Below are 72089 nucleotides of genomic sequence, written 5' to 3' on the forward strand. Positions count from 1 at the left end.
TACTACCTAAACCAATCTACTATTTTAATGACCAAGAAAAATAACAACAAAATTCATCTGGAAGAATAAAAGGTCAAGACTTTCAAGGGAACTAATGAAAAAAAAATCAAATGAAGGTGGCCTAGCTGTACTAGATCTAAAACTGTATTATAAAGCAGCGGTCACCAAAACCATTTGGTACTGGCTAAGAAATAGACTAGATGATCAGTGGAATAGGTTAGGTTCACAGGACAAAATAGTAAATAACTTTAATAATCTAGTGTTTGACAAACCCAAAGACCCCAGCTTTGGGGACAAGAATTCACTATTTGGCAGAAAACTGCTGGAAAAATTGGAAATTAATATGGCAGAAACTAGGCATTGACTCACACTTAACACCATACACCAAAATAAGGTCAAAATGGGTTCATGACCTAGGCATAAAGAATGAGATTATAAATAAATTAGAAGAGCATAGGAGAGTTTACCTCTCAGACCTGTGGAAGAAGAAGGAATTTATGACCAAAGAGGAACTAGAGATCATTATTGATCACAAAATAGAAAATTTTGATTATATCTAATTAAAAAGCTTTTGTACAAACAAAACTAATGGAGCCAAAATTAGAAGGGAAGTAATAAACTGGAAAAAAAAAAACATTTTTACAGTCAACGGTTCTGTTAAAGGCCTCCAAAATATATAGAGAATTGACTCTAATTTATAAGAAATAATTCTCCAATTGATAATTGGTCAAATGATATGAAGAGACAATTTTCAGATGAGGAAATGGAAACTATTTCTAGCCATATAAAAAGATGCTCCAAGTCATTATTAATCAGAGAAATGTGAATTAAGACAACTCTGAGATAACACTACATACCTGTCAGATTGGCTAAGATGACAGGAAAAGATAATGCTGAATGTTGGAGGGGGTGTAGGAAAACTGAGACACTGTTATATTGGTGGAATTGTGAATACATCCAGCCATTCTGGAGAGCAATTTGGAACTATGCTCAAAAAGTTATCAAACTGTGTATATCTTTTGACCCAGCAGTGTTACTACTGGGCTTATATCCCAAAGAAATCTTAAAGAAGGGAAAAGGACCTGTGTGTGCAAAAATGTTTGGGGCAGCCCTTTTTGCAGTGACTAGAAACTGGAAATTGAATGGATGCCCATCAATTTGAGAATGGCTGAATAAATTGTGGTATATGAATGTCATATGAATTTCTGTAAGAAATGGCCAGCAGGAGGATTTTAGAAAGGCCTGGAGAGACTTACATGAACTGATGCTGAGTGAAATGAACAGGACCAGGAGATCATTATATACTTCAACAATACTATATGATGATCAGTTCTGATGGATGTGGCTCTCTTCAACAATGAGATGAACCAAATCAGTTCCATTTGTTCAATAATGCAGAGAACCAGCTATACCCAGTTAATGAACTCTGGGACATGAGTGTGAACCACAACAAAGCATTTCTACTGCCTATGTTTTTGTCTGCTTATATTTTTTATTTCCTTCTCAGGTAAATTTTACCTTATTTCTAAGTCTGATTTTTCTTGTGCAGCAAAATAACTGCATGGACATGTGTGTGTGTGTGTGTGTGTGTGTGTGTGTGTGTGTGTGTGTGTATATAGTGTTTTTTTTTAAAGTTGTAATTTTTTTTTATTTTTTTTTAATTTTTATTTAATAATTACTTTATATTGACACTCGTTTCTGTTCCGATTTTTTTTTCCCTCCTTCCCTCCACCCCCTCCCCTAGATGGCAAGCAGTCCTTTATATGTTGGATATGTTGCAGTATATCCTAGATACAATATATGTTTGCAGAACCGAACAGTTCTCTTGTTGCACAGGGAGAATTGGATTCAGAAGGTATAAATAACCCGGGAAGAAAAACTAAAATGCAGATAGTTCACATTCGTTTCCCAGTGTTCTTTCTTTGGGTGTAGCTGCTTTTGTCCGTCATTTATCAATTGAAACTCAGGTCTCTTTGTCAAAGAAATCCACTTCCATCAAAATACGTCCTCATACAATATCGTTGTCGAAGTGTATAATGATCTCCTGGTTCTGCTCATTTCACTTAGCATCAGTTCATGTAAGTCTCGCCAGTCCTCTCTGTATTCATCCTGCTGGTCATTTCTTACAGAACAATAATATTCCATAACATTCATATACCACAATTTACCCAGCCATTCTCCAATTGATGGGCATCCATTCATTTTCCAGTTTCTAGCCACTACAAATAGGGCTGCTACAAACATTTTGGCACATATGTATATAGTGTTTAACGTATTCTTTAACATATGTAACATGTATTGGTCTATCTGCCACCTAGGGGAGAAAATAGGGGAAGGAGGGGAAAAGTTGGTTTTTCAAGGTCAATGATGAAAAATTACCCATGCATGTATCTTGTAAACAAAAAGCTATAATTTAAAAAAATTTAAAAATCATCACCATTTCTATATGTTACTAACAAACTCCAGCAGCAAGAGATACAAAGAGAAATTCCATTTAAAATAATTATATGATATAAATATTTGGGAGTCTACTTGCCCAGAAAAATTCAGGTACAATATGAACAGAATTACAAAACACTTCTCACTCAAATAAAGTCAGATCTAAATAATTGGAAGAATATCAAGTGTTCATGGTTAGGCCAAGATAAGAGAATAAAAATGACAATTCTAGCTAAATTAATCTACTTATTCTGTCCCATACCACCCAAACTGCCAAGAGACTACTTTACAATGCTATGAAAATAATAACAAAGCTCATTTGGAAGAAAAAAAAAAGGTCAAGAATTTCAAGGGAATTAGTGGAAAAAGTTCAAGTGAAGGTGACTTAGCTGTACCAGATCTAAAACTATTGTATAAAGTAGCTGTCATCAAAACCATTTGTTACTGGCTAAGAAATAGAGTAGTCAATCAGTGGAATAGATCAGGTTAACAAGAAAATTAGTCAATGATTATAGTAATCTAATGTCTGACAAACCTAGAGATCCCAAGCATCTGGTATAAGACCTCACTATTTGACAAAATTTACTAGGATATTTGAAAATAATATGGCAGGATCTAAGGACCAACATCCAACACCCTATACTAAGATAAAGTCAAAATGGTTTCATGTTTAGACATAAAAAGTGATACTATAAACAAATTAGAAGAAGAAATGATAGCCTACCTTTTACTTGTGGGAAAAGAAGGAATTTATAGCCAAACAAAAACTAGAGTTCATTATGAAATGCAAAATAGATGATTTTGATTATTTTAAGTTTAAAAAGTTTTTGTTCAAAGAAAACTTATAAAGATAAAAGTAGAAGTGAAGCAGAAATTTGTGAGAAAAATTTTACACCCAATGATCCTGATCAATGCCCCATTTCTAAAGTATCTAGAGAATTGACTAAAATTTATAAGAATACAAGCCTTTCTCCAAATTGATAAACTGATAAATCCAAATGATATCAACAGACAATCTTGAGATGAATAAATTAAAATCATTTCTACTCGTATGAAAAAGTGCTCCAAATCATTATTGAGCAAAGAAATGCAAATTAAGATAGCCCTGAAGTACCACTATACACCTTTCAAATTGGCTAAGATGGTTAAGGAAAAGAAAATGATAAATGTTGGAGAGGATATGGGAAAACTCAGACACTAATACACTGCTGTTGGAGTTGTGAACTGATCCAACCATTCTGAAGAGCAATTTAAAACTATGTCCAAAGGGCTATCAAACTGCATACCCTTTGATCCAGTAAAGGTACCTGTATGTCAAAATGATCATAAAAAAGGGAAAATGAGGCAGCTAGGTGGTGCTGTGGATTGAGCACCAGCCCTGAAGTCAGGAGGAACTGAGTTCAAATATGACTTCAGATGCTTAACATTTCCAAAGGGTATCAACAATTTTGATTAATAAGCTGTGTGACTTCTTTCTGGAATTTCTGGAAATTCTTCCAATTATTTAGATCTGCCTTTAGTTGAGTGAGTTGTGTGAATAATTAGCTATGTGACCCTGGGCAAGTCATTTAACCTCAATTGCCTCAGCAAAAAAAAAAAGAAAGAAAGAAAGAAAGAAAGAAAGAAAGAAAGAAAGAAAGAAGAAAAAGAGGAAAGAAGGAAAGAAAAAGGACTCACATGTGCAAAAATGTTGGTAGCAGTCTTTTTTGTAATACAAAGAACTGGAAACTGAATAGATGTACATCGGTTGGAGAAAGGCTGCATAAGTTAAAATATATGAATGTTATAAAATTTTAATGTTATAAGAAACCATCAGCAAGATGATTTCAAAGAAACCTGGAGAGACTTACATGAACTGATACTAAGTGAAGTTAATAGAATGAAGAGAACATTTTACACAGAAACAATAAGCTTATGCAATGATCAACTCTGATTGACATGGTTCTTTTCAACAATAAGTTTATTCAGGCAATTTCTGATAGAGTTATAATGGAGAGAGTGATCTGCCTCTACAAAGAGGAATGCCAGGACTTACATCACAACATAATTTTTTTCCAGCATTTTTGTTGTTGTTTGCTTGCTTTTTGTTTGCTTTCTCATTTTTTTTCTTTTTGATCTGATTTTTCTTGTGCAGCATGATAAATGTAGAAATGTGTCTAGAAGCCTTGTACATGTTTAACAAAAAGAAAATTAAATATAATGTTAGTTTTAAAAAAGAAAGAAAAAGTGCTGCCTTCATCAGAGATACTGAAAGTAAAGATTTTTCCAAGTTTTTTGCTTCTTTTCCAATCTTGTCTGTGTTGGTTTTGTTTGTGCAAAAACTTTTTAATTTAATGTAATCAAATTTGCATTTTGTATTTGCAAATGATGTATGTCATAATGATCTCCAGTTCTACTTTGGGCATAAATTCCTCTCATCTTCAATGATCTGTTAGTAAACTATTCCTTGAGTATGAAATTCTAATCCAATTGTTTTAGTTCCACTATACTTACTGATAAACAAACAAAATAGAAAAAAAAAAGTTTGATGTATATTACATATCTTTTCCATTTTACTACTCTATGCATTCATTGTTTCTCTTTTTATTTGTAAATGCACTTAGATTGCTTTAGCCTAATTATAGATGATGCTAAGCTTTTCTTTAGATAATTTTACCATCCCCTGCTTATCTCTGATTTGTGAGATATGGCATACTATTCATAATCACCTATGATCCTTCTTTGTTAGATTATATAAATAAATTCATACTTATTCTCGATAATTTTATAATTTCATGAAGTCTTGGCAGTCTTATTTCCATTTTATCCTAGGGTCATTTTCATACAGAATGTCAAGATTAGTATGATTCAGCTACTCCAGAAACATGTCCTCCTCATTTGGTACTGGATAATGATATCACTTTTAGAATAGCAACATTCACGTTTGTTAACAATCAGCTTTGTTGAGAATCTAAAAATTGTGATTAGGGTGTGCATCCTCTATCCCTTTTTTGACCATTTCCCCCACCATCATTGCAGAAGTCGTGGATCAGGGAATAAAAATTCTCTATTTTATGAGTCTCCATGGCCATATACATTTCATTGGCAGTAGCCAGCTGACTCACAATGTGCTTCCCTGGTCCTTTTGTTAACTTTGCCTGTTCTTCAGAAAATATACTTGCTCTGTTTTGAAAATGACACTGAGCTTTTCTAACACAGTAAAATCTTCTAGATCTTAAGTTATTCTCTCAAAGCCTTCCAGATCCAAGAGTCAGTACTGTTCCATGATGAATCATCAATCATCAAAATATTAGTTGGGGATACTCTATTTAAAAAGAGTAACAAATTATGATGTACTAGAAATATTTCACAAAGAGTATGGATTTTCCAAGTTTTTACATCATACTTTAAAATACCATTTTGTTGATTCTAAAGGAACATAAAGTTTTAAAAGTTGAGTATATAAGAAATAAAACAAAAACAATATCATAAAGTAGGGGGAAAGTTAAAATTTACAAATTAGGTTATTTTAGTATAAGTAAGTTATATGGTCCTAGGTTTGAACAAAGTTTTCTGTTCACCTGTTTAACTACAGTCCTTTCTCATGGTGGAAATTTTAGAAGAGGCATTTTTTATATTTATCCTGAGTGATCAATTTGAGCAAAAATTATGTTTGGACCAACTGTGAGATCATTTACTATCAATTCTTTTCCTAGTTTTCATTTTATGTCAAATGAAATACTCAGAGCTTACGGGTTCAAATAAATAATTCTTTAAATTTATATATATATATATATATATATATATATATATATATATTATTATGACAAAAGGCAATCTGGGAATGAAAAATCAGTAAAAAGCCAGTAGAGAACAAATGAAAAACAGTCATCATATATGCCTTTTGGGATCTGAGGAAATTTATATCACAATATAGAGGCATCTTTGTTTGTATCCTCCTTGGTTTAAAGTCCTAATGGTGGGTTCCAAATCAACCTAGTTGGTGACAGAGTTCACTCAAACTACCCAGGACAGATCTATAATATCTTGTCTGGAAGACTTCAAATTGGTATTGTGTGAATGTGGGGTTTAACATGAACCTCCCCAATTTCAGTATTGTCCTGACCCACAGTATTTGAAATCACACTGCATACACAGTAGCCAAAACTATAACCACATAGTCATACATCACTTAACTTTTATAGTGTTCTTCATGATTTGCAGTGACCTTTGCATATCTAATTTATTAGTGAAAGCCTGATGTACCACTATTATATTTTTTTTTTTCCATTTTGCAGGTGAACAAACTGAATCTAAAAGAGGTTAATTGATTTACTCAGTCACACATTCACTAAGTTTTATAGGTAGAATTTGAATTTATTTTCTTGATCTGAAGCCCAATACTCTCATTATATATTTTTGTTCATGTCATGTTTTACACTTTTGTACTTCTTAGAACATTGATTGACTATATTAGTCAAAGACAGGAGCTATCCACGGTTCTGAAATTGCCAGAGAAGCCAAACTTATCTAGTACTAAGTGCCTGTAAATAAACTACCAACACATTGACTAAAGGGCCACTTCAATGTAGTCACAGTTCTAGCTTAGTTGACAATGATAACTTTACATCCAAGAAAACATTTTATTTCTTACTTATTACTTTGTTGTTAACCATTTCCGAGTGCAAATCATGATGGGGGAAGATGGAAGTTTAACATTAACACATTTGTCTACACCCATATGCTCAGGACACTTATCACAGTGCCTAGAGTAATAGCCTTTTGTCATTTCCTAGTACCACAAATAGATATGTAAGTGTGTGCATGTTTATTTTGTACCTCCTTAGGACCGTGGATACTGGTTTGGTCTATACTACAGTATTATTGAAAGTGGATTTGTCTTTTGGAGTACTGTTAATCTATAGTTAGGGATGACATTATAGTGACTTGATACTGGGACTAATATGGTCAACATACTGCTAGTAAAGAGATTTGGTAACAGGCTATCTTTAAAATCTAATTTCATGACTCAGCCTCAAAGTTATAAAGATCTTTTCATCATCTCCTTTACAAAATAGAATTTACATATACCCATTAACCATAAGTTTTTCAGATAATTTCTCCATATAACACACATGTTTTTCTTCACTGGAATTATTTCTCCTTATGTCTTAAGAATATTAAATGCTTCCTGGATTGCTGTGTCTCTAATATTTAGATTAGTGGTATCCTACCTTATTCACCTCTGAAACTTTTGAAATCTGCTTAGAGCTTTTGCAAAGGTCCAAGTTGAATGTCAGCTCTATCTATATTTTCCCCACCAACAAATTCTAAATATGAGTGGTTACTCTCTCCTCCACTCAAAATTTCCATCATTTCTGTGTGGCAATAGATTGGGTAATTGATTGAAAATGTATAGCAAAAGAGTGTGAGGAATCCAAAAATCAACACTTAGTTGTTTATTAAATATCTACTTTGTTCTGGAAATTGTGTTAGACACTGGGTGTACAAATACAAAGGATGAAGAAATTCTGGCTCTTTAAATGCTTACATTGTGCTTGGGGAAGAAATATTATATATGTATTTAAAAACAGAATAAATCTAAAACAAAATTTAAAATTAAAAAGGTGGTTATTGGGGAAGGCACTAACATATGGAAGATTGAGTCAATTATTTTTCTTTTTGGTTAATTGATTTAGGCCTAATTATCCTTCTCCTTCTTTCCCTACCTGTCTCCTCACTCCAGTCACCACATAAAAAATCAGTGAGATAACATATGGATTGATCATAAAAAGCCTTTTATTTAATGTTATTTATTATTAATTAGACCACAGATAAGAAGAAATACACTCTAATAAAATGGCTATTTGGTAATTAAATATAAGATAGTCTAATCATACTTTCATATTTAAAGAAAAAGAAATCCAGATTTTAAAAATGTCTTTTTTTCCCATGACAATTAACACTAACAAAATTGTTATGGCACATTTTTTTCAAAGAATTAGAAAAATGGGTCCTTCTGAGAAGTGTAAACTGTATGCTACTTGTCATGATTCATTTTACAAATATATGTGTACATATATGTAGGTGACATATATGCAAATATACACATATATGTAGTATAAGAAAAAAAGTAATAGTCATACCAAAAATGAAAGAATACTATACAAAATCAAATGAGACAATAAATGCTAAATGCTTTGCAAAAGTGCTACATATAGAAACATACACAAACACACACATGTGAATTATTGATGATGGTGATGGTGACAATAAAGATAATGATAATGTTTAAGTGGAGGAAGAAGTAGAAGCAGACGAGAAAATGGCCTTTAGTATTAAACCCCCAAATTTTTATACTAGAATCCAAGGTCTTTCATAATTTAAGTCAATTTCACCAGCTTGAACTCATTACCCCTTTCTTTACAACATTGACCTTTTTATTTCTTCTTAGTCCTACTTGTTTCTTACATTATCATTTTGAGATTCTTGTATTCTTGTATTCCCATCCCACCAGTTCTCTCTATATGTTTAAATCCTAATGATGCTTCAAGTTTAAACTTTATCATGAATCCTTATGTCTTTATTAATGCTAACTTTCATTGTTCCTTATGTAGAATACAGACATCAAACATTTTAGCACTTGGTTTTCAACATCTGTTGTATTTTATAATTATTTGAAACCAAAGTGTTTCATGCATTTCTTATCTCCCTCAAAATTTAACCTTTAGTCTTCCAGGTACACAATACCTGGACACAGCTTATTTGAATAAGAAATATTTGGGGGAGATATACTTCTGAGACACTTTCATTTAAATGAGTTTCAAAGTGGTAAGTGCGACCTTTAAAAATTAATTTTAAGTTTGCCTTGTTGGAAATAGTATTCCATCAAAATATGAAATGAAAATATCCCATATGGGACAACTCCCCCCCCACTCCCAATCAAACCACTTGTAATTTGTTTGCCTTCTATAGTACATTTGCATGACTTTGAGGGCATGCCATGATTCAGTATTAATTATGTTTACCAAAAGAGTGATGTGGTCCTATTCACTGATGAGAAACCACAGAAGTTCAGTATCTTCAACTCTAGCTGCCTTCAAAAAGCAAGGTGTCCTAATCAAAGGAACCTATTTTCTGGACTCAGAATCTAAAATTTAATGACTAGAAATTATTTATATGAATCATTTACAATTGGCCTCTGTTTAGTCCTTTTTCCTGTCATTGTTTACTATATATTGTATCTATGTGACTATCAAAAAATAAATTAATTGCTCTAATCTTCAGGTAGCTGATGTGAGAAATGAAGGAATGAACTAGATTGCTTCTAGGATCTCTTTCTTCCTGTTTAAATTTCTATAATTGTATTCTATAATTGTTGTTTTAATCATTCAGTCATGTCTGAGTCTTTGTGGTCCTATGGACCAGAGCACTCCAATTTCCTTTGTCCACAACTATCTCTCAAAATCTATCCAAGTTCATGCTCATTGTTTCTATGCCTCTATTTATCTGTTATTCTCTGACATTCCCCCTTTCCTTTTCCCTTCAAATTTTCTCAACATTAGGATCTTTTCTTTTTAAAAAATATAATACATCTTCTTTTCTAACAAATCCTGTTTTTTCATGTGGCTAAAGTTTTTAAGAGATTTTCTTCAGTATCTGACTTTCCAATGAATAACTTGAATTAATTTCTTTGACTGATTTGAACTTCTACCTGTCCAAGATACTTTCAAAAGATTATTATAGCACCATAATGTGAAAACATACATTCTGTAGAGGTCAGCTTTCCTTATAGTCCACTTATCACAGCCATAATAGGTTAAATAAATTAAGTGTTTTTAACTGGACCAGTACTATTGAAGTACTTTCACATTGTGACATTTGGTGTTATCTGACACATTACTTCTTTTGAGAAAAATGTAATACTATTTAAATAGACAATTACCTATTATGTCAAATACCATTGGTAAACAACTATGTATTTCTTCCTATGGATCTTGACCAGATATGATATTGTTTTTGGGACAATCTACAAAATTTTGCAGTTATTATGCAGACAAATCTTTTCTCTAAGTACACACACACACACACACACACACGCATATAAACATAGGGCATTAAATAGAAGAATTCTATGTTCCTGACACTTTGGAGGGCCCAGATATATGACACAATAATATCAGCTGTTCTGCTTCATCTAAGAATGATATAGTGAATTTCTGAAATCATTGAAAGCATTCTTTCTTCCCACAACATTTTACAGGGAACTAAATTACACAAATGTAATCAACAGCCTAGTCAGGGCATTAATACATATTTTATAAAGTTTCCCCATCTGTCTCATTTCTATAATTCTGTATGTTTCTAAAAATGACACACTGCAGCATCATCTTGTTTGTAGAGCATCATAGTGATTCAAGAGGACAAAGCAAATGAATGTTTTACAATATCTATAGCTTGATTCTGATATAGCAACTCCTGTTCTGTACCATGAAGGGTTACATAAATGTTTTACTTCTATATTCAAAAATAGAAAGTGTAGGTTTGGTGGGAATCTATTAGGATAAAAAAGTGCAAGTGCAAGCTATCAGGCCATCAATAACAATGTAAAAGAAGGTTTAAAAATCACTATTAGTAAGTGAAATGTCAATTTAAATTTTTCATTTCATCTCTCATCAGATTATCAAAGAAGTAAAAAAAAAGGAAATTTAGGGTTAAACCCTATAATGAATTTATGTTTTCTTAGAACTACATATTTGTTGTTATATATCTTTTTCAAAAAGGGCAACTTTGCTGAACTTACCTAATAGAAAAAGATAACTTATTATGATGGACTTAATGGTGGATTTCTATAATGTCAGGTAGTTAGTGACTATATATTGTATGCTATAACTTGATGATAACATTAATATAATCACAAAAGGCTCAAAATGCAACCATAAAATATAAAGAAGATGTTAAGGAATTTCTCTGAAACTCCACAAAATGTATGAATAAGTCCTTAATCAACTTGAAGAAATTATAGAATACTGTACATGGGACAAATGAAATGATATAGAAAAATAAAGTATCTTGTGATTGGCTAGGTGAATCAGTCATTTCACCTGAGCACATATATAAAAGCAAGCATGTAGCTGAGAATTTCATCAGTCCAGCAGTGAAGAATTTAGTTCAGGAGATGGAGACAGAAGTAAAGGAAAAACCATAGTCCTGACAAAGAAGCACTTTTGTGGGAGAAAGTGGAGATGAGAAGAGGGGAAGACTCTAGTTTCTCTTCATCTTTGCCTATTTATTTAATGTTTGGGGAATACAGGTCTAGTAGTAGTAAATTTGTGATAAATATAACATACTTTTATGTATAATACTAAATTGCACTATAAAATGGTTGTATCTATTCAAAAGTTCATCAGTTGTTTATAAATCCATCTGTTTTCCACAGCCTCCTTCAATATTTATCACTTCCTTATATTTTTGGTTATCCTTGTCGATCTTATGGGTTTGAGATGAAATTTCAGAATTAGGTTTGAATTTCTCTAATTAGTGTTGATTTGAATAATTCTAATAAGTTTATTATTAGCCCAGTATGTTCTTCCTTTGAGAACTGCCTGTTCTTATCCCAAAAGCATTATCAATTGCGGAACCTGGTTAAAAAAAAAAAAAAAAAACAGTTTAAAGAGTGGGGGAAAAAAAAGCCCTAATATAATTAACTCTCCACAATCTACAATTGTGATGCTTCATTGTGATATAGAGTTAACTCTGGATTCTCAAAAGACATGTAAGTGGATCCAACTTCTACAATAATGAAGAGACTTTGAATATGGTTCCTTGAATACAGTGTATTTGTTTTTTTAGGGTCAGACTACATAATTATTACTTATATTCTCTTCAAAAAAATTATAGCTAAGTGAAGAAAATTAAAATATTGTTCATGTCTGTTCACCTATGCTTCATTCAACAGCTTTATTTTGTTGCATTATTGCTCTGTAGAGAATCAATCTATAAATAAACAAATCAATAAACGTTTTTAAGTGTCAGGCTCTGTACTAAATACTGGAGATATGACAAAAAGCAAAAGATAGTCTATGAGTTCAATGAGGTCACATGCTAATGGGGGGAAGCAAAATGAAACAATACATACAAATAATATAACATAGAATAAATTGGACATAATCAACAGAGGAAAATGACTAAAATTAAAAGGGAAAATATAATTGTAGATGATTTTTTTTTTTTTTTTTTTTTGCTGAGACAGTTGGGATTAAGTGCCTTGCCTAGGCAAGTTAGAAAGTGTTCAGTGTCTGAGGCCAGATTTGAACTCAGGTCCTCCTGACTTCAGAACTGGTACTCTATCCATTGCACCATCTAGCTGCCCCAGTTGCTGCTATTTCAACCAAAGTTTGAAAAAAGCCACATAAGCCAAGAGGCAGAGATAGGGAGAGAGAAGTTTCTAGCCATGACAAAAGCCAGTGAAAATGCCTGAACTTGAAAGAGATTGTATCTTGTATGAGGAATACCAAAAAGTCTATGTCAAATCAAAGATTAAGTGAGGTGAAGTGATATGTGAGAATACAACCTAAAGGGTTGTAAATAGCCAGGTCATGAAAGGCTTTGACAGAGGTTTTTGTATTTCATTATTGTAATGATAGGAATATAATGAAGTTTGCTGAGTAGAAGGATGGCAAGGTGAGACTTGCTATTTAGAAAGTCCAATCTGATGTCTGAGTCAATGATGAACTGGAGTAGAGAGAGATTTGAAGCAAGGGAGACCAACTAGTAAGCTCTTTAAAGAGTTAACATGTGAAATTGCCAGGACTTGAAGGATTGTGGCAATGTCATGAGGAAAGAAAGAGTATCTGCAAAAGCTGCTATCAAAAATAAAATGAATAGGTTTTTGACAACAGATTGAATATAGAGGGTGAGAGAGAATGAGGCTTAAGGATGACACATAGGTTGTAAGACTCAGGGATTTGGAGGATAGTTGTGTTTTCAACAGTAATTGAAAATTTGGAAAAAGGAAAGAGGTTTAATAAATATACTAAATTTTGTTTTAAACATGTTTAGTTTAAGATAGCTGAAGGATTTGAAATGTTCAATAGATTGTTGGAAATTTAAGAGAAAGGAAGTATGGTTCATCACTAGTCTTTTCACATAATGATTGTCCACTCTCCTAAAATCTTTCAAACTTTATTACATTGTATTCATATCCACCACAAGGCTATTGTGAGGATCATATGAGATAACATATATAAAACATATTATAACTCTTAAAGCACTATGTGAATGTTAACTATAATTATTGGCTTTTAACTTGTAAAGAGTGATATTAAACAAACATTTAATATTAGAAGTTATCTGCTTGTTGGCACAGACCTTTGCAATCCTATATGGGTTGTTTGTACTCCCATAAACAAGACCAAAACCAATGAATAGCCTAAACTGGGGGAAGCCATCGTACCTCAATGAATAACCAAGCTAGTGTAATATTCTCTGCAGAAAGTTGAGTTTGGACATTGCAGAAGATGATATGGAATAAGTGCCACTTACTGTACTCTGCCACCTAAATGAACATTTACTTGAAGAAATCATGAGAAGATGTAGTTGTTTGAGGATAGTGAAGTTGGAATATAGAGAGGTAATAGAAAGTAGCATTGTGAGGAATGAAGAGTGGGCAGTTGAAAATATAAAGGAAGTAGCATTTAAAAGAAAGGGGTCTCTTAGACTACCATGTGTATTTCAGATCATATACTGCCTGGGTATATAGTAAAAATTCAACAAGTGTTTGATATCTGTTATCTATTGATCAATCTAGCCATCATCCATCCATCTATCTAATATCTAAATTCTTTTTATTTTAATTAATTAATTAATTTTATTATTATAGCTTTTTATTGACAAAACATATGCAGGGTAATTTTTCAACATTGACCCTTAAAAACACTTCTGTTCCAACTTTCCCCCTCTTTTTCTCCACCCCCTCCCCTAGATGGCAGGCAGTCATACATGTTAAACATGTTAAAGTATATAACATCTAAATTCTTTATTAGCATTATGTCTTTAATGCAGCTTTCTCTTGTGATGACTTTGTAAAGATATTACCTTGAAGACAATTACAATTGATTTGTTAATATTGTTGCATAGTATGAGAAAGGAAAGGAATTCTACAAGGAAGTTGAAAAAGCCCTTCAAACCAAATCAACATATGCTCATGACTTGAATTTAAAGAAGAGCATAAGAGAAAACAATGGCGATTTTTGTTGGAAAACATGGTTTAGAAACAAAAAATGAGATGACAAAAGCATGTAGATTATGCAGAAAATTTCTGTCTACATATTATTAAAATATTTTTCAAGATGACAGTCAAGAGGCATTGAAAGTAACAAATACCAAATAACATCACAAAAATGAAATTGATTATATTCAAAAAACCAAAAAAAAATCTGATTGCCAACATGAGTCATTTCTTAATCAACTCTCTGTACAGCCAGAGCCCTGACTTGTTAATTCAAAGATCAAAATAAAAACTAAATTAGAGGAAAGAATTAAAAAGGGAGGATATGACATCTCAACCTGACCTACTTAGGCAAGCTGTTGATGCTGAAAAATAGAAATGACATAATAGAACACAGATTAACAAAAACTATTACTATTTCTTAAGGAAATTTTAATAATATAAATTGATCAAGTAAACAAATCAACAAATATATTGTGCCAGGTACTAGCTCCATGAAATAAAAATAGATAAGTAAAATACAATAAAAGTCAAGAACATATTCTCTTTCCTCCAGGGTTTCATATTCTAACGGAAGGGTACAACATACAGACAACTGTGTATATGCACCATATTTATGGGGTAAAGGGAATATAATTGCAGACAGGAGACAGTAAGAATAGGAGAAAAACCTCATGTAGAAAGTGATATTTAGAATGAATCTTGATGGAATCTAAGGAAACCAGGAAGTAGGGGTGAGGAGGGAAAGTCTTCCAGCATGAGATAGAAAAAAATCACACTTTCATGTGTAAAGTATAGCAAGAAAGCCATTGTCAATGGACTTTAGCATCCTCAGATGGAATAAATTGTAGAAACATCAGAAAGGCAGGAAGGGTCCAGTGTGGTGTTCTGTTCTTTAAAATATAATGGTTCTTTCTGTGAGCAGGTTTCTTGGGGAGGTTTTCTGGAGGCAGCCTTAGTTTCAGTTCAGAGTAATAATCACTCCAAATGCAGCCAGGTGTTAAAAGTTCAAATCTTTTATCATCTCCAGTTTCTGAATCTTCTTCCTGGGGTCCAGAAGGCTCTCCTTGGCTCCAAGAGCTCTCTCCGAATCCAAAGGTTTGTCCTTCAGCCTCCAGCCAGCACAAAGGTGGAAAATGGAATGATCTGACTCCACCTCCGAAAGTGGGCTTGTGGGCTTCCTCCCAGAGTGCTCCTTCCAAGTCTTGTCTCCTTACCTGGGGCTGGGCAGCTTTCTGGAGAGCCTTTCAGACCAGCCTTGGTCTCAGTGGGGGAAGTGCAGGAGGGCAGCTACCAGGGTAGTGTGAAATGGGATGAATGAATCTGATTGCGCCTCCGAGAGTGGGCTTCTTCTGAACTGATCCTGACTGGCTCACTGAAGTTCTATTTATGCTGGGTGTAAAAGACTGACTCCCCCTCTGAGTGAGGGATTAAGGGAAGTTACAAAATTAACTTGTGAATCTCCCATACTTGTGAACTCCAATGAGCACTTAAATAAATTAGTGAGTTAGAGAATTTGCTAAGTACCATGCTAAATTAGGCAACTGACATCACTTTGTAAGGATTCTAACAGTCCAGGCTGTAATAGTTTTTAGAAATTTAACAGATGATCTGATTACAATTACAACAAAAAACATCAAGAGATTTTAGAAATTTCCTTAGCCAAAAAAATGCATGGCATAATTGTTTAATTGTTTATCAGAGAGATGTGCCAGTTAATTAATTAAATAAAAATTATATATATGTGTGTGTGTGTGTGTGTGTGTGTGTGTGTGTGTGTAACAGGCATTTCATTTCAGCCTCTGGTTGTTGATCACTTAAACACAGTAAAGTGCAAGTAAGTTTAATATTAGTGATATTAAAAGATCACTTTGTTTCCTTGGTTTACATTTTCTTCTCCTTCAAATGAATTTGCATACTAAGCCATTAGAGGATTTCAGTGTATATTAGGCAAAAGGAGAATGGACTAAGAGAAAACTAACCAATGAAACAAACAAAACAGCATATGGAAACCCAGATATTACTTCTATAAGTCTTTTCTCTTTCTTTTTCCTCCTCTACAATTCCATAGTCTGGTTTCAGATCTCATTACTCAACCTAAATTGTTCTTTGCTAAGTTACTAATGATTAGTTAATTTGCTAAATGTAATGACTTTTCCTTAATCCTAGTTCTTCTTGTTCTGTCATTTCAAATGAGATAATATTTTTGAAGCCCTTAGCACGATGTCTGACACATAGTAGGTACTTTATAAATACTTGTTATCTTTTTTCTTCTCTATAGCCTAAACTACAAATCACTCTTTTCTTTTATTGGAGTTTGGAAAAGTGCAGCCTGTTGTTTTAATATGATCCTCTTTTTGTCCTCCCTAACTTACTTGAGCGGTAAATGGTTTACATTTAAAAAACATATATTGTATTTTAATATGTTAAAATAATTCTTAGAATTACCCAAAAAATAGGCAGTGGATTTGTTGACTGGACTCTCCAGCTATAATTTGCTGATCTCTTACTTGATAGTCCTCTCTAGAGAGACTTGACTCAATCTTGGTGATTGTTCCCTATCCAATCACTGCTTCAGTCCCCTTTGCTGAAGATCTTCATCTTCATGCCCACTAACCTTGGGTATCCCACAGGACTGTAACCTGGATCTTCTCATAGAAGAAAATCTTGCTCTATTCCATTTCACTTGGTAATTTTATTAACTCACATGTATTCAGTGATCATCTTTGTGCTGATAATTCTCAAATTTACTTATCTAGCCATAACCTGCCTGCTAACCTCTGGTCTTAATCTCTTCAGCTGCTTATTAGACATCTCAAACTTGATGTCCTGTAGATATATTAAACTGAACATGTTCAAAACAATTCTTCTTTCCTGCCCAATTATTGTCAAGGTTATGATCATACTCCCAGTTATCCAGGCTCACAATATAGGCATCATCCTCAATTCTATTCTCTCTCCTACCTCCATATTTAATCTGTTGCCAAATTTAGTATGTTTCACTTTTGTAAATCTCATAGTTTTAACATCTTCTTTGATACCACTAATTCCCTGGTATAAAGCAACATTCCTTTATATCTGGACCATTGTATTAACATGTTGGTTAGTTCTTCTACCTCAAGTTTCTCCCTATTCCTGTCTATCCTCTATTTAGTTATCAAAATTATGTTCCTAATGAATAAGTCAAACCATGTTATTCCCTATTTCAATAAGTTCCATTCTTTCCCTATCACATTCAAGATTAAATATAAAGTCCTCTGCTAGGCATTAAAAGACTTTTTATAACTTGCTATCATTGGCCAGTCTTTGTAGACTTTACTTTCCTTCACTTACTTACCATAACACTAACTGCCTTACTTTTCTTTGACAAAAACTTTTAATCTTTTGATTCTGGATGCTTTCACTGACCCCTCCCCCATGCTTAGTATATCTACATCCTGGCTTCCCTAATTTTAATTCCCCACTAAAATTTCATCTTCTATTATTTCCAATTTATTCTGCTTATAACTTAGTCATCATAGTTATCTACATATTGTCTCTCTTGTAGTTTATGAACTGCTCAAAAGCAAGAATTGTCTTTTCCTTTTACATTTTAATTTTTTTATCCTCATCACATAGCACAGAATTTAATACAAATATTTACTGACCAACTTTTAAAAATAATTTTAAATAGAACTACTTTGGAAATCAGAAAATGAAAGAGTAGATTCAATAAGATTGAATTATTCCCCAATGCAACAAATGTTCTAGGAAGTGCTATCTAGAAAACACCCAATTCCACATAGTCTTCACTTATTTTCTAAGGTCTAGTCCTTTGTTATCATGTTCCTATTGATTATGTCCCATAAATATCTCAAACTCAATTAAGTCATTATCATTTTCTTTATCCATGTCCCTCATAATTTCTATATTTCTATCAAAGATACTCCCATACTTCTAGTCATCTAAGTTAACAAGTTTCGAGTTATTCTAAATTGTTCATCTTCTATCCTGTTCTACCATACTATTCACTTAGTTGACAGATGTGAAAAATGTTGCTGTTTTTACCTTTATGTTGCCTGTCCTCTTTTTCCCCTCCATTATTTCCCACTTGGATATTGCTATAACTGCCTAATTGTTCTTCCTGCATTCATTCTTTTTTTTTTTTTTTTTAGCCATTCCTCTTTTACCCAGATGTGTCAAGATATTTGAATTCACCCTGTTCAACAGAACTAAGGTCTAGCAAAAAGACTGTGCCCTGAGCTTGTCATGACAATAATCGTTTGTGCTCTGGATGAACCCTCTCTTTGGCAAAATATGTTGCTTTGACAAGCACTAAGTGTTCAGTAAGGAATTTATGATTTTTTTTTTGGACATCCTCCTATTTCCCATCTATCACATCTCTTGACATGCTCACAATCCTTGTTTCTTGTAATTACCAAGTGAACTAAACTAGATATTGCAGTCCTATTTCTGCCACACTAATTCTGGTTCTCTATCCTGCTGAATGATCACAATGCTTGAGGAAACTTAAGATTTAGACTCTGTTCCCACAGTAACCAGGAATGTCAACATTGTCTATGCATAAATTTGCCATGAATTACTACTCAAAATCTATGAATGATTGTGGCCTGTTCCATCTCACTTGTGTTTTTTGTTTGTTTGTTTTGTATATAAGTTCTCCCTTTGTGCCAAAGTGACAAGCCCTTCTTCTCGGGAGGAGAAGCTTCCACTTAAAAACATCTTCCTCATTCTGAAATACTCTGTTCTCCATTCAGTTCTGGTCATTCACAGGTTAAAGGCTGATTTTGGTCCAGATGCAATATAAGAATTCAAAATAGGATAGATATAAATTTTCATAAAGCTTGAATCTGACCAAGTCACTCCTACAGCAGAAAGCTTCAGTTTTTACTTTTTGCCTCTCTGATAAAGTATAAATTACTGTGTCTTTTAAAATATGACTACACCCTGTCGTTAGTGACTGATTTTATATTATTTCCCACATACTTTGCATTCCTTCCAAATTTGTATACATATATATGTGTGTATGTATGTGTGTGTGCATGTCATTTTCCTACAGTTACTATGAAATTGGGAATTATTCTGTTCTTGTCATTACATCTTAGTATCAAGAGCTGTGCCTTATTGCTTAATTAGTATTAAATTGAATTGAAAAGAGCATATTTCAAAAAGAAATAGAAATGATAAATAGTTATATAAAAAAATTCTAAGTCCAATCAGCAGAAAAATTAAAATTAAGTATATCTTTTCACACCCATAGGATTGGCAAAGATGAAAAAAGATGGGACAATTCAATAATAGAAGACTGTCAGAAACTAGACTTAGTAATTTCTTGCTATTGAAGTTATAAATTAGTTTAACTGTAATGATCACGTATTTAAAATCAGCCGAAGTCAGGAATCCAGGTTAAGGGAAAAATCTTCAATCTTTATTGAAGTGAAGAGGTGAATAAGGATTGCGATAGCAATATGGGTAGCTGTGACAGGAAGCCAGCTAACAGAGGGGGATCGGACCTGAAAAGCTGTTGCAATGGCAATGCAAGCAGTCTCTCCTTCCCCTTCCTTTTCCACTCCCCTGCCTCCACCCACCAAAATCGTCATTTCCTATACAACACATCAGGACTTGCACAAAGAGTGGGTGGGGGGCCATTCTTTCTCCAAGCTCATATATTAATAGAGTATGGTCCAATTACTATTTAGCCTCATGTGTTGGGACCTCAGTGCATCAACTCAAGTCTCAGCCCATTACATTTAACTATTTGGGAAAATTTTAAATTATGTGAGAAATGTTAAAAATTATTTATAAATATTCTTTGATATAGAGATCCCTCTATAGTGATTGTGCTACCAAAAGGTTAATGACAAAAGAAAAGACCCATATGTATGAAAATATTCAGAGGAAAATTATTTGTCAATGCAGAAAGCTGAAAATAAAATGTGTCCCTTGTTTGGGAAATGGTTGAACAAACTGTAGTTTATGAATGCAATGGAATATTAATTCACCCTAAGGAAAGATGAATACAAAGAACTCAGAGAAAAATGGATAATCTTGTAAGAAGTGATGCAGAGGGAAGAAAGAAGAGCCAGATGGGCAATAGACACAATGACTATAACATTGTAAATAAAACCAACACTAACAACAACAAAATTGAAGGCAAAGGTAAAAGACAATATTGCTACTATATTATTCAAATTAACTCTTCCTATTAACTATAAAAATGGAAAGTAACACACACTGTCAATATCAACCATTCCAGTATATAGCTTAGCTTAACTATTTGAGGGGCAAATACTTGGTGCAAAAGGGAGATACATTTGTTGAGAAGGGTCTCTTTTGATCACCCCTTCTCTTTACTCAAAAAAATATCTATTCAGTAAAAAGATATATTACTGTAAGGAAATCCAGGAATCAAGAAAATAAGGCATTGTGAATGCCATTTGAATGAAAATTATGGGACTAACAGGTGGTTTTTATCACAAATAATTTCATTCCTCAAGACATGGAGAAAGTGACATGGGCAAAATGACAAGGAAACCAGTGTATAGGAGAAAATTTCAAAAGGTTCAGGGAAATGAGAAGTAAGATTCAATGGTCTAAAATTATAATTTTCTACATGAAAATAAATCTTTGAGCTATTTCAAACTGAAGGAGGAAATTCTGAATACAAAGAAGAAATAATACCAGTGATCAAAGAAGGAAAGAATACGTAAAGCAATCAGTGAATTTTCCTAAGAAACTAATCAATAGCATCCCCCCCCCCCCCACACACACACCTTTTCTTTAACACTGTGTATTGCAGACAATAGCAAGGACACAGAGATAAAAATGATAAAAATCAATGTAAAAAAGAAGCCTGGTCCTGTATGAAATTATCAGGTATTCCACATGCGACTATGAGCAAAGGCCTGTGATGAATGCTAAAAGAAAAAAAAAAAGCTATAAGCACAAAAAAGGAAAAACAGGTTATCAAATGACTATTTAGCTTACATAAAATAAAGATGATGAATTGAATGAAGTTAATTTAATTAAAATTAATGAAACTAAAACCTTTCCCCTTTATCTACTGTAACATTTAGCCACCCCAAATCCTACCTATCTCTTCTCTGTCTTATTACCTCATTACCTCATATCTGGTTTATTTCTGTAGCCTAATGATAGATATACTTGCTTCAAGATTCTCCCCATTCCAATCCATTCTGCATTAAGTAACTAAAGTAATTTTCTTAAAGCACAAAACAGACCCTATCACTCCCCATTGACTCTAGAGAGTCTCCCACATTCTGTTTGGAGTCAAATTTAACTTCAAAGACCTTCATCAGCTATCCCTACATTTTCAGACTTCTTACACCTCATTCCTTGACATGATCTTTGATCATGTGACATTGGCCTCCAAGCAGTTCAGTGATAACACACTCTATCTCATATCTCGAAGAATTTTTTCTTGTTGTCCCCCATGCTAAAAATTATCTCCTTTCTCTTCTCCTTTAGATTCCAAATAAAATCCCATCTTTCATGGGAAACTTTCCCCAATCCTGCTTAATTCTAGCATCTTCTTTTTTGTTATTTTTCTCCTATATATCCTGTTTCTAAATTGCTTTGTATATACTCAATTTCATATTTAAAATATATTTTACTTTATATTGTAAAGTAATTTGTGATTTACAATTCTACTAACAATGAATCAGTGTCCCAGTTTTCCCACATACCCTCCAACATTCATCATTATATTTTCCTGTCGTCTTAGCCAAACTGACAGGTGTGTAGTGGCAATATCATTTATTATTGTGGTAAACATAATCATAATGATTATTATTTTTGTTTTAATCCAATTAGGACATTTTGGATTTTTCAGATTTTGTGTTTGATCAAGAAAGAAATTCAGTGTGAAGACAAATACAAATACAAAAAGAAGCTTTTAAATAATCTAAAAACAAGTACTTTAAAAAATGAATTAGGTAAAAGTAGAATTCTAGGTTAGAGATTTTTTATCTGGTATCTTTGAATCTGCTTAAAAAAAACAAAAAAAATGGAGAACTGTTTTTCAATGTGATTGAATTTCTTTCTAATCTGGTGTACTTTATTTTATGAATTTAGAAATATTATCCTGGAAAGGCATCAAAGGGCACCACTAGTAGCCAAAAGGATCTACAAAATAGAAAGGTTAGGAACCTCTGAGCTATAGAAAGTTCCACTTATGATTCAGGATGAATCATTTTACATGTAATATGTAAATGTTTAAGGGAAAACTATGTCATTCACATGAATTTACCAGATTACTGCATGAATTAAATACTTTATATATTTCATGCTAATATGGCCTTTACTACCCTTCAGCACTTGACAATTTGTAACAATGCCCAAAGTATTCTTATTCTTATTTTAAGTTATAATTATCTTTACATACATAATTGGACTTATGGAAAGCCATTTGGGATGGGTAAAGGTAAACAATTGATGGTTCCTTTATTTTTTTTTCAAGTACACATAAACCTTTGGAGCAAATAAAAAATGAGGAATTTTTGTTTATTGGAGAAAAAATGTCTTCCTTTCTTATTACTTCTGAAATTCTCAAAGGAAGCTTAATAATTCTTGCCTGCCTCATTAGCGTATTGTTAGAATAGCTATAATTAAAAGTGCTTTTAGGTTCACTGATGAAAGTGCTACAGATGAAATGTGCATAATATTATATTTTATTTTATAAGCCAGTAAATCAATCCTAATTTTATTATCTGGCAATGTTCCAGTTCCTGCCCTCCCTAGAATCAGTGCTGACATTGGTATTGAAACTCTTAGATTTGGATATGGTCAAATATTCATTGAAATCCTAATTAATGCACCAAATTCAATTTACTTTTCATACAGTGAGTCATTTGAAGAGACCCTAAAAGATCATTTTAATGCCTCTAATGGTCTTTGTGGATTTTCTATTTTTAACTGAAACTAGATTTGATTATTTCTATCATGCAACATTCTATCACACATGGGCAAACACACATGTGGAGCACATATAAGCATGTACGTATACATATCTTTTCAAATAAAAATAGAGGAGCCAGAAAATTGAAAACCAGAGCTTTATTTTCTCCTGCCTGGGATAGTAGAAAATTGTCAATAGATTAACAAGCATTCACATATATTCTATCAATTAGTGAGGTAAATAATAATTTTTAAGCATACACTATGGAAAGGACACTGTAAAATTCTTTGGACATCAAATAAAGGATTTGGTGCCTGAGAAACACTAGAGTTTATTGAAGAAGATGGTGATATGGTTAGGAAAATCATTTTTTCAAGATGTATTATAGTGGGAAAATATTTCTGGCAGATAACCAGACCAGAAGTTTATGTACAAAGAGCTCTATAAATATTTCATTGAATGAATGAATATGTTTGTGTGAAAGACACTAAAAAACAAACAAACAAACAAACAAAAAAACTGAGTCTCTGAGGAATGACTTATCCACAGTAACAAAATCAAGGCTAGAGACCTTTTTTTTTCATTGTTCAATTTGATCCATTGTGGAGATGGTGAGGTTCTATTGTACTAGGATAGCAATCTGAGATTCCTTTTCTCTGGAAGTCACGTGGCAATCATATAGTAAAATGATTTCCTACACACAGCCTTGTGCTCCACTACTATTTTAATCATGATCTCTCCTCCAATATTATGACTATTTTCTATTTTTCTCTTCAGACTCAAGCCTTTCAGTAGCTCTTGCATAAAATTTCTAATTTTAGATTTTCTAGAATAGATGTAATAATATTACTCTAGGACCAATAAAGTGATGTTAGATGGCATGGTGGATAGAGCCCCCAGGGCTGGAATTAGGGAAACACAAGTTCAAATCTAGCATCAGATACAAAATAACTGTGTGACCTTTAACCTTTTTTGTCTCAGTTTTCTCATCTGGAAAATAATCTGGAAAAAGAAAGAGTAAATAATATGAAAAAGAAAAAAGTAAAAATCTAGTATCTGTCAAGAAAACCCAAAATGGAATCATGAAGAGTAAGATACAATTGTAACAGCTTAACAACAATAAAGGACCAATAAATAATCAGAGATGATGTCTCAACTTTTCTCCTGGCTTTATCCATTTCTTTGTGTTTGAGATATTGATGAATGATCTCTTCCCTTAGGAGTGTAACTTTCTAGTCTGGAGGTATTGAAAAAGAAAGAGAATATACTTGACTTGAAAAATAATAGCAAACAGTTCTTTCCACTGATAAAAAATAAGATCTCATAACAACAAGGAATTCTTCCTACCCTAGTGTGAATATTTGGATGGAAATTATTATTATGATTAAAAATAGAAAAACTTATCTATTTGAATCAGGATTAGAACCTAAAATCCCCAGTGTCAGTAGTGAGGCAAATTCTTATAGCAGTGTGAGTGATTAAATGAAATTATGGAGCTTTAAGGCTCAATATGACTTGGAAAGGAAACCAGAACTTGATTTAGAGCAGGACTTCTTAATGTAGGATTCGTGATCACATGTATATATAGTATATACATCATATATGTGTATATATATATATATATATGTGTGTGTGTGTGTGTGCATTGTATGTATATATAATATATAAAAATATAGTATATATTATATGTGTATATATAGTATACAATATATGTAAATAATATATACACACATACATGCACATACATATTTTGATTAATATATACACATGTATTCATACATGCATATACAATGAATGTGATATATACATATATGTGTATATAGGTATTTGACATGTATATGTATAGAGATATGTATACATATAGTGGCAAGGTACATATATATATGCACATAAATATGTGTATATGTAGATATAGATATAGACACAGTTATCTATGCACATTTACAATATGTATATATAACCTTATAATTTTCTTTATAATTCTATATATTTTACTATACATATTTATAAGCATTATTCCAAGAAAAAGTTTGTAAGAAACATCAGATTGTAGAAAGGGTCCATATGGAACATCAACAACAACAAAAGGTCAAAAACACTTGATTTAGAATAATGACACTTGAGAAAAGTTATGCTTAGGAAAAAAAAACACATGAAAAGCAAGCATTATTATTTATATAAATTCTTAGTGTTAATAAGCAGTCTGGTTAATGAAAAGAAAACTTCATTCAGAAGCAGAGAACTGAATTACCACTGACTTTAAGTAAATCTTTCTGAGTACAGGTCCTTGCTCATAAAATGAGGAGTTGGACAAGATCTTTAGGGTTCTCCAAGTTCTGAGTTGTCTTCAGTGGCTTATTTCTTCCATGATCTTCCCTCATTTATAATCAGAGTAGCATCAGGATTTTTCTCCAAAGTTGATTTATAAATGTTTCTCAGATGAATGAAAATTAATTGTCACCAGTGTACTTCAGTGACCTTTATGTATTCATGAACCATCTGACTAGAACACGAAGAATAATAGTTTGAACTACTTCATGATACTACAATAGGGAAAGTAAATAGAGAACTTCATTATACAATGGAGGAAACTAAATATAGAGAGTTTAAGTAGCTTGCTCAGAAGCATATTATTGTCTCAGATAGTATTCAAGGCTAAGGTTTCCAGACTTCAATTCTAACACTCCCTCTTAAGACCATATTTTATCTTAAAAGCATGTGAACTTAATACTTGTTTACATTGTATTAATTTTTAACAGCAAAAACAAATGTAAGTAGGCCATTAGTATACCTAAGGGCCAGCTGAAAATGTCAAGATTTAGGGCAACCATTCCTAGAGTCTTGTTCTGACTTCCAACAACAGTTATAATTCCAACAAATTTTGGAATGAAAGTCATATGTGCAAAAGGCTTTATTGTTAGTAGCAAAGGGGGGTTCTAGATGGACAGCTAATACTTAAATTATTGTTTTAGTAGTTGGCCTCAGGTCTCTGAGAATTACAGCATTGGTGATTAGTTGACCTCATGCCTGAGGAAGCATGTTTTATTAAGATACAATGTATCTTTGGATTAATATATAAGGAAAAATTTCTGGAAAGGCATCCAATAGAAGACATCGAAAATCACCAACACAGCACTTATCACAATTCTTGGCACATAGTAAGTGGTTAATAAATACTTTTTTACTTGATATGCTAATAAAAGATGATATACTTTCTCCTCATTAGTGAAAAGAAAAAAAACAGTTTAATTTAGCAAAATAGACTTGAAATTCTCAGCAGAAAATGTTTAAAAATGGATAGAGGAGAATTGTACCTTGGCCAAAAAGAAAAAAAGAGAGACTGAAATCATGAAAAGTTGGGAAGGGTCCATTAAAGCCATATTTCATTACCACCTTTTCCATGACAAAGAGATGACTTTAGGTTCTTAAAGTCTATAGTAGTGACCAAAAATTCCAATTGTACCTATAAAGTAGAAATAGTTTCAGGGAACTGAATTAAGAGAATACTACTTCTAGGTCCAGTCTAGTTCATCTCAGCATCTTACCAACATAGGCTACTAGATGAAGCTGACTACAGTGATTCATAAAGAACAAAGAAAGGTTGAGTATTGATTCACTCTCTTCATGAAAGACTATTTGAAATTGTCTCCATATTATTTGTTAATTAATGGTTTGATTATTATTTTAGGACAGAAATGAACTTTAAAGGTTATTAAAGAAAAAGATATGAAAAGTTATGTAGCTAGGCAGCACAGTGCCTAGAATGCCAAAATAGAAAGTAGTAAGTCCTGAGTTCAAATCCTATCCATTATAGATGTTTGACCCTTCTGGAAATCTTTTAACTTCTCTTTATCTCAGTTTCCTTATTTGTAAATTATACATAATAAGAGCCTCTGCCTTCAAGAGTTGTTGTGAGGATCAAATGAAATAATAATAAAAAAAAAGTATACAACCTTAAAGTACTATAAAAGTGATGATTGCTATTATTACTTACTTTATTTATATATGATATATATAAGTGAAGAATGAAAATAATTTTGTAGCATTAATATAGCAATATATTAATAACCTACCATGCATGGCTAACAGACTGTGGGTATAGGAGCATATAATTTATTTCAAAAAGTAACTTCTGTAAGAGAATGAATGAATGAAAAATAATTTAGCAAATTTTATATATATATATATATGTCTTAGCCCCAAACCAAATAACAAAGTTTCCATGACCCTTAAGGTGCAGTAATAAAACAGATGGCAATATGACATCTTTAATGTCATTTCCACTAATAAAATCCTAACCATTTGACATTGCCAGTTACTTTGTTGGCAAGCATTTTCTTTTCTGGGTCTGAAGCAAATGTTACAGTAGCACCCACGGGAACAGTTTTCAGACTGAATTGCCATAGGGGCTGATTCCCAGGTACTTAAAATGAGAGGTGGGCTGGTAAGAGGATTGCTGGTCTGAGGGAAGTACTGCCACTTTCAGGGCTTTAGGGCTTATTTGATTATTTTTGAAAACTTGACTAGCCATCAATATGGTATTTTTAGAAAGATAGGCATCTTCCTCAGTCAATCAGCAAGCACTTATTAAATGCTTATTATATGCCAAACATTGTGTTAAGTGCTGGAAAATGAAATGAAATGAAGAATTTAGTCCAATGGGGAAAGAAAACATGCAAACTGCAATATGTAAGCAAAATATACACAGGATAAATTAGGGTTAATCTTCCTAGGCTGAAAATTAGCTCCATACTTTGGAGGGCAATGCTATTCTCAGTGTTTTGGGCTCAAATGCATTGTTCTGAGGAAATTCTAGTGATGAGTGAGATAATGTTGGTTCTGGTGATTGTAGTACAAGCTGTTTCCATATATATATATATCCCTGTATAGACTGTATAGAGATCAGAGGACAAAATACTAAACTTTCAAATATATTTACTTATGGGACAAGAGGTATAAGGCAACTACAGAAGGAAGCAGAGAAAGAACCATCAGAAAAATAGGAGAACCAGCAGCATCAAGGAATCCAACAAAGAAGGATGTTTAGGAAAGGATATAGTGAGCAGTATTGAAAATTATAAAGAGCTCAAGGAGAAAACACAATTAGAAAATCATTAGTGGCTTTAAAAAGAACAATTTCTGTAGAATAATGAAAGAAAACAAATTGCAGAAGGTTAGAAAGAAAATTTGTTAAATTGTTTGCTGTGTTTCTGATTTGTTTCTTCAATTTTTACTTAAAGAAAATAACAATCTAATGTGCTTTGGGGGAGCAATAGAAGATAAGGAATGAATAAAAAAAATCTCTCCCTTACACTTAAAGATGAGTGGTGATTTCTTAAAACTTCAGATAATGTGTGTTTGTATCACCTCATGTATATAATTAGCCTCAACTGTGTTTTGAGCAATATCTTCATTCACAATGACACTGAATAATAATTAAATGTTCCATGTCATTTAATGAAAGTAGGAAACAAAATATTAATATCCATACTATGGTGGTGCTTTAAATTGTTCTAGAGTACTTTCAAATTAATCATTTTATTTTATCATCACAACTACCTTATAAGGAAGAATGTATGACTAATTAGCTAAGCTGCCAAGAGATCAAATTTAAAACAATTTGAAATTTTGAATGTTTATTTTCTTTCCCTATTATGTTTTTGCTGGAATTAGAAAACAAAGAAATGAATCAGGAACTATACATTGAATTTCCTAAATGACTTTTGTCTAGTCAGAGAAAGAGCATACAAAAGGAGGTAAAGCCTTGGGGAAAAAACCCTACCATTAGTTTTTTATTCATTTTCCTATGTTAATGTTAATTTCTATATGAATGTAAAAGGGAAAATCATGCATTTGAATGTAAACTATAGATGGTATTTCACTATATGCAGACTCAGGAAATGTGGGCTTCATTTCTGTTTCCATCTCTAAAATTGTCCATTTTTCAAGTGACACAGAATGTCATTGAAGTGAATACTTTCTTCAGTAGTGTAGTTTATGATTCCCTTTCATCAATTTGCTATGGCCAAAGAATTGTTCACCTTATGGTGAACCTTTCCATGTTTATAAAGGTTGTTTGCTATATAGCAGACACAGTTCTGTTACCATGAGTAAATGTGAACCTTTTATATTTTGGTAGAAACTGAGCTCCACTGGCATAGTTTTTGAGAAATGATTATGATATAGGTGGTGCAAGTTGTAGCACTTGAGCTAGAGTCAGGACAGCCTGAATTCAAATCCAACCTTTGACACTCTAGCTAAGTATATTGAGTAGGAAATTTAATCACTATCTTGTTTCAATTTATTTACATGTTAGATAGAAATAATCATAATATTTATTTTAAAAGGTTGTGTGGTGAGGACAAAATATTTGTAAAGCATTTTGCAAAAATTAATGTTCTACATAAACTTTTTTCTTCTCGTTCTCCTCCTCCTTTTCCTCTCCCTCTTTCTGCCGCTTTTCATCTTGCTCCTCCTGTTTTGCCTCTTTCTCTTTCTCCTCTTTTCCTTCTACTCCTTTTCCTCCTCCTCTTCTTTTTCTTGTTCCTCATGTTCTTCTTCTTTTCTTTGTCTTCTATGCTTTCACTTCCTCCTTTTCTTCTTCTCCTTCTCTTCTTCCTTCACCTTTTCTTCTTCTGCCTCCTCCTTTCCTTTTCCTCCCTCCTCTTTTTCCTCCTCCTTCTTCTCCTCTTTTTTCTTCTCCTTCTCCTTCCCCTTCCTTTTCCTCTTCCTCTTCCTTTTCTTCTTCTTCTCCTTCTCCTTCTTCTTTTATCATATAGCATGACATATTTCTTCATATTATAAGGCAGGATACTAGGTGTTAAAATGGAAGAAAATAGGAAATACCTCATTGACAAAACAGCCAACCTAGAAAATAGATCCAGAAGAGACAATTTAAAAAATATTGGTCTATATGAACTCCATGACCAAAAAAAGAGCCTGGATAGTATTCTGCAAGAGATCATTTAGGAAAATCACCCCAATATTCTAAATACAGAGGGAGGAAATACTGATTGAAAGAATCCATCAATCACCTTTGGAAAAAGATGCCACAAGGACAACCCCAAAGAACATTATTGCAAAACTTCAAAACTACAATTTCCAAGGAAAAAATACTGCAAGTTACCAGACAAAAACAATTCAAATACACAGAGCAACAGTCAGTATTACCCAGGGTCTGGCAGATTCTACAATAAAAGATCAGAAGTCCTAGAATACCATATTCCAAAAAGCAAAGGACCTTGGATTACAACCAAGAATTAACTACCCAGTAAAACTCAGCATCATCTTTCAGGAGAGGATATGGAGCTTCAATGAAGAAATTGTTAATCATTTTTACTGAAAAAAACAAGAACAAACAGAAAATTTAATCTACAAACATATGACTGGAGAGAAGCATAGAAAGGTAAACAAGGGGAAATATATATTATTTAAAGGTTAAATTGTTCACATCCTTATATGAGAAAAGGATATCTATAACTCTTGAGAACTCTGTCACTGGAAGGGGGAGGACATTACATGGACTGAGAGCGTGGTTGTGAATGAACTCTGATGTGATGGCATCAAAGAAAAGATTTTAAGGAGTAGAAAAAGGTCTGTACTATAAAAAAAGAGGAAAGAGGAGGTATAGTGGGAAAATTAATTCACATAAAGAGGGGCAAAGACCTATTACAATGGAGAGAAATAAAGGAGGGGGGTGAGCATTGTTTGAAGCTTGATCTCATCAGTTTTGGCTCTAAGAGGGAATAAGTTAATCATTCAGTAAAGTACACAAATTTATCTAACCCTATAAAGAAATAAGAAGAGAAAGAGGGAAAAGAAAAGGGAGTAACAAGAATGGTTGATAGAAAACAAGGTAGAAGATGGAGTGGATTAAAAAAAAATGCTAAGAGAAAGGAGAGGGGTGATAGGAGATAAGGTAGTGGGTGAAATGGATAAAAAAGAATCACAAGAAAGGTATGCACCTTTGAAAGAATGAAGGTGTGAATATTTGATTATTTTTATTTCAGCTCTATAGTCCTTTACTTATCCTCAGGTTATAATCTCATGAATTATCACTGTGTGAAGCTAATCCTTTTACATTTTAACAAACAAAATATGCTATAAATTACAATTTTTTTGTAGTTTTTTTTTAAACTGGATATCAAAATTAAGTTATCATCTCCATGAAACTATTAAAATACATATTTTAAATTTCCTCAAAGCAGAATATTATTTGTATTGGGAGTCAAATGAGTCCTTGCTGCTATTGTGTTATTATTAGGCAATAAAAAGGGCTTTAGAGATTCAAAATAAGGAAACATCAGAATATTTGGGAAGATACCAAACTTCATCAGCTTTGCATTTCCTCAGTGACAGAGGCCATTTTAATCCAGAATTTTCTGACAATTTTAAGAGTTAGGATATACTTCAAAACCAATATATTTGCCAGAACTTAAACAAAATAATCCCTAGTGTTAAAATATTCCTAAATATTAGCAACCATATACAGCATTAAGAAAAATAAATATAAATTTGGGCACTGTTTTATTTTAATGGCACATGAATTAAAACTGCATTGCAAAGAAATTGCTGCTGAACATCCACATTAATATCAAATGAATTCATTATGACCAGCACAGTTACAATGAATACTAAATGAATTAATAATAATGAACCACTTAAAGTGTTTCCTAATTGTTTTATTTCATTTTTATGTATATTTGGGTCCAATTTTAACTGTTAGGTTAATAGAGAATGACATTAAATAATTCATTTCTCCATCTAATATTGGGTAATGGGCTCATTGTAGGCTGCTGTATATTTAACACTTCCAGCTTCACCTCAACTGGTCCACTGATTGGCACCTTATTTTTGATTACTATAAAAATGGTAAAAAAAAAAAAAAGCACATAATATAAAGCACATACTCACAAACTAACTTAAGTATGAAAACTTTATCAAATATACAAATATGTTTTCCATATAGGGCATCCTGTACCCAGTGATATATCAGGCTCTACCTATGGATACAAAATTCTTGAATTTATAGGATCATGTTATATTAGAAATGAAAGTGATCTTAAAAAAAAATCTAGGCTAATAATCTTTTTTTTTAATAGGGAAGAAAACTGAGTCCCTAAAAAATGGTTAGCTAAGTTGGTAAAGTTGGCCCTAAAATGCAGAGTTTTGAATTTAGGTTCTGTGCATGTATTTCCTAGCACCTAACAGATCATTTGACTTTCATCAATGTAAACTCTCTTGCACAAGGACACATAGATTACGTAGGTATATAGATCTTAAGCTAGAAGGATCCCTCAAAAAGCACTGATTTGACTCAGAGGATCTAAATTCAAATTATATCTCCCACATCCATTTTCCATGGGATCTTAGAGAAATCATTACATTTTCCTGGGACTCATTTCTTTCTCTGTATAATGTGAGGGTTAGACTAGGTGATAATTGAAGGCACTTCCAGCTCTATATTTATAGTCATACCATTCAGGTCCAAACTTTCATTTTACAGATAACAAAATAGTGAGGTATGATTACTTATACACAATTACACAAAAAGTTATTAGCAGATCTCCGATTCAAGTCCAAGTTGTCTGGATTTACTACTTCAGTTTTCTCATTTATAAAATAGAGATAATAATAGTGTTTATCTCAAAGGTTGTTGTAAAAATCAAATGAGATAATATTTTTATAATTAGCACATGCCTGGCACACAGTAAGTATTTAATAAATGTTTATTCCTTTTTTCTTGCTAAGGAATATTTTTATTGGCTGATATAATTCCTGAAATGTTCTCCCTCTTCATCGCTGTCTGTTCTTTTAGTTAGCTTTCTTCAATTCCCAACTAAATCTAACTTTTGTCCCCATTTTTGTCCTTTCATTTTTCTTTCCTTTTTAAATTGAATTTTTATTTTTTTCAAGTATATGTTAACAAAAATTTTTGAACTTTCAGTTTTTAAAATTTTGTGTTACTAATTCTGTCCCTTTCTCTCCATCCTCTCTTACCTCCCTCTTTGAGAAAGCAATTTGATGTAGATTTTATATATATATATGTGTGTGTATGTATATATTTACATATATATAGTCATGCAAAATATTTCTATATTAGCCATGTTACAAAAGACAACACAAAATAAAAATCACAGAGCAAATAAAAGTTAAAAGAAAGTATGCTTCAGTCTTCATTTGGACTACATTAGTTCTTTTTTTCTAGATGTGTATAGAATTTTTCATTAAAGTCTCAGATTTGTCTTAAAGTTCATATTGTAATGCAGATATTTACAGTTGATCTTCATATAATCTAATAGTTACTGTGCACAACATCATTCTACTTCTATTCATTTAAAATTGCACCAGATCATATCTTCCTAGGTTTTTTAAGCATCTCACTTGTGATTTCATGTAGTACAATAATATTCCATCAGTCATGTATCAGAATTTGTACAATCCAATTGATAGGTATCCCTTCAGTTTTCCAATTCGTTTCCACTACAAAGAGAGCTATTCTAAATATTTATATACAAATAAGTCCTTTCCCTTTTTATTTGACCTAATAAGGCTACAGTCCTAGTAGTGATATCTCTGGATTAAAGGATACTCATAGTTTTATATCATTTTGGACATAGTTTCAAATTGATCTCCAGAATGTTTGAATCAGTTTACAACTACTAAATCTATGTATTAGTGTCCCTATTTTCCCACAACCTCTCTAAAATTTTCCTTTTCTCTCATATTAGCCCTTATGAGAGCTATTGTTTTAATTTATATTTCTTTGTAAGTCTAATACATTTCCCATCTCCCTTGATTTTAGTGTTTTCCTTCTATTCTTTATTGTAATTTATCTTATATGTAACTTCTTTGAAAATAACTTGTAAGTTATCACCACTGGGGGAGAACTAATTGAGATCAGGGATTATATTTTGCCTTTTTAAAAAATATATAATCCCTGCATTTAGCACGGTGACTGACCCAAAGAAGTCATTTAACTGATTAATTATAGTCATTCCTTAGCATTAAACACTATCTCCATTAGGCATCTAATAAAATCCAATATTATCTATTGATTCTTTGAAACATCATTAGTAATAGTAGTAACAATAATAATGGTAGTAAAAGCAGCAGCAGCAGCAGCAGTAGTAGTAGTAGTAGTAGTTCTAATGAGATGAAACAATCAATTCATTTGTTTCACACATATTATTTAATTTAATCCTAAGAATAACTCAATGACTTAGATAAAACTTTACCTAAGAGTCATTGCACTTAAGTAAAATTACATCAGAGGAATGAGAATAGTACTATTCGTATGTATTGTACCTCCATGGGCATAGTCATAACAAGAAAAAGGGTTATTTATCTCAGATCATGTCCCTAAAGAAAGAATGTGTTATGGTGGCCACTTGAAGAAATATGCTTTGGCAATGGATCCCTGGTGTTGTATCCCACAGGTTACCATATTCACTAGAACTATCAAAAGACCACAAAGTATTATATGAAAAGAGGTTCTTTCTGGGTAAATGCCTATCTGATAGATTATATCTGATAGGATTTTGTTTCCCTGGATCAAAATCCCATTTATTCCATTCTAGTTGTGGTTCTGGAGTAGTCAATTTAACTTCATTCTGCTTCAGTTTCCTCATCTATAAGCATCTATATCTATTCAGGATTAGTGTAAGTTTCAAGTGAATATCTGTAAAACACTTTGCACAGCTTAAAGTATCCTATAAATCCTGGCTATTATTAAAATTGGATAAAGGAAATCACTTAAAATCTTGTGGGATAGCATTATAGCCATGTCACTGAAAAAGAAATTGTGTAAATAGAACTTACCCATATTTATACCAATAGGAAAACTTAAGAGTCAGAACTCAAATCCAGGTCTTGTAGCTACAAATTTAGTCCTTTTTTCATTGCTTCTCTTTATTTAATGGAGATTACCCTCTTACTGGTTGAGTCACTATTATAAATCTCAGTTTTGCATCTGAATGATAGAGATAAAAGTACTTACCTCACAGGATTTTTTGATGGCAAAGTGATATGACAGATATCAAGTAATGTGTAAACTTTAATTTAATTATGAATGCCTGTTATTGTTCTTAGTATCATTATTAATGTAATGATTATAGTAGATCACTGAACCCAATAGCAGATGGTTAAAAAAAAAAAAAAAACAGAAAAGTCTGGGAATTGGCAGCTACATCACGAAGTAGATAAAGCATTAAATTAAGAGTCAGGAAGATGAGCTCCAAATATACCTTAGTCACTTACCAATTGTGTGATCCTGAACAAGTCATTTAACCTCAACCTCAATTTCCTTATCTTTAAAATGAGACAAATAATAACACTTACTTCCCAGGATTATTGGGAAAATCAGAAATGACAATATTTGTAAAGCTCTTTGAAAACCATAAAGTACTAGATAAATACTAGGTCTTATTATTATTACATCTGAGTAGGAAAAGACAATACAAAATCTGGATGGTGGGAAGAACAGAATGCGTAATAGGTGAGTGGGAATCAGGGTAATGAAACAGGCATCCCGGAGCTGGGTCAAGATGAAGGCACTGTCAGGGAAGAAAAGGATCCTAAATGGAGATGGAAATAGAGTTACATTTGAGAAATTTAATGTATTCTCTGAGCTTTTGATTCATATATTCTCAACAATTAATGTCCTAATAGTCATTTCTTAGCAGCCTTTTTTTAACTGCTTCCTTTAAAACAGGAAGTTATCTCTTTGGACTACTTACTTGTGGAAAACACACAAATTCATTTTGATTCTCAGAATTCATGAATTTCAAGGGGATATTAAACCTAGAGACATGCTTACTTTTCCTGAATTAAATATTTCTTGTCTTTTTATAGGTGATAACAGTTGCTAAAACCTTGTTCCATCATTGCATAATAAATTAGAAATGACACAGCTGAAAATTTACTTATTTCCTCAGGTACTTGCTATTATTGGAAATTTGGAAGCAGTTATTGTCTTTTCTTAGTCATGATTAAACCTGTCATTTCTTGAGAATATTCCCTAAATCAGAGAAGTTAAGTGATCATTGATTTAGAGATAGAAGGGAACTCACAAGGTCATAAGTCCAATGCCTATTACAAAAGAGGAGACTGAACTAAAGAGAAGTTAAATAATTTGTCCAGAGTTACATAACAAGTAAGTGTCCAGTATAAGAATTGAACTTTTTTTTTAAATTCCTAATTCCAAGTCCTATTATTCATTACCTCACATTGTCTTTCTGTGTAATATTGGATCTTAAAAGTTACCTGGTACAACATTTTTATTTTGCAGATGAATAAACTGAGATCCAGAAAAATGAAGTAACTTGCCTACGATCATATAAGTATCAGACCTAGAATTTTCCTTTTGACACTATTACAAAATACATGAATATCTGCCTACTCAGAACAAAATAAAACAAAGAAACTTTTTATGTAATGTTTTATTTGCCATCAAAGACAATAAATTTCTTTGCAAAGATTTCACATTTTAAAAAAGAAAGCTGTTCTGCTCTTGTTTTCTGGGATTTTACTTCTTCATTCTTCCCAGTTGAATTTCAGGAAGAGAAACATTCCTTATATTATTGGGAATATCATACTCTAACTCCCATTTTTGTGCCTTTGTACTTGTCATATTACTGTGCTTAGAATACACCTCCACTTTACATCTGCCTCATAAAAGCTTTCTCTTCTTTTAAACTACACCTTATGCACTATATTATACATATATAAAGACATCTTGATGTCTCCTGAACTGCTAGACCTTTCCTTTATAAGCTACCACTTACTGAATTACTTTGTTTATATTTGTATTTATTCACTTTTTTCTTTATACTGTATGTATATGTCCTTGTTATCTCCATTACACTATAAGTTCATTGTAAGTACCAAATTCATTCTTCATAGCCCTATAAGAAACCCCTAAAAATAATAATAACTGTTAATTGTCTAATTGATTGTTTAGTTCTATATATTATCCTCTTACTGTGTATATTTGAGGTAATCAATTTTCTAGAAGAAATGTGAACATTATAGACTTATTCCACTTTCCCCTTTCCTTTTTATTGGAGCTAGACAAGAGAGTGTCAGGGTAGGCCTCATTTGGAAACATTCCTCATAAATTGTCACGGGTTCACAAGAAGCCCTTCACTGTGGAAGAGTAAATTTACTGCATACAATTTACTCCTCAACATTTCTTTGCTCAACTCTTCCCCTCCCCCAGCCCAATCTGATCTCATTAGAGAAGAGTAAGGATTCTTTTGAAAAACCTTTCATCAAAGGGACTGCTGCCCAATCCCTGAGGATTCTGTCTCAAAACTTTTCATCATGGAGGGTTTGAGAGTGCTTGGTGCCATCTGTGCCTCGATTTTCCCCTTTTTTTGATTTTTTCTGAGCTGAGGTGCCAGCCGAGCCAGCCTGTGCCTGTCTCCTGCCAAAAATTTGAGAAATACCATGAATACTAAAATAAGAAAATTCCTTTTAGTGTTTCTGGTACAGGAACTATACTCCATGACTGTGTTTTCCACTAGCAATTCCACAAGAATCCCTTTTTATCCTTTTCCACAATAGAAAACTCACAAGGAAGCTTGTGGTCTATTAGCAGAAAACAGAGGCACTGGCAAGCTATTCCAGTCTCTGAGTTTTACAGTTGGGAAGCTGGGCAGGGACCCAAGTTTGTCCACGCCTAAGAACAACACTGTCTGCTAAAATTACAGTTTTCCCTTTTCACAAACCTCAAAGTTGTGAAACTTTACTAACTTTAAGAAAAGAACAGTTGGCCACACAAAAGATGCACTTCCAAATCCATCGAGCAACTTACTTATACTTGCAAATGAGCCACTCTGAGTGTGTTTCAAGATGTATTTGCTCCAATTACTCTACTAAGGTAGTAAGAAGAGTCTCATAATCTTCAGTGTGTGTGGAGACCTCAATACTCTGAAGATAGACTCCAAAGACAGCATGTGACCAGTGGATGAGAAATGAAAGAGTTGAGCACAGGAAGAGGACTTGTAGGAAAGAATGATATATATATTTCTATTTTTTTTTAAAGAATGCATTTTCCCTGCAGCTGTTATAAGGCTTCCTTGTAATCATGAAAGCCTAGTAGAAAACAGAATTATAATCAGAGTTGTGCAGGGACTAAGTGCAGGGACTCTGATGCTATGTTGTCCTTCATTGTTGATATCTTTCTGGCTTACCTCCATTTCCATTGACATGCATAGCCCTGATCTGCTTTATTGATAATTCCAAAATATGTTTTTGAAAACCAGAGGAAGACCTTCATTACTTCAGGTAAATCCATTAGACTTGGACAAAAAACTGAAATTGGTTGATAGGATGCAGATGATTACAATCTGCAAAAATGCAAGGAGTGGCCTCACTGGTGACTCCATGAAAGTACCAAAGAATACTGATCAATCAGGAGGTTTTAGCATAGATTTAATTATATGAGAACTATTTTGTTAGGAAAGAAATAAAACAGCATAGTTTGTCATTTTTCCAATAAAGAGGATAGAATTTTTTATGAATATAGAGGTGAGAGGCCATGATCAAATTATTAAATTACAATCAGAAAATAAGCATTTATTATTTTTTTAAGTATATGCCAGGCACTAAACAAAACAACCACCACAAAAAATGAAACTCAAGGACTGTATATCCTGTTGAAGGGAATTATAGCAAGTTTTTCCATGTATATGGGTATATATGTATATATATACATATATGTATATATAATATTTAACTTTAATGTATAATAGTTCAATTTTAATATTATGTGTGCACACATTTTAATCAGTAAACTTTCTATTTTCAAGTGAATAGAACCAGTCACAAATATTGTGTGTATGAATCTAACAATTTCATGTCCTCAGATGACAATCATATATATATATATATATATATATACATATATATATATATATATATATATATATATATATATATATATATATCGTGTGTGTCTGTGTGTCTGTGTATATCTTCATCCATTATTTAAAAGACATCCAAGGAACACAATGAGATTTTGTACTAGGAATTCAGTTGGTTCTATGATATACAAATCTCCATATATAATAAGATAAATTAAATAAATTATCTTGATACTATTACAAAAAGATCCATATTATATTTACTTAGTATACTGTTTGCTATAATTGGAATCTTAACTTTTATTCAATTTTCTCTTATATTGAAAGTGAAGATATGTTTATTCAGTCAAACCTTACAATGTTAAATATAGTAGAAAGATTTTTCATGTTTTTGTGCAATATATTTCTATAACAAACTAAATAGTACTATAAAATTTTCAGACAAAATATCAATTTTCTAATTAATTGCTACCTATTTCAAAAATCCCAGAAGAGTTTAAAGAGTACATTGCTATGGCATCTGATATGTAATATAACCAACTTACATATTCAACACTGGGCTAGATTTGACTTCTTTTTAATATTCATTAAGATCCTCAATTCATATATTGTGTCTGCTGGTTTATTTGTATTTAAAATTCTGTAATAATATTTTAATGTCATTTTTGAATATTATTTCAAATTATCAATGGTACTTTAAATTTTGTTCCTGTACCCAAAAGTTGTTAAAGCTCTCTTCTAGCTTGTGTCAACCATATATTTAATCAATAATTTCAGGAACTTTTTTGATCATTAATAAAAAATAATATATTGAATTGGGTTTAACTCAGAAAAAATATTTGCCAATCATATTTCATTTTACACATTGAATTGACATTAATTATTTAATTATTCCATTTAAACATCTACTTATTTGCTGCCTTCTTTCAAATTTGCCTTTTTCTCTTTAAGACAGAAGTCTTGTTTAAGATCTTATCTTCTTTCACATGAACTATGGCTGTGTCCTTCTGATTGATTTCAATACCTCAAGTCTCTTCTCCAATCTACTATCTCTTCAACTGCCTATGTGATTTTTCTTAAAGGGCAAATCAGATTATGCCTGTCTACTACATGATAAAATCTAATGGCTCCATTTTCCTCTATGATCAAAGATAAGATTCTCTTTTTTGCTTTTGGAAAACTAAAAGAGCTAGACTGAACTTAGGTTTGCAAACAAATAATCTATATTATTCACTTTCCTGCATGACACAGTTCAATAAGACTACTTTCTTGTTGTTCTTTATACATGATACACTAGCTTTTATTTCTATATCTGGATAATACTTAGTTCTGGGGATCAAAAATGCAAGAAAAATAAGTTGGTCAAAGAGTTTATATTATAATCAAGGAAGAGTATACAGAAACAAAAATTGAAAGTAGCATGGTGAGAAACAGAAGAACATCCTGAAAATAAAACAAAGTTGTAAATAAGTAAATATGTTATTTTATACTATTATCAATTAGCATATATTATTGTTATTGTTGTTATTATATGTTACTAAGGCTAGAGAGAGAGTTATGTTAGAAGTGAATTGATTATACTTGATAGATCTCATGAAATGGCAATCCAAAATAGTTTGTGTTTATTTAATGCCTTTCATTCATTCACTCACTTGTACTTTCAATAGTTCATCTTGGCTTACAGTTGAACCACAGTTCTCAAAGACCATCCCTTGACCATGTACTGTGAGGATTGCCAACTGGAAAGACTTCAAGTATGGAACTACTTACAGATTGTGTCTGTCATCTGAGTTCCAGAATAGAAGAGTGTTGAGTGGCTTGTCACTAGAAACTGATCACGAAGTGGTGAATTTGAGATGTCGTAACAACTCTTCAAGGCATTTCCTAAGATGTTAGAAGGAGTTTTGTTTAATTTGGTGGAAGAATTTCACACTAATAAATCTAGAATCTGTTAGATATTGAGACAGGTAATATGTGGAATACACTATATGGCCTGGCTAAAGTTGAAATGCATCATTTTCCTTCCTTTCTTCCTATTTATAAAATAGTCATAGAAGGCCACTTGGTTTGCCTTTGGGAACATTCTTCCCAAAGACAACTTGATAAACTAAGCCTTTTTGATATTCTGCGTGTTTGTAAACTGTTTGCTGATTTATTTTGTACCTCTATATGTCAGACTCAAGGTTATTTTGATGATTACTGTTCTTTTTCAGTTTTCACTAGTTTAGTTTTGATATTATATTGCATCTGTACTAAGAAAATAATGAACATTAATTCATTCTTTCAAGCAATGTCAAAAGGAATGATAAAAATTAAAGTCATTAAAATAAAAATAATTGGTGTTTTCTAAAAGAAGTTTCTATGATCTAAATATTTTCTCTTCAACTTTGCAATATTATATTATGTGAAAGGCACTATAAAAATTAATTTTAGTTCACCCTTCACAAAGGCCATGGCCATATGTTGAGGTTAAAAAAAAAAAAACCTGAGTGAGGCAAAAAAACACATCCATATGGCTATCAACACTGGTGTCAATCATGAAGATTAGTAGAAATAAATTTCATAGGTAGTTTGCATTGACTCAACCTACCTATACTCTAGACAGCTTGCCTACTGGGCTAGGAAAATCACTCCAGGAGAAATAAAACATTCTCACAATGAAATTCCAAAAATATAGATGGAAACAATTATAATGAGGAAGAAAAATAGAAGTTTTCTAAATCAATCAATCAAAAAGAATATATTAACAACTTACTTTGTTTTGTAGGTCCTTTTATGTTTAATTTGGGTATTTATAATAATAGACATGGGGAGAGAGGAAGAAAAAAATGAAAAATAAAGTTACACTAATAATTGTTATATATTTTTAAAAATAATAAATTGTACATAATACATTTGTAGTGTCATGTGTAATCACTTTTTTAAAAGATCTACTGTGTTATTTAATGCCTTGTATTTTATAAATTAAAATGAAATAAAGTTATTATTTTGTATTGAGTAGGCAAAAGGACCCCTGTCCAATATTGATTTTAAAAATGATAAATACAGAAGATAGATAGAAGGCAAATTTTTTTCAGAAAAATACTAAAATAATAGTGAATGCAATGCCAAAATCCAAAATGAACTGAGACTGGAAGGTTTAAAAGATTAGTCATCATTATAATTTGGGTTTCTTAAGATATATCTATCCAAGATCCAAGGCACTCCTTTAGTCTGCATTCCTAAAACAATTGCTTTTGAGCCTCTATGTATAACTTTACTTTTAATCTAGTGAGGCAGAGAACTTAATCAGTTTAATGCAAATAGCATAAGTACATAATATTCCCTGTATACCTGGCATTCAGTTTCTCACAAGTACACATAATTTTATTTATAAGAACAGATGCCCACAAATTCCAAAGCAGCAGATACAAAGAAAGACCTGCAGACAAAACATATAAAAGCACAAGAGGAGGTCAAATCATATCTCCAATTCAGCAAGTCTTTAGAGCTATTGATATTCTTGTACTGGTTTTGTCAACCTGGATATTTCATTTTCTTCTGTTTACTTCTTCACTGATTGGTTGTATTCACTGCTACCTTCATCTTTGGTATTCATTGAAATCCTAAACTAGGATACTTCTATATACTGTTGGCAAGATTAATGACGTGTTCTACAATCAGAAATCTTGGCTAGGGACTGAGCTACTTTCCAAATAGAAATCAAGTTCTAGGTCTTAGATTATTGACTACTTTCTCCAATTCCACTTGATTGAATTCTTCAGATAGTCCCTTTAAAATGGCTGGATGTTGTTTTTTCCAATTGTCAACCTCTTCATTCAGCCAATTAGTAAATTTCTCCTTACTTTGTTCTTTTCTTAACTATCAGAGACTACTGTTTAGAAAAGGTGATTTTGCTTTTTTATACATATACAAAGGGTATGCCAGATCCTCTTGGTCAAGGGCTATACATTCCCTGTGGTTTTAATTCCTTCACCCAATAGCAATATAGGATATTTGCTAGATTGATTGTTAGACTGATAGTGAAATTTAAGGTCTTCACACTTTTTAGGCAGTTTTTGAGCAGTTGCTTTATGCTTTAACACCTACCTTCCCCAATGAAAGAAAACATGACAAAACTAATTCCAAATTCTTATAAATTGTGAGAAGGAATAATGAAAAGACATAGATAACTAACTACATCCATATAGATGCACAACACCTATGGATGAGTAATAAGGAAGTTATAAGTTTCAGTGGCTGGGTATGGGAATGTATAGAAGAATTAATGTCAAATTACTGTAAGAAAACTTAATTATAGAGACAAAGTGCTGATCTAAGAGAAGAATAGGAATGATACAAAGAAGAAAATCCAAGAAAAGATATACTTCCCATTCATTGTTATTCAAAGAGGATTAATGATATCATGAAATATAATGATAACATGAAATCAAGATATAATGTGTTTAGCTGTGTAGTATAAGCTTGAAAGTATCTCCCAAAAGGCAGTTTTGAACTTTTGGAATGGAAATATCTAGATTTGTATATTGCACATTTACTTTGTACTACTGTGATTCTGCTTTGCTCATCCTGCATAGCACCTTCTTTGGTTCAGTCATTCCCTACTGAGTAGCCTTGTGCCTGTGTCTCCCATGTCTCACGATTATACTAAAGTTATTTAGAGAGATCTTAAGAGTATCCTTGGATAACTTCTTCTGAAATATGTATGAGTTATTGTCTTATGCAAGTTCTCCATAAAAAAAAAATCTTTTCAGTAATGTACATTTAGGCTACAGGGCCAACTCACTGAGTTGTGTTCTCTCCAGTGGAGTTGACATGCTTGATAGTTCTACTAAAGAAAGAACCTCAGTGTCTTGCCAAGCAGTCTTCAAAATCTTCCTAAGACAATCATGATCTTGTTGTAATAGAAAAAAAGCTGGGCTTGAAATCAGGAGGATCTTGGTTTGGATGTTGCCACTGAAACTTATAAACTTTTATAATTATGAATATGACATTTAACCTTCCTGAATCCCATTTTATCATCTTTAGAATGAAAATGATAATAGCACTTACTTCATAGGTCTGTCTTAAGGATCAATTTAGATTCTGAGTATAAATTTCTTTTTTAAAGTATGTTTAATCCTTAACATGCTTTATGAATTCTAATTGTTATGCGTTTAATTATTGAATGGATTAAGCAATCAAATAACAAAAAAGTGAATGAAAAATGGATTAAAATAAACAAAAATCAATTTGCTATATACATGAAACATATAAAAAAAGAATAAAAATAAGTCTGAACTTTACTGGCCATCATGAAGAACAAAAAGAGAAAAAGAGAGTGACAGAGAGACAGAGCTAGAGATGGAGACAGAGAGAGACAGACATTGTTGGAAGCATACTATGAGATAAAAAAAAGCAACCATATTGGGAGAAAAATGGGAAATTAAATTATGCTAAAGGGAAATGTAAATAAACATCATTCTTTCAAGTACATTAAATGGCATAGCATAAAAATTCATAAATGGAGAGCTGAAAGAATTGCAAGAAAAGATAGTTATACAAAAATTAGAAAAAACACTAATATTGCTAAATTAGAACTACCCTAATCTAATAGATAAGCCATCAAAACTCCATAGATCTGGGCAGAATGTCAGAAATTTAGATTTGAAAGATGGATTTGGACTTCCATATAGGGACGTGAAGGACCATTTCTCAGTTTTTTACAATAGTTTTACAAAATAAATAAAAATGTATAGCACAGAAGAAAGTATAAATTTTAAAGGCAAGAACATAAAGCATTTTTAAAAGGATATTTGTTGAAAAGTAATACAAGAATACATTTCACCTCAATACCTGTTACATTCCTCTCTATACCACTTCAGATCCTATGAAGAATGTGTTCAAACAAACCAGTTACTACAAAGCATTCACCCACAGTTCACTTTCATATTAAATAAGCCTAATAAAATTGATGAAAAAATGGGTTACATAAAAATCAGAAAAGAAAAAAAAAGATTAAAATTAAAGGAGAAATAGATAAAACTGCAACAAGATTATATAAATGAGAAATAAAATATTGAATACTGATACAATTGATAAGATATCTAATTTGATCAAGACTAAAGAAAATAAAATAAAATTATCATTTACAACTGCTTAAAGTAATTTCATAATGAACATACAGGAAGTAGAAAGATAAGATGTTAATTCATGCAATTCTTTAATATCACAGGAAAGTTAGCAAAATGAATTAAGACATCAAAAATGAAAAGGGTGAACTACCATTAAAGCAATAATAAGGAGCCATTTTGCCCAAGTTTATGGCAGCAAATCCAACAATCTAACCAAAATTGATGAATATTTACAAAAATATATAAAATATCTAGATTAACAAAAGAAAAAAATTACTTAAATAGTTCAATTTTTTTAAAAAAAGAAGTTGAACAAGCCATTTATGAACTCCATAAGAAAAAATCTCCAGGACCAGATAGATTCACAAGGGTATTCTACCCAATATTTAAAGAAAAAATAATTCCAATAATATGTAAATTATTTGGAAACATAAATAAATAGGAATCTTGCCAAATTACTTGTATGATACAAATATGGTACTAACACCAAAACCAGGAAGATCCAAAACAGAGAAAGAAAATTACAGAAGTATCTCTAATTAATATTGATGCAAAATTTTTAAATAAAATATTAGCAAAGAAACTACAGGATATAGATTAGCAAGATAATATACTATAATCAAGTATGATCTATACCAGGAATGCAGGACTGGTTCAATATCAGTAAAACAATTACCATAATTGACCATGTCAATAATACAATCAACAGAAATCATATAGATGCAGAAAAATCTTTTGACAAAATATAGCACCTATTCCTATTAAAAAAAAAAACAGTAGAAAGCATAGGTTTAAAGGGAGCTTTCCTTAAAATAATAGGCAGTATTTATCTAAAACCAAAAGAAAGTATTATTTGCAATGAGGAGAAGCTGGATGCACTCTTGATAAGATCCAGAGTAAAAGAAGCATGTTCATTATCACTGCTATTATGGAACATTGTGCTGGGAATGTTGTCTTTAGCAATAAGAAAAGAAAAAGAAATTAAAGAGAATTAGAGTAGACAATGAGGAAATAAAAGTAACACTTTTTTGTAAATAATATGGTGATATACTTAGAGAATACTACAAATCATCAAAAAACCTACTCAAAACAATTCACAGCTTTAGCAAAGTTGAAGGATATAAATAAACCCACACAAATTATCAACATTTCAATATGTTATTGACAGAGCCATCAGCAAGAAATAGAAAGAGAAATACCATAATAGCTGTAGAAAAAGTAAAATATCTGGGTGTCTACCTGCCAAGACAAACTCAAGAACTATATGAACACAATTATAAAACACTTTTCACACAAATAAATTCAGATTTAAGCAAATGGAAAATATCAATTGCTCATGGGTTTTGTCTAAATTGGCTTACTTATTCAATACCATATGAATCAAACTGCTAAAACATTATTTTATAGAATTAGCAAAAACAATAACAAAATTCATCTGGAACTACAAAGTCAAGAATATCAATGGAATTAATAAGAATAAAAAAAATGCAATGGATGGTGACATACCAATACTACATTATAAAGCAACAGTCATCAAAACTATTTGGTACTGACTAAGAAATAGAGTGGTGGATCAGTTGAATAGATTAAATTCAAACAAAAAAAAAATCAAGGCTAATAGCAATCTAGTATTTGATAAATCCCCAAACTCCAACTTTTGGAATAAGAACTCAGTATTTGACAAAAATTCCTGGATAAAAAAATGGAAAAGAATGTCAGAGACTCAGCATAGATCTAAAGCTCACACCTCATATCAAAATAAGGTCAAAATAGGTACATTGTGTGGGCATAAAGGATGACGCCATAAACAAATTAGGAGAGCAAAGGATAACTTACTTAGATCTTTGGAAAATGAATTATAAAAGGCAAAATGGACAACTTTGATTACATTAAATTAAAAAGGTTTTACACAAAGAAAACCAACAGAGACAAGATTGAAATGGAAGTACAAAACTGGGAAAAAAATCTTTACAGCCAGTGTTTCTGATAAAAGATTAATTTCTACAATAAATATATAAAAAATTGCATCAAATTTATAGGAATACAAGTCATTCCTCAATTGATAAATGTCAAAGGAAACAGACAATTTTCAGATAATAAAGTATAGCTATCTATAGTCATATGAAAAAATGCTCTAGATCACTATTGATTAGAGAATTGCACATTAAAACAACACTGTGGTACCACTTCACACTCTTAGATTGGCTAAGATAACAGGAAAAGATAATGATAAATGTTTGAGGGAATATGGGAAAACTGGAACACTCATGCATTGTTGGTTGAATTGTGAAATGATTCAGCCATTCTGAGAGCAATCTAAAACTATGCCCAAAGGGCTATCACCTGTACATATCCTACTAACATAGGTGCATAGAAACCCTATGTTACTACAGGGTCTGTATCCCAAGAAAATCATAAAGGAGGGAAAATCATAGGCCAATATCTTGAAATATATTAATTTAAATAATTTATATAAAATTTAATCAAAGAAATTATAACATACTCAAAAATTATTCATGATAATGAAATTCAATCAAAACCATAGTGTAAAGCAAAGATGATTCAAAATTAGAAAAAATGTTTTAAATGATTTATTCTTTATATAACAAAGAATGAAAACCATTATATAATAGGGTCAGGAAAAAATTAACAACCAAGTAAAACAATTGTTAATGTTAAAATAAAAATAAAATAGGTGTGGAGAGACCTTTTTTAGAAAAAAAATGTAGGTAGAACTCTAATACAAAAATCTAGTACTAATTTAAATAACGAGCTAGTAGAAACATTCCCCTAAAGCATCGGAAAAAATCAAGGACATCTTCTTTGTGCTATTATTTGGCATATGTAGAGAAATGCTAGCAAAAACATTAAAATAAGAAATTAATAATATAATGATTGGAAAAAGAATAGAAATATCTTTATTTTAGATGACATAAAAGCTTTCTTAAAATGCCTTAGGAAAGCATGTTTCTGTATTGATTTGGTCCTTTGGAATTGTGGATAGTAATTATATTGATCAGAGTTATGTCTTTTGAAGGTATTATATTGTTATTTTTGTTTACCTAGTGATCATCACTATTTTATCAATCCATACAAATCTTCCTGGATTTCTTCTTCCAGCTGAATATTAATAAAAGATTAAGAATATGTGAAATGCATTTTAGGATTTGGCCGATGAATGGCTTAAATTTGCCTTATTTTACACATTTAAAAGATTTTTATTTTCCCTTTATTTTTAATTGGTAAAAAAAAAAATAAAGATGATAAATTATTGCCTTGTAAACTAGTAAATGAATAAATCAATATGATTAAAAGACAGTAAACTAAGAGAATATAAAAAAATGAATAAGAAAAACCATGGAATTTTTTTTCTCTTTAAATCCAATTGAGTGGTATTATATTGTTTAAAATTACATAAAAAGATGGTTTTCAATATTCATTTTTGTAAGATTCTTGAGTTCCAAATTTTTCCCTCCCTCCTTCCCAAGGCAGCAAGAAATCTGACAAAGGTTTCATATGTAGTCATTGAAAATATTTTCAGTTTAGTCATATTGTGAGTGAAAAATCAGAACAAAAGGGGAAAATCACAAGAAAAGAAAAAAAAAAGAAAGAAAGAAAGGAAAATAGCATGCATTGATCTGCATTCAGTCTTCAAAGTTCTTATTCTGCATGTGGATGGCATTTCCATCATAAATCTACTGAACTTGTCAGATCACTATATTGTTGAGAGGAGTGACTCTAACATAGTTTATCATCATGCAATCTTGCTGTTACTGGTTCTGCTCACTTACATACCATCAGTCTTGCCATTTTTTTCCAGTCAGTTTTCTCATCATTTCTTATACCACAATAGTATTCTATTACATCCATATACTACAACTTATTTAATCATTCCCAATTGATGGACATCCTTCAATTTATAATATTTTGCTACCACAACAAGAACTGCTACAAACATTTTTGCATATATAAATACGTTCCCCTTTTTACAATTAGTCTTGCTAACCATATGCCCCCCAACCTATGTACTCCTTTCACCCTACCCCTCCTCTAAAGTGTTTTGCTTCTGATCACTCCCTCCCTCAATTTGTTTTCCCTGCTATCAACTCCCCCTCTTTTATCTCCTTTCTCTCCTATTATCCAATAGGGTAAGATAGATTTCTATACCCAAGTGCATGTGTATGTTATTCTCTCTTTGAGCTAATTTCAGATAAAAGTAGAGTTCACCCACTTCCTCTTTCCTCCTCCCTCTTCTTCTTCACATAAAAGCTTTTGTCTTGCCTCCTTTATGTTTGATATTTTACCTCATTCTGCCTCTTCCATTCTCTTTTTCCCAATACATTCCTCTCTCATCCTTTAATTTTATTTTTAAAAGATCTCCTCCCTCCACATTCAAAACCTTTATCCTCTCTCTGTATATACTCCTTGTAACTATCCTAATAATAAGAAAGTTCTCATGAGTTACAAGTTTTGCCTTGTCATGTAGGCATATAAATAGTTCAAACTTATTGAGTTCCTCATGATAGTCTTTTCTGATTATCTCCTTATGCTTCTCCCAAGTCCTATATTTGAGAGTCAAATTTTCTACTTAGCTATGTATGGTCTTCTCATAAAAAAATGCTTGCAATTTCACTGAACTTCTATTTCTCCCCTTGTGGCAATTCTTTGTACCACACCTACTGAATAGGCTGAATCAGATATTATATTTATGTCGCCTGGGTAATAAGTGAGAGCTAGCATGATCGCATATAATTCGTTCTGCTGAGTGGACTGAAAAGGAGTTCTGACTACTCTTTTTACGGTTAGATCATGAGAGTATACAGCACAAATATTTTGTTTGGCTGCGTCTGTAAAAATGGTTGATCCTTCAAGACGCCAAAATGTTGTGAGCTTTTTCTTCTCAAAACGCAGCCAGGTGATAAAAGTTCAGATCTTTATTATCTCCAATATAGCCCGGTCAGCTTAGAGGCCTATCTCTCTGCTTGGTTCCAAGAGCTCTCTCCGAATGTTGCCAAATCCAAAGGTCTGGTCCTTCAGCCTCTGCCTCTGCTTTCTTCAGCCTCCAGCCAGCTCCAACTCTTCATGTCATTCCGGTGAAATCTCGACTTGTAGCTTCTTCACTCTGAAGAACTTCCTTGACTGGCCCATTGAAGCTCTATTTATGCTAGTGCTCTCTGGCCCAAAGAGCTTCAAGGGAGGTGTGAACTCATTGAACTCCAATGAGTAAAGGTGTGAACACAAGCCTTGTATTAATTAGTTCTACTTAGTACCTTGTTTCAGGTTCTGCCCAAAACATCTTCTTGTAAGATTAGATCAACTCTAATTAGTTAGCAGTTAGTAAGGATTCCAACATCCCCTGAAGTTTTATATTCAGTTTTGTTGTGGAGGCATTTTTTGGTTTTAATCATAAATCCTTTGTCCTCTGGAATATTGTATTCTAAGACCTCTGATCCTTTAAAACACAAGTTGCTAAATCTTGTTTTGTACTCACTTTGACTCCATGACACTTGAATTGTTTCTTTCTGGCTACTTGAAATATTTTCTCCTTTATCTGGAAGTTCTAGAATTTGGCTATAATATACCTGAGGGAGAAGATTCATTTTCTGATCTTTCTTTCTTTCTTTCTTTCTTTCTTTCTTTCTTTCTTTCTTTCTTTCTTTCTTTCTTTCTTTTTTTCTTTCTTTCTTTTTTTTTTTTTGATTCAATCTCTATTCAGACAAAATCAGTTTCTTCTCTGCATATGGATAGGATTCTTCATCCTAAGTTCTTCACAGTAGTTGCGGATAATTGTATTGCTGAGAATAGCAAAGTAATTCACAGCTGGTCATCTCAGAACATTGTTATTATATAAAATACATAGTTGAGGCCTCTTTCAAGAGCTTATTGGTGGATTCTTTTAATTTCTATTTTAACCCCTGGTTTCAGAATATCAGGAAAGTTTTCCTTGATAATGACTTGATAATGACTTTGACTTTTCTTATCATGATTTTCAAGTAATCCTGAAATTTTAAACTCTTTCTCAGATCATTTTTTAAGGCTAGTTGTTTTTCTAATAAAATATTTCACATTGTCTTCTATTTTTTTTTTCATTTGGGCTTTGTTTTATTGTTTCTTGATTTCTTATGAAGTCATTATTTTTCATTTGCTTAATTCTAATTTTTAAGTCATTATCATGGGGGGATAGTGCCACAATGGCAAAGATAGACAGATCCTTATCTGAGTTCTTCCTGGCTTTCCTCAGATTAACATCAAATTAAGTCTCTGAACTGGTTTTGTAGTGACAGAATCCATAAATATTTGGGGTGGAACAAATTTCCATCAGAAGATATTTTGGAAGAATTCCAGGAAAGGTCTGTTTCAATTGGTCCCTGGGCAGGGGGTGGGGGAGGAAAGCAACCAAGAACAGTGACCCGAGGCAGTATGGTATCCACAATGGAGAAATCTATGGGGCAGCTATTAATCAAAATACAGAAATTTTGGCTACTCTGTCCTGGTTCAGAATCCAGTGGACCAGCAGACTAGCTGAGAGACATCCAACACAACTGCAAAAGGCAAATAGAAAGGCCCCAAATGTTAGAATAACATGTGATTTGGCCACATCCACCCACTACATGGGGAAATTCAGTAGCACTGTGTCTAAGAAACTGTGAAGCTGCTGTCCTGTAATGGAAGCTTGGGACAATTTCCCCTTTATCTAAAGAGAAAACCTCAACTTTTAGAAATGAGCAAAACAGCAAACAAGCAATGGCCATAGATAACTTTTATAGAGACAAGGATTAGACTTCAAACTCTAAGGACATTAAAGGCAAATCATCTCCAGATGAAGCCCCAAAAAGGAATGTAAGTTGATGTCCATCTCACAAGGCTCTCTTGGAAGAATTCAAAAAGGATCTTTAAAAAGATTTAGAAGAAAAATGGGGAAAGAGAATGACAATTTTGCAGGAGAGTTTGGGAAAGAAAACACAGAATTTATCTGAAGAAAACTATTTAAAAAACAGATTTAGCAAAATGGAAAAAAAAAAAGCAGTGAAATTTACTCCATTGTATTTGAATTGGATTGAAAGAGAAAATATCATATTTAATTTAATAGAGAATTTTCTATCATCTTATAGGGAAGTAGGAGAGGAAAGGGAAAAGAAAGGGGGCAGGCTAATAAGAAGGGACAGCAGAAGTAGAATGGGAAAGATATAAGAAAAGGAGGATGTTCTTGAAAAAGGGAGGGGTGTTTGAGGGAGGTGATGGTCAGAAGCTGTAATGTCTGGGCTAGCTTTCTAGTTTGAGATAGAGCTTGAGCACATACTCACTCGAGTCTACCTTGGGTCTGCTTATTTCAAGTCCTCCCAGGCCTTATATTCCTTAGCATAATTACATCACTATAGCACACTGAGCATGTGACAACTGTAGAATTATTGCATCACCATACTAAGAACTAAGTATATGTGAACTAGAGAACCATCATCTCATCAATCACACTTAGTTAACACCCTGTGTTAAGTATCTTTGCTTCAAGTATACTTTTCTTAGAGTTCCCCAAGGTCTGCTGTTCTCTACAGCTCCTGCTTTCTTTTATTTTAGAACACAGGTAGTTACACTCTCCCTGACTTCTAAGGAAAGGAGATGAAAACCAAAAGGAGGTGATCATGCCCTCCTTGACTTACTAGTGTCACCAAAGGGAAATGGGGAGTCAAACCAGATTTTGTTAGCAGTTTTCCTCTGGGCTGAAGCATCTTACTTGAAACAGGTATACATAAATCCGTCAGTATGGGAGGTATTACACAAGCCCATAGTAATATAACACAGGGTAGTAATGATGTAACAAATAATATGAATCAACATGAGAAATTATACATGTCCATAAATCCTAGAAGGAGGATATATCTGTTTTTATTGCTTGTGGCACACCCATAATTGCAAAAGTTTGTCTAAGGAATTCAGTGACCATTCAGGCTGTCTCTGTTGCTGCTGGTATTGCAAAAGTAAATTCTGAAAAGGTGTCTACTACAAGATGGATAAAAGAGAGATGACCAAAAGATTTATAATGGGTCACATCCATTTTCCAAATTTCACTGGGTCTCAAACCATGAGGGTTTTCCCCTGGAGGGAGCATAGGGGCATGGAGAGGAAGGCAAGACTTTTACTATGCTCCTAGTTTCCTCTTTTGTTATCCTAAATTGCAAATGTAAAGCTCGAGCAGCCTTATGATATTTAGAATGAGATTCTTGGGCTGCCTGAAATTAAAGAGTATTGGCCAACATGATTAGAAGGCTATCTGCCTTTGAATTACCATCAAAAATAGGACCTGGAAGTCCACTTTGACTATGTTGGGATAACATGTGCTGCACTCTGCTTCACCCAAGTGAAACAACCTTTTCTTGCTGACCATCTGAGTTCTTTTTGGTGTCTGTGGGCTGAGAGTTCTAGAAATTGTCACTATTGCAACTGATTTAGTCATCTAGAAACCTGCACCTGGTTTATTGGGGCTGAGGCTATGTTGGTGCGGCCTGCACCACAATGTGCTTCACTCTCATCTTGGTGTGACAGAACTTTCCTCCTGACTTCCCAAGTTACCCTGGACTGGAAATTTGTTTAATTTTATCTTTTTGTGGTTCTGATGTTCTGAAATTTGTTTAGAGTTATTATTTCAAAGCATTTGGAGAGATTATGGGGAGAACTCAAGTGAGTCCCTATCTTTATTCTACAATCTTGGCTCCATCCTCCCAATAGCATTTCTATACAGACTTTCCCCCCTTAAATATTAAATAGAAAAGAAAGATCAACACATTTCTATATTATTTCAACATAGAAAAGAAAGTTGGAATTAAATTGACCCATTGAAAACTTTCATGAATACACTATAAAACATCATTTATGAAAATAAAGGAAAATATATAAGTAATATGTAAGTAAAATATATTTAAACTCTAGTAACATTAATAAATTCATAATTTAATTTACAATGTTCATGATAAAGTGATAAATTTTCTATGAAATTACTTTGTAGAATTAAATAAAATTACAAGATTATTTTGTAGGTTAAAAAGGACAGAAAATCTCAAGGGAGATAAGGAGCAAAAACTTTAAAAGATGGAGACAAAGCCTTACCAGATCTTTGGGATTATCAAAATTTAGGAACAATAGAATAGTGTAATATTGACTTTGCCAGTCACCAAAAGGTATTAGAATAAGTGGAACAAAACTTTGTAATGGAATTTTTTTCTTTTATTAGGAGAATGTAGGTTTTAAAGATGATGACAATGATGATGATGATGATGATGTTAGCAAAAATAAAAAAATTCTTTGTTCTTTTCTAAGAAATATAGTTTGCTGTATTATACAGAAAAGTGTTTGATTGAATGAATCAAAATTATTATTGGTGCCCTCTAATAAGAAATTATGAGAGCACTTCATAAGAAATTAAAATCTATGAAGCACCAGTCTAAATGGACATTTGAAATTACAACATAAACAGAAGATATCTGTGAATCATTCTAGCAAAAATCTGCTGGACAATATCAACAAAGCACAGGAACAATTACTCTAAAGCAGAAATAAAAATATAAATTCTTCTTTTTTCAAAAATGAAAAGGGTATTGTTTAAAATTCTTAGAACACATGATAAACAAGTAAACTACAAAAAAAATTAGAAGAACTTTATAATGCAATAGTAAGAAGCTTATATACTATTATATTTGTTAAATGTTATGCAAAGTACTGTGTCTATAGGTACTGTCCATGAAAAGGCAAAGATTAAGGAATGAAATCTATGGATTTAATCATGAATGCCACCCCTGTGGTCTCAAGAAAAAAAATGTCAAAAAAGAAGTGTCCCAACAAATAACTAGATCCTATGTGTTTTGTTTGTAAAATAGAAAATTTTCCTGGAAATTCAGGACCAGGACACTGTCACCATAAACTACAGAAAGATTGTTCTTGAGGGGCAAGGATCAAAATTGAGTATATAAGGAATTATTAATTAACTAATTAAACAGTAGACCTTTTCTACCCTAGAAAAACTATTACTTTGATGCCAAAAAGGAGAAAGAAGACAGGTAAATGTTCTCAGATTGCAAGGAAAATTAAACAATAACAAGAGGTTTTGTTTATAGAAATGGAGTAGTTCATAATCCTATAAAGCCAAATAAAGGGGAGATAGTACTATCAGAAAATGCAGAAGATTCATTCTTAATAAACCTGGACTTTGTTTTCAATATAGGTCTTGTAAGAAAATGGTTAAAACTGTGTACCTCATCACTGCAAATTGTAAAGAAATTATCAATCTCAGAGATATAATCAAGTCTGCAGAAGTATACAGCAAAAGATTAACCATTCTTTATAAATTAAAGATGAAAAATCTCATTAATACAAAAACAAACTTCAAAATATTGCAGAGAAGACAGCATATGAATGGTATTGGAAGCAGAGCATAACAGATAAAACTATCGGGCATGGGTGAACAGGCATAACATCAATGAGCAAAATGTTAAGAATACTATTTAAGTAGATTATTTTTCAGAATTAGATATCACAAACTTCTGAACTATGTGAAGTGAAAATCTATCAAGACATAGATTCTTTGTAAGAGAAAACAAATCTTGGGGGAATACAAAGAAGTATATATGTCATTACTCTCGCCTATTACTGCAACTTTCCCCAAAATGCTTTGAAGTATTTCACATAAAATGATCCTACATCCTGATATTTTTATTAAATAATAAAAAGGAGTAATTTTATCTCCTGCACAAAAGTTTGCTAAACATAAAACAAAATATTCTTTGCATAATAATGACTTGTATCAGAAGTAATTCTATTTGAGATCCATCAAATACAAATTTGAAAAGAATAAAAGTACAATGCTGATATTTACATTTGCTTAGCAAATTAACATTTCCATAGACCTTCCAATTTGATTTTTACAACTGCTTAACAACTTGTATGTAAACAAAGTTATTTCACTTTGAAAACTTGCATTTCATTTTTCATGTGTGTGTTTTTGTACAGGTTTTCTTAGATTTATACAATATATCCTCTCCTTATTGCTAATAATGTTTTGCTTCTTCTGTGAATCATTACAGACTTTCATACCTGCTCAAGTATTTTCTTGATTTCCAGCTGTATTTTTTTAATCTCATTTTCTGTATTCTGACAGAAAATGTTGTTCATCCTCCATTTTTGAAGACAACAATTGACATCATCCCCATAATATTTTGACTTTTTGATTAAATTGAATTAAGTAAGAGAGTTATACAGAGTCATCATTCTCATTATTTTTCCAGAGTTATTGAAGTCCAGTGGCAAGACAAAAGTCAAGATGACTGATAATAACCCAGCATGCAGTGGATTACCTTGGCCAATTTAATGCCTGCCCAAGCACTAAACTCTACAGCATCTGATTCAGCCACCTTCATAGTTATTGAAACATTGTTTTCATTCTCTTATTCTGCCAAGTCTTTACTTGTTTGGGGCAGACATCTTCCTAACTCACTGATAGGTCATTACAATAAATAATGAAAACAATACTAATGAAAACAAAAATAATGAACAACTAACATTTTTACACAGCATTTAAAGTTTTTAAAAGAGCTTTGTATATGTTTTCTTATTTGTTTTCACAACAATCTTGAGAGATAAATGCTATTATTATTATCACCATTTTACATATGAAGAAAGTGAGAGGAAAGTAGGGAGATTTTCTCAGATAAAATTAGTTCTTTGAGACAATTTTAGAACTAAGAAATTTTTGAATATACATGTTATATTCAATCCATTGGCCATTTGACTTCCTTAAAGGCAGAGATTTTTGTTGTTGTTGTTGTTTCTTTGTTTGTGGGGATTATTTGTTTCACTTTGTTCCTTTGGCACGTGTTACAGTGCTTTTTAACTATGACACACCTAAAAATATATATTTAAATGAAATAAAAATATAAATATTGGTTCAAGAGTAAAACAGCCTTCTAAATGGTTTCATCTGACAAATGGAACTAGTAAGAGTCTGCAAGATTCTGTTGATCATGCTTATTTACAATTTGGTTTGGAAACTAGTGGAAGCACATGAGACTGAGAGATAGACTATTGAGTTCTAGATTTGAACTTGCCACTAATTAATGTTTTCTGCTAGGGCTGTTTGTTAGGCTCTCTGGGCCTCAGTTTCCCCATCTGTAAAAAGAGTGGCTTGGATCAAATGATCTAGAATAGAATTGTCTCATAAATAACCTGTAAGGCACTTTATAGATATAATGTTAGCGCCAAATCCCATTGGTTTGGGACTTTTTCTTCATTGATGGAGATATCTCTGAATAAAAAGCAGGATGGGGTGGGGCAGAGCCAAGATGGTGGAGAGGACACATGCCTCTTTCTGATTATCTTCCAAGATCCTCAATTAATTAACAAATTCAGCCTCTGAATTGGCCTCTGAATTAGTTATAGACTGGCAGAATTCACAAATATTGAGAGTTTATCAAATTACCAACAGAAAATAATTTCAAAGATCTCCAGAAAAGGTCTGTTTTGGTTGGGCATGGAGGGAGGTGGCCAGGTACAGGACGTCAGTGCACAATGTGCAGACCCAGGGTGAGGTGTGGTCTACATGGGCTGGTGCACACTCTGTGTGGTGGAGAATCTACAGGATTCTCTGTACCATAGATGTTGCTTACTCCATGCTTCTTGCAAGCCAGTGGATCAGCAGAGAAGTTATAAAACATCAAACATAAACAAAAGGTAAATAGTGAACCCAAAGTGCCAAAGTCTCACAGGATCTGGCCATGCCCATCCAGTACACAGAGTGAGTCAGCATGATCCCAATGAAGCTGCTGCCACTTTGCTGCTACTTGTAGAGGAAGCTTGGAAAACCTCCCTTGTCCTAAAAACAGATCCCAACTTTTTTTTTTTTAATGAGTAAAAAGGAAAAAGGAATACTAACTATATATAGTTTCTATGGTGAAAGAGAAGAACAGATTTCAAACCCTGAGGAGACTAAAAGCATATTGTCTCCAGATGAAGCTCCAAAGGGAAGGGGTAGGCTAAATAGAAGGGAAAACCAAGATAATTGGGGAAAGGTATAAGAAAGGGGGAGGAATTTTAATGGGGGAGGATTTTAAAAGGGGAGGGCTGCTTGAGGCAAATGGTGTCCCTGGTCCCCATCACACAAGGCTCTCCTAGAAGAAATTTTAAAAAGGATTTCAAAAGAGAGCTAGAAGAAAAATAGGGAAAGGAAAGGAAAACTTTTCAAGAGGGTTTGGAAAAGATATACAACTCATTAAAAGATAGATTTGACAAAATGGAAAAAGAAAATAACTTCCTGAAAAACAGAATTTGTGAATTGGAAAAGGTAAATGACTCTTAGGAAAGCAGTATTTGTGAAGTGGAAAAGAAAATAACTTAAAAAACAGAATTTGTGAAATGGATAAAAATTCCATAGAAACAACTCACTTGAAAACTCAGTTGAACAAATACAAAAAGAAGTGAAAAAAAGTAAATAAAGAAAATAATTCACTAAAAATTAGAATTAGACAAAAGGAAATGAATGACTTGATGAGACATCAAGATTCAGTCAAGCAAAACCAAAAGAAAAAAATAGAAAAACATGTAAAATACCTACATGGGAAAACAAATGATCTGGAAAATAGATCTAAGAGGGACAAGCTAAAGATTATTGAATTCCCTGAAAACTGTGATGAAAAAAGAGCCTAGACATTATTTTTCAGGAAATCATCAAAGAGACCTGCATTGTCATAGAATTAAAAGGTAAAATAGATATTGAAAGAATTCACTGAACACCTCCTGAAAGAGGTGTTCCAAATGAAAACTCCAAGGAATATCATGGCTAAATTTCAGAACTATTGGACCAAGGAAAGAATTATTACAAGCAGCCAGAAAAAGAAAAAAAAAAAACAATTCAAATCCTGAGGAACCACAATATTAATCAGGATCTAGCAACTTCCACATTAAAGGATCAAAGGGCCTGGAATATGATATTCCAAAATGCAAGGGAATTTGGAATGCAGCCAAAAATAAACTAACTCACTAAACTGAGCATTTTCTTCCTAGGAAGAAGATGGGCATTCAATGAAAAAGGTGAATTCCATTTATTTCTGATGAAAAGAACAGAGCTAAACAAAAAATTTGACCTCCAAGTATAGGGCTCAAGAGAAGCACAAAAAGGTAAAAAAAACAAAAAACAAAAAAAAAACTCTTGAGAACTGTATTTCTACTAGGGATATACATAAAAAGTGCATGTAAAATTTGATTTTACTGTTATAATATAAAAAAGGAACTAGAGGTGGAAAGGGGATTGTACTAGAAAAAGGAAGAAGTGAAGGTTTAAAAAAAGGAAAATTACATCTCATGAAAAGGCAAAGGAAACCTATTACCTTTGAGAGAAAGAAGGGAGGGAAGTGAACATTGTGTGAATTTTAGTCTCATCAGATCTGGCTGAAAGAGAAAATATTAGACTTATTTGGTTTGCAGAGAAATTTCTTTTACTTTATTGAAAAGAGGGAGGGGAAAGGTGAAAAGAGAATGGGTCGGCTAAATAGAAGGGAAAACCAAAATAGTAGGGGAAAGGTATAAGAAAGGGGAAGTCATTTTAATGAGGGAGAATTCTAAAGGGGGAGGGCTGCTTGAGGTAAGTGGTACTCATAAGTTAAATACTGGAGAGGAAGGAAAGGGGAAAAGGAAAGAGAAAAGTATAATATGGGATAATAAAATGGTAGGAAATACAGAATTAGTAGTTTTAACCATAAATGTGAATGGACTGAACTCTTCCATAAAGCAGAAGCAGATACCAGACTACATTAAAAGCCAGAACCTTACAATAAGTTATTTACAAGAAAGGCATTTAAAGCAAAGTGATACATACAGAGTAGAGATCAAAAGCTGGAGTAGAATCTATTATGTTTCAGGAGATGTTAAAAAATAACAACAACAAAGGGATAGCCATCCTCATCTCAGATCAAGCAAAAGCAAAAATTGATCTAATTAAAAGACATAAGGAAGGAAGGGTACCATAGATAATGAAGCAATATCAATACTAATTATATATTCATCAAATGATATGATAGCATCAATGACAGCATGGAATCAAATCAAATGATAGCATGGAAATTCCTGAAGGAGAAGTTAAGAGAGCTGCAAGAAGAAATAGGCAGCAAAACTATAATAATAAGAGATCTCAACCTTGCTCTCTCAGAACTAAATTAATCAAACAACAAAATAAATAAGAAAGAATTAAAGAGATAAATAGAATGCTAGAAAATTTAGATATGATAGTTCTTTGGAAAAAATTGAATGGAGACAGAAAGGAATACACTTTCTTGTTGGCAGTTCATGGCACCTATACAAAAACTAACCAAATATTAGGACATAAAGACCTCAAATTCAAATGCAGAAAAGCAGAAATAGTAAATGTATTTTTTTTTCAGATCACAATGTGATAAAAGTTACATTCAATAAAAAGTCAGGGGAAAATAGATCAAAAATTAATTGGAGACTAAACAGTCTCATCCTAAAGAACGAATGGGTGAAACAGCAAATCATAGACACAATTAATAATTTCATCCAAGAAAATAACAATAGTGAGACAACATACCAAAATTTGTGGGATGCAGCCAAAGTGGTAATAAGGGGAAAATTTATATCTCTAGATACATACTTGCATAAAATAGAGAAAGGGAAGATCAATGAATTGGGCTTACAACAACAACAACGAAAAGCAAAAAAATAGAGCAAATTAAAAACCCTCAATCAAATACCAAACTTGAAATTCTAAAAATAAAAGGAGAGATTAATAAAATTGAAAGTAAAAAACCCCGAACTATTGAATCAATAAATAAAACTATGAGTTAGTTTTATGAAAAACCAATAAAATAGATAAACCTTCAATAAATATGATTAGAAAAAGAAAAGAGCAAAATCAAATTGTTAGTCTTAAAAATGAAAAGAGAAAACTTTCCATTAATGAAGAGGAAATTAGAGCAATAATTAGAAGTTACTTTGCCCAACTTAATACCAATAAATTTGATAACCTAAGTGAAATAGAGGAATATATATATATATATATATATATATATATATATATATATATATATATAAATTTCCCAGATTAACAGAGGAGGAAGTAAATTGCTTAAATAGTCTGATTTCAGAAAAAGAAATGGAAAAAGCTATTAATCAACTCCCTAAGAAAATATTCCCAGGATCAGATGGTTTTACATGTAAATTCCACCAAAGATTTAAAGAACAATTAATTCCAATGCTATATGAACTATTTGAAAAAATAGGGAACAAAGGAATCCTACCAAATTCCTTTCATGACACAGACATGGTAGTGATACCTAAATGAGGTGAGACGAAAACAGAGAATGAAAATTATAGGCTAGTCACCTTAATGAATATTGATGAAAAAATCTTAAATAAAATATTAGCAAAGAGATTACAGAAAATCATCCCCAGGATAATACATCATGACTAAAAGTAGGATTTATACCAAGAATGCAGGACTGATTCAATATTAGGAAAACTATTAGCATATTGGATTATATCAATAACCAAATTAACAAAAAAAATATGATTATCTCAATAGATGCAGAAAAAGCATTTGATAAAATCCAATACCCATTCCTAATAAAAACACTAGAGAATATAGAAATAAATGGACTTTTCCTTAAAATAGTCAGTAGCATCTATTTAAAACCATTAGTAAATATCATATGTAATGGGGATAAACTGGAATCATTCCCAATAAGATCAGGGGTGAAACAAGTTTGCCCACTATCAACATTACTATTCAATATTATATTAGAAAATCTAGCTTTGGCAATAAGAACTAAAAAAGAGATTAGAAATTAGGCATTCTCCCACACTTAAAATCGTATACCAAGATAAGGTCAAAATATGTTTCATGATCTAGACATAAAGAATGATATTATAAATAAATTAGGAGAAGATAGGATAGTCTACCTCTCAGACCTGTGGAGGACGAAGGAATTTATGACCAAAGAAGAGCTAGATATCATTACTGATCACAAAATACATAATTTTTACTATATTGAATTAATATATATAATATATATATTATAAAATATATATATATATATATATATATAATTTTACAAACAAAACTAATGCAGACAAGATTAGAAGGGAAGCAATAAACTGGGGAAGCATTTTGACATTCAAAGGTTCTGATAAAGGCCTCATTTCCAAAATATATAGAGAATTGACTCAAATTAATAAGAAATCAAGCCATTCTCCAGTTGATAAATGGTCAAAGGATATGAACAGATCATTTTCAGACAAAGAAATTGAAACTATTTCTAGTCATATGAAAAAGTGTTCCATATCACTATTGATCACAGAAATGCAAATTAAGACAACTATGTACCTTTTAGATTGGCTAAGATGACAGGAATAGATAATGACAAATGTTGGAAGGGATGTGGGAAAACTAGGACACTTATACATTATTGGTGGAACTGTGAATGAATCCAGCCATTCTGGAAAGCAATTTGGAACTATGCTCAAAAAGTTATCAAACTGTATATATCCTTTGATCCAGCAGTGTTACTATGGGCTTATATCCTAAAGAGATCTTAAAGGATGAAAAGGGACCCACATATGCAAAAAATGTTTGTGACAGCTCTTTTTGTAGTGGCTAGAAATGGAAACTAAATGGATGCCGGTCAATTGGAGAATGGCTGAATATATTATGGTATGTAAATGTTATGGAATATTATTGTTGTGTATGAAACAACCAGCAGGATAGTTTTAGGGAGGCCTGGAGAGATTTACATGAACTTATGCTAAGTGAAATGAGCAGAATTGGGAAATCATTATACATGGCAATAACAAGATTATATGGTGATCAATTCTGATGGATGTGGCTCTCTTCAACAATGAGTTGATTCAAACCAGTTCTACTTGTTCAGTAATGAAGAGAGCCATCTATACCCAGAGAGAGGAATATGGGAACTTAGTGTGGACCACAATATAGCATTTTCACTCTTTCTATTGTTATTTGATTGCATTTTTGTTTTCCTTATTAGGTTTTTTTTTTCCTAGATCCAATATTTCATCTGCAGGAAGATAACTGTATAAATGTGTATGCATATATTGGATTTAACATATATTTTAACATATTTAACATATATTGGACTACCTGCCATCTAGGAGAGATGGTTGAGGGAAGGCAGGGAAATTGGGAATAGAAGGTTTTACAAGGGTCAGTGTTGAAAAATTACACATACATTTTGTAAATAAAAAGTTATAATAAAAAAAAAATAAGTAGCAAGATGAAATTGATGAGAAGAGATCTTCTCTTCATAGAGTTACAGTTTCTTTAGTGTCTTTGAATTCTTAGATCTTTCAGCTTTAACAGAGGATGTCAGTTTTCATCATGTTTTCTTTTTTTTTTTTTCTTTTCCTTAGCTTGATAGTTAAGAGCCTGAGGAATTTTTACTTTCCTATCCCACCCTCTGTCTCTCTCTGTGTGTCTCTGTCTCTGTCTCTGTCTCTGTCTCTATCTCTCTCTCTTTCTTTCTCTCTCTGTCTCTCCATTCCCAAGGGGAAAGATCCTTCACTCCACAGTGTCTAGTATATATGTATGTATATATATATATATATATAATATATATATATATATATAATATATATATATATAATAGTCATATTTTCTCTAATTTCTATCTTATCATAGATTTGAATACATGGGTTTCTTTTCTTTTATTTATGTGTGTTCACTGTGGAAGTGTTATTTGGTGAAAAGAGAACCAACCCTTGGAAACAAAGCTTGAAATTTATAGAGCTATACATTTCCTAGTGCTATATATTTCATTAAGAAAGAATGATCAGGAGTTTAGGTTGAAAATAAAAATAAAAAAAAAATAAAAAACTATATCTCTTGGTCCAATATGTAAAGGAACAGATAGATATAATACTAGTCTATTAGCCCTCCTCTCTGAGGACAGCAGAGGCTTGATCTCCAACCCCAGCCTCCTGCTTCCTCTCCTACCAAGAATCAAAATCTCCCTTTGCAGAAAAAGGGAAGAGGAAATGCTAGATATGTCTATTTTAGCTTCCATATAGACATGCTCCATGAGGAAGACAGCCTTTATACATAGGATAAACTTTTTTTTTGTAATTGTTATTCTAATATTTTAGTATCATAGATGTTATTCTCAGAGTAGTGTGCCAGAAAAAATAAGTAGATACAAAATTAGTATATGTCTTACTTCCTAATAGCAATAAAATATTTTCTTGTTTTCTAATGCTACCAAGCCAAAAAACCTCTTTAACAGTTACTTTCTTTTAGGGGAACTACATACCCCAAGGATCAAATTATATTTGCCAATTATTACTTAAAGTTCAATTTACATTTTCTTTCAGTGTTTGATATAAGTAAGAGAAGTTTAAGAACTGAGTAATAAGACACAAATGCATTATCTTTTTATTAAGTTAGGGATATTATTATATACATAATGAAAATTTCCCACTACATCTTTTAGTCAATCAAACTTTATTTATGCTATAAAATCAAGGCAACCCAAGAATAAATACTCGTATAAGAAGGGAAAAAAAACTATTGTAACTGTATACTTTCTCGAGGAATTTTTTGCTATTTAATAGGGATTTCCAAATTTCAGCTGAAATTTCTTCCTACAACTGGGCAAGACCACAAGAGGCCCCACTAATGGTAGGAGCTTACTTCTGTCCTGAAAATGGAACCATTTATAATTTTTACACAATTACTACAGAATATCATGCTACAATTAGACTTTTAAGGAAAGCACATTGTGGGTAGCTAATTTGAGAGTTCCCAATTATAGGATCATGATAGAGCCAGTCATTCCATTGGTTCATTAAAAAAAAAAAAAAAAAAAAAACTTAAAAGATATTTTCTTTCTGAATTCCATAGACTCCATTTAAAATATATATGTACTTTCTCATTTTTTTCCTATAAAAAGAATAAGTATGTTATTATTGAAGATGATATTTTTCTGCTTGACTGATGTTATAATCATTAACATTAAGAATGATTCTCACAAGTCCTCTAATTGTCTTTCAGAATTTGAAGTCAAATTCTCAACACTTATGTTGTACACAGAAATTAAGTAAGTTGTATAATGCTTGTTTTTATGCTTCTGTGTTGAGGGAGTTTGCAGTGTTAACTAATAATAGTTGCTAATTACTTGTGGACAAATACAATTTGGCAGTAGATTATGTTTGATGTAGCAAAAGTTTTTTTTTTGTTTGTTTGTTTTGTTTTGTTGTTTTTTTACTTTCCATCCTTTAGTATTTATAATTTTATTGAGAAAACATGTGCTAATGCAAACAAATTTCATACATGAATAAAACATAAGGGCAGAGGAGTAATTAATATAAAAGGATTCAACAGAATATAAAGGTAGCTAATATATCTAGTTCTTAATATATCAATGCCAGTTATATTTCGTTGGAAGACACTCAAGATTGAAAATCAAGCATGCTAATTAATTAGTTTCATTCACAGTTAACTTGAAGGTTGCATATAAAAAGGAAATCAGGTTGGTTATGTGAGCAAGGAGAATGAATAGTTCAGTTAAAAATGATCAAGAGAAAAATATACAGTAGGGGAAAAAAAGAAACGTGTCAAACTGCTAAGCATCATGAAAGGTCTACTTTAGTTATTCAAAGTCAAGCAATTTCCCTACTCTGTCACCTAATGCAGTGAAATTTTGAAGGCAGAATCCATGAAATATGAAAGAGGCCAAAGGATTTAAATAACTGTGTATCTGCTTTCAAAGAAGAAAAAGAAATCATTAACAAGAGGATAAAGGAAAGCAGGAAGGAAGGGAGACAGAAAGATGTTGCTATCTATAGACATAAATAAAGTGGATGCAGCAGACTCTATGTATGTATGTATGTATGTATTCAAATTGACCCATTCTGCTTTTGATTTTTGTATGCCATGTTAATCTTATGTTCTGATAATTTCCCAGTATTTTAAGGTTTCTCTGAACCATCAGGAACTATGTGTCATAAGTTCTTTGACTCTTTACATGCCTAACTTAATAAAGTTGAGATTTAGCAAAGGTCAATGTTGCAATACTTTAAAAATTATGGGATCTCAAGTTAACACCTGAATTCAAATCAAAGTTTAGGTACTTCCTACATATATAACTGATGGGTTGCTTAATCTCATTAGCTCTCACCTTCATTTATAATTGGAAAAGATTGGACTTTTTTAGACTTCAGGAATAACAAAATGCTAGTCCCTTATAGGCAATTAAATGGCACAGTGAATAGAATTCTAGGCTTGGAGTTAGGAAGACCTAAATCATATTTGGCCTCATACAACAGTATGTACACCTGGGAAAGTCCCTTAACCCTAACTCTGTTTGCCTCAGTTCCTCATCTATAAAATGAGATGTAAAAGTAAATGGCAAACCATTCTAATACATTTGCCAAGAAAGCCCAAATGGGGTCACAAAGAATCAAATATGACTGAAAAGCCTGAAAAATCCTATATATTCTGTTCTAGTAAGGCCATAACTGGATTATTGGGATTATAATCCCTAGATTATCCAGAATGGGCTAAGATATTGAATGCAGATCATCTAATTATTTGTTAAAGGAACTGTGGATATTTAACCTTTTTGGATTTAAGCTGTTACAGCACAATAGCTATCTAGGTATCACTAAACTAAGGGTACAAGGGATTGGTGAAATTTACCCATCCTATCCTTACTGCCCTTGTAGTTTTCCTAGGCTCATTGCTTTGCTTGTCTCCTTTGTAAGGAGGCCAAGGCCCTAGTTTGTTAATTTTATCCCCTTCCTTTAATATTCCTTAGGAAAAATTCTATTTTTCCCCTTATAGCCTTTACTAAGGTAAAATGGGAGGTGATGATAAAGTGGAGGAGGGAGATTTGAGGAGGAAGTAAAAAGCACCTGAATGCAAACATTAATCAGGTACGGATTTAGAAACAGGAAATTTTATTCACAGACAGAAAAGCTGATGCAGCTAGTTGCTTACTGGAAATTCCCAACTGGGATTGGAGTCAGGAAGACTTGAGTTGAAATCCATCCTCAGGAACTTAATTAGTTTTTCCATGGGAGATTCTCTTAACCTCTGTCTGCCTCAGTTTCCTTATCTGAAAAATGAAGATATGAATAGCATCTGCCTCCCTGATCTGTTTTGAAGATAAATTACATAATGTTTGTAAAATGTTTTATAAATCTTAGTGATAATTGTTACTTTATTATTAAATATTACCAATGTTAAGCAATAAATAATCATAAATAATTACAATCAGATGACAGACTATCAAATAATCTCAATAGGATATTTGCCAAAGCCTTATTCATTATCATTGATTATTTTATTTTTTAACACCTGATCAATTCAAAGTGAACTCTTTCTTCTTTGTGTCTGTGAGAAACTTTTTCTCTCACTGTCAATCTGTTTCTATCACTGAATTAACAACTACTGTAGTAGTTGACAGCCTGATGCTTAGGTGCTACAGATGGGAAGAAGGCAAGAGCCTTTCAATATAGCACAGAGCCATGTACCAAATGAAAGAAGACACACACAGAAGGAAGTCCCACCTCAGACACAGCCTTGCTTAGAAGTTCCATAAGCTCAAAGAGTGTTTTTGATTTTTTGTGTTTTTTTTTTTCCCCACTGAAAAGGGGGAAATTGCTTCTTCAATATAGGCATGGAATTCTTACTGAGTAGCCAATTAAAAGAACCATGATGGTTAATAGGAAGTGGTCAGAGCAAACTCATGCTTGTTCTAAAGTGTTTGTTTGGGGGATGGCAAAGAGAAACAACATATATGCCTATCTCTAGGTCCTCTCTGAACTTCCTTATAGCTGACTGTAATACCAACTGAGCCTACTCAGTTGGGGGCAAAGTGGCCAATGCCAAAGGGTCAATTTAGGCCAAAGTCAACTCTGTCCTAAAATATTTGAATATTTGCAGGATCAGGTTCAGTTTGGATCCTAGAGGACAGTTATCAGGAATTTATCGATCAGAAGTTTCAAAGAGAAAAATCTAGATGAATTGTCAGGAAAAAGAAAACCTAACACCAACTAACAGAAATTTCTAAGGAAAATTAGAATGATTTCTAAACATATTGTACTGTCTTAGGAAGCAGTCCATTCTTCCTTTTCCCTGATCTTATTACATAGGAAGATTGGAAAGCTTATAGGTTTCAGCAATAGCTTTCAACAATATATTGTCATGAAAAATGTCATTTACCTAGAGTTTCTAATATGAACTGCATCAGGCTAATATTCTTTTTCAAACCACCAAGTAGGGCTTCAGAGAAAGTTTTGATTGTTATTGATTAAGTATTGTTTTATAGTCATATCAGACACTTTATAATCCCATTTGGGATTTTCTTGGCAAAAAAATATTAGAATAGTTTGTCATTTCCTTCTCCAACTCATTTTAAAGATGAGGTAGTAAGGCAAGCAGAGTTAATTGATTTGTGCAGGGTCATACAGTTAAGTGTCTAAGGTTAGATTTGAACTCAGCTCTATCTGACCCCAGGGCCAGTTCCTCTATGTACTATAACACCTGGATGCCTCTGGTCACTTAATGATGCTGGGCTAACTTCAAATATTTCTGTAGTTATACTGTGCATTTTCTTGGGTATATAATTACATTGAAAGAGAAACCATTAGCATTCAGTTATTTTCTGGTTGGCTAGATAAAGGTTTTTATTTTATATTTGTTTATTTTTGATATTTGAAGCTTGATGGTTTGATTTCCCAGGAAAGGTCAGGGACTTATGTCTTTCCTTTTGAAAAAAAAAAAGAAAAGAAAGAAAACATGTTAAGAACATTGGATAAAGATATCTCTGAGGTCTGCTATTTTGAGATAAACTACTAGATTCAGCAAATTTTTTCTTTTTTTTTCTCTTTTCTAAAATATTTGGACTTTTCCCTAATGGATAAAAACTCAGTCTTGCTAAACTTCTGCCAATTGTTACTGAAACATTTTGGGACCAACTAAATTCAGTAGGCAATGATTATTCAAAGGAGATAAATTCCGGGAAAGCTCTGGCAGTTGTTTCCCTTACAACATAAATTGGAATTCAAGAAATACTGTAAATCACATGACCTATGAAACTCTGTGTTAAACTCTGGACCAATACTTAAATCAAATAAACTCAAATCATATTTCTAATAAATGTGTCATACCTCATCTAAAGTAGAGATGACTTGACCATTAAACATTTCTATTTTTATTCTGTACCATTTGAGTACATGGAGTTTTGCAACAAGATTCCCTGTTCTTTGTGAAATTGACTAGGGCTGTTAATATGCTCTTCATCCTACCAGAGCATGCTGCTACATATCTTTCTGTTTCTTGTGATGAGTCAGGGAAAGAATCAGAGATAAGCTCAAGGTTATTCATTATCTTAGCTAAAGAATGTGAAGACAGAGATTTTTTTTGTGCAAAGGCTACATATAGATGTCATTTAAACATAGTATCCCATGTTTTATTCTAGGAAATTATTAATCTGATATCCAGCCATGATGCTAATAAGTTTGTTGAACCATTGCTTATTGTACTTCCTTTAAACTGTCATTTCAAACAACCTGAAAACAATCACAATATAAACTATTCAAATAAATACTGATTACCAGTAATAACAATAATTACTTGGATATTTGTTTATACAAAATAAATAAATCTAACATATTTTTAAATTATTATTTTAGCTAGCCTTTTCAGAATAAGAAAGTAGGTACCAGAATGAATAAACTCTAGAAAGGTATAACTCTAGCTCTCTATCAACCTTTAACTTTTAGAAGAAATAATACATGTATGAATGTACATGTATAAATAAATGTATATGTATGTTTATATTGTGTGGGATGTGTGTAGACACACATGAACACAAATTATATATATTGTTCTACATACGAGGAATACACACAGAGACAGAGAGACATGGAAAAGATTGGGTCTATGGAAATTATTTGGTCACATAAAAAATAGTAATTAAAGCCAAATAATCTAATACCCATAAAGCACCTATTACATGGAAAGGCATGCAGCAAATTGCAGGTATGTATAAGGCATTATATATATATATATATATATACATATATATATATTATATATATATATATATATATATATATATATATATATACACACACGCGTTTGTGTGTGTATGTGTGTATGTGTGTGTCTGTGTGTACAAATAATACTGGTAATATTAAGGACACCACAAATAGTCTTTTTTGGTCATTCAAATCATATATAAGGAAATGAATTATTAGTAAGGGAGGCCCTAAAAAAATACACTGGTTCTTGAATATTAAGAGCCGGATTCAAATCCTACCTGTAACATTAGTTATGTGATCCAAGGGAGTTACTTTATCTTAGTTTCTTACTTCTCAAATGTTTAAAACAAGGAAATGGTCTCTTAGATTTGATATAGATCCATAATATTTTTATAAGATCTAGTGAAAGAATGTATCAAAATCCCTACATAAATCTAATAATTTCACATGTTGTTAAGCTTATTAGACATGCAAGAAAATAGTCATTGTGCTGAGTAATATATTTCTTCGTTCATTTGACATATAAGAAAAAATTTTTTTTGTTTAATATTGCTCGTGTTTAAATAAATTTCAGGTACAATTTTTATTTAAAATAACAGAATTACCAAAAAAAAGAAAAGAAAAAGGAAGAAAAGGACCCTAAACCAAAACCAAAAACAACTCAAGCTTTTAGGCATGAGACAGCTTTGAGAAATAGTTAAGTTGTAAATGCTTTCTTTAAAAACAGAAGGAAAAGGTAGGAAGTATCTTATTTTTCATTGATTTTCTTCAAAGAAGAACAACCATTTGTCTCATAGTAAAAGTGAAATCAAATTATCAGTCTTCAAGAAACACAAAAAGCTGGACAAGTCTGAAAAAAAAAGACTCCAAGTAATGTACATCCAGTTGTGTATTCATTGTCTCTCTGATTAGGCCCTAAGCTTCTTGAGGGTAGAAACCAATTTTTGTCTGTGTTTTCCAAATTGATTAGCACAATGCCTGGCACATAGGAAGTCCTCAACAAATGCTTATTTACTGACTGACTAGAATAGTCTTGCTTACCTTTCCTAAAACTATCCATACTAACTGCTGACCAATTATCTCAATAACATATATGAAGACCTTTCCAGCTCTAAATCCAGTGATATATACCAATTAGTTTAACTTATAGCTACTTAGAATTTTGGTCTTTAAAATGTCTCTTTCCTCTACTGAGAGTTAAAATTCATCCATTTAGTTACCTGGAAACTGAGATGAAGCTAGTCAATATCTAATTGCTGTTACATAAGATTAAAAAAAAATCAACTCCTATATCTAACTTAAAGTTATAGTTTGTTCTTCCTTAAAAACAAACAGACAAACAAACAAAACCTTACTATTGGGATTAAAGAATCTGAAAACAAAGAGTTATTCATTCTAGGAATGATGAGCTAGTTGGTTCCTCCCTTAAATGGCTTTTCATATGAACTGAATTTATTTTTTTCTTTCATTTCTTTCTTCTTCCCATTTTTCAT

Source organism: Antechinus flavipes, chromosome 1 (assembly GCF_016432865.1).
Source record: "Antechinus flavipes isolate AdamAnt ecotype Samford, QLD, Australia chromosome 1, AdamAnt_v2, whole genome shotgun sequence".
Classification (NCBI taxonomy): Eukaryota; Metazoa; Chordata; class Mammalia; order Dasyuromorphia; family Dasyuridae; genus Antechinus; species Antechinus flavipes.